The 50,542-nt window shown below is 40.1% G+C and overlaps 7 protein-coding genes across 7 annotated transcripts; 3 read left to right on the top strand and 4 right to left on the bottom strand.

The window, feature by feature from the left end:
• The first annotated feature begins 9,291 nt into the window (after positions 1 to 9,291).
• On the top strand, positions 9,292 to 11,853 carry LOC140374423 (potassium channel subfamily K member 5-like). The gene is made up of 4 exons (XM_072461313.1): positions 9,292 to 9,517; positions 10,075 to 10,186; positions 10,558 to 10,724; positions 10,985 to 11,853. The coding sequence occupies exons 1-4, from the start codon at positions 9,332 to 9,334 to the stop codon at positions 11,777 to 11,779; spliced, it is 1,260 nt and encodes a 419-aa protein (XP_072317414.1). The 5' UTR covers positions 9,292 to 9,331; the 3' UTR covers positions 11,780 to 11,853.
• A 496-nt stretch (positions 11,854 to 12,349) lies between these two features.
• LOC140374301 (serum paraoxonase/arylesterase 2-like) lies at positions 12,350 to 19,523 on the bottom strand. The gene is made up of 9 exons (XM_072461154.1): positions 19,432 to 19,523; positions 19,290 to 19,360; positions 15,581 to 15,636; positions 14,346 to 14,511; positions 14,132 to 14,258; positions 13,675 to 13,878; positions 13,521 to 13,602; positions 12,767 to 12,895; positions 12,350 to 12,706 (listed from the first exon to the last, which is right to left on the bottom strand). The coding sequence occupies exons 1-9, from the start codon at positions 19,506 to 19,508 to the stop codon at positions 12,545 to 12,547; spliced, it is 1,074 nt and encodes a 357-aa protein (XP_072317255.1). The 5' UTR covers positions 19,509 to 19,523; the 3' UTR covers positions 12,350 to 12,544.
• An 857-nt stretch (positions 19,524 to 20,380) lies between these two features.
• LOC140373483 (casein kinase II subunit alpha) lies at positions 20,381 to 24,956 on the bottom strand. The gene is made up of 15 exons (XM_072460002.1): positions 24,824 to 24,956; positions 24,028 to 24,118; positions 23,732 to 23,809; positions 23,525 to 23,653; positions 23,334 to 23,445; positions 23,159 to 23,260; positions 23,030 to 23,080; positions 22,894 to 22,953; positions 22,724 to 22,807; positions 22,337 to 22,447; positions 21,846 to 21,947; positions 21,681 to 21,781; positions 21,451 to 21,599; positions 21,285 to 21,374; positions 20,381 to 21,209 (listed from the first exon to the last, which is right to left on the bottom strand). The coding sequence occupies exons 4-15, from the start codon at positions 23,623 to 23,625 to the stop codon at positions 21,094 to 21,096; spliced, it is 1,179 nt and encodes a 392-aa protein (XP_072316103.1). The 5' UTR covers positions 23,626 to 23,653; positions 23,732 to 23,809; positions 24,028 to 24,118; positions 24,824 to 24,956; the 3' UTR covers positions 20,381 to 21,093.
• Positions 24,957 to 25,799: 843 nt separating this feature from the next.
• Positions 25,800 to 27,990, top strand: LOC140373482 (uncharacterized). Its single transcript, XM_072460001.1, has 5 exons — positions 25,800 to 26,114; positions 26,492 to 26,559; positions 26,702 to 27,679; positions 27,747 to 27,785; positions 27,862 to 27,990. Exons 1-5 carry the CDS (start codon positions 26,062 to 26,064, stop codon positions 27,930 to 27,932), a joined length of 1,209 nt encoding a protein of 402 aa, XP_072316102.1. The 5' UTR covers positions 25,800 to 26,061; the 3' UTR covers positions 27,933 to 27,990.
• Positions 27,991 to 29,585: 1,595 nt separating this feature from the next.
• tyrobp (transmembrane immune signaling adaptor TYROBP) lies at positions 29,586 to 30,700 on the bottom strand. The gene is made up of 5 exons (XM_072461041.1): positions 30,602 to 30,700; positions 30,500 to 30,520; positions 30,273 to 30,410; positions 30,109 to 30,173; positions 29,586 to 30,024 (listed from the first exon to the last, which is right to left on the bottom strand). The coding sequence occupies exons 1-5, from the start codon at positions 30,636 to 30,638 to the stop codon at positions 29,968 to 29,970; spliced, it is 318 nt and encodes a 105-aa protein (XP_072317142.1). The 5' UTR covers positions 30,639 to 30,700; the 3' UTR covers positions 29,586 to 29,967.
• Positions 30,701 to 31,783: 1,083 nt separating this feature from the next.
• On the bottom strand, positions 31,784 to 32,490 carry hcst (hematopoietic cell signal transducer). Its single transcript, XM_072461204.1, has 4 exons — positions 32,425 to 32,490; positions 32,282 to 32,302; positions 32,075 to 32,209; positions 31,784 to 31,997 (listed from the first exon to the last, which is right to left on the bottom strand). The coding sequence occupies exons 1-4, from the start codon at positions 32,468 to 32,470 to the stop codon at positions 31,954 to 31,956; spliced, it is 246 nt and encodes an 81-aa protein (XP_072317305.1). The 5' UTR covers positions 32,471 to 32,490; the 3' UTR covers positions 31,784 to 31,953.
• A 7,665-nt stretch (positions 32,491 to 40,155) lies between these two features.
• On the top strand, positions 40,156 to 46,848 carry nfkbid (nuclear factor of kappa light polypeptide gene enhancer in B-cells inhibitor, delta). The gene is made up of 12 exons (XM_072461485.1): positions 40,156 to 40,199; positions 43,641 to 43,765; positions 43,837 to 43,867; positions 44,770 to 44,960; positions 45,039 to 45,217; positions 45,327 to 45,432; positions 45,507 to 45,653; positions 45,724 to 45,769; positions 45,849 to 46,003; positions 46,188 to 46,304; positions 46,389 to 46,553; positions 46,625 to 46,848. The coding sequence occupies exons 1-12, from the start codon at positions 40,184 to 40,186 to the stop codon at positions 46,694 to 46,696; spliced, it is 1,350 nt and encodes a 449-aa protein (XP_072317586.1). The 5' UTR covers positions 40,156 to 40,183; the 3' UTR covers positions 46,697 to 46,848.
• Positions 46,849 to 50,542: the final 3,694 nt, after the last annotated feature.

Below are 50,542 nucleotides of genomic sequence, written 5' to 3'. Positions count from 1 at the left end.
CTGCTATGACAGAAATAGTCAACAATTAGTGAATGGGCGTAGCCCATTCACTAATTGTTGACAACAGCAGCGCGAAGCGCTGCATTCCTCCAAAAACCCTCCTGGCATCGTCCCGTACGCGAGAATCCATGCCGCAGGCATGGGCCATGCTTGTATCTGCTCAAATCAATGGAAGTCTATGGGGAGTGGGCGGGGCATCCCGACGGAATAGGGAGTGACGAGCGCGTAAGCGCTCGTAATGATGATTCCACCCCATGGCGGCATCGGGAAGGCTTAGAGCTTTCAAACGATGTATAATTTGTTGTTATAGTGGAAACGGCTATATTGTTTTTGCTAAAAATATTATTATTTTTATTTTTATTATTTTTCTTGTTCTTCTGCTTTTTGAGCTCTAATTTGACCCCCTGAACATGCTCAAAAACTCACCAAACTTTGCCCAAAATTCAGAATCGGCGAAAAATTAGATTTTTTCAGGGCCATTTTTTTTTTCGTCAAAAAATGGCGCGACAGCGCCACCGACAAAAGTCAAAATACATTGCGCCTATGGGAGACGCCCCGAGGTCAACTTTGTCGTAAAGCTACGAAATTCGGGACACGCATTCCTCTCGTGAGGACAAAAAAAATAGCGATAGCGCCCCCTACAGAGTTGCCTTTGAGTGAACATTGATGGACAAAAACTGGTTTTACACAAATGTTCTAAACTTTGCCCAAAATTCTATTTTGGGGTCCCGAGCAAAAGGCCAATCAAACTTATGCCTTAATTTTTACGGCGTAGCCGTAGCCATGACGGAAACCTCCCATGTTATCCCTATGGGAAAATTGCTAAATCTCTCGAATATCCACATTTTTCTGTTTCACACTTTAACGAACTCCTCCTAGTGCGTTTTGCCCACCGACCTCAAAATCGGTGTACGTCCCCTAGACAAGTGGGGCATCTAAAGTTATCCAAATTTTAAGGATAACTTTTACGGTCTCTGTGCGACGGAGCCGCAAACTTTTCCCTGAATTCTGACTATTTGGCCTTCAGAGTGGCCTATAAACAATAGAGTTTTTCCAAATGACATTATATTTTGCACAAAATTCTAATTTGCCATCCTGATCATAAAAGTATGAGAGCCAAAGTCATATTTTGTACGGCGTAACCGTAACGATGACAGAAACATCCCATGATATCCTTATGGGAAAATCGCGAAATTGCTCAAATCACCACATTTTTACGCTTCACACTTTAACGAACTCCTCCTAGGGTGATTGTCTGATCAAACTCATATTTGGGGGAAATCATCTACACAAACGGGGCATAAAAAATTAGTCATATTTTGATATTAAGTGGTACGGTCTCTGTGCCGTGGAGCTGCAAATATACTGTCACAAATGGGAAAACGCCAAATCTTTGAAATGTTCACATTTACGCTTCACACTTTAACAAACTCCTCCATGGGCAATAGCTCGATCAAGCTTTACTTTGGGAAATATCATCTACACAAGCGGAGCATCAAAAGTTATCCATATTTATATTCCAAGTGCTACGGTCTCTGTGCGGCGGCGCAGCACATTTGACTGACACTTGTGTTGATTTGCACTGGATTGGCCATGTCCAATGTGTCGCCGCCTGTCAAGTTCTTTTTTTATTCAACACACAATAAGGGCGCCATCTTTATCAAGTCGAAAGCGCAGAGTCGGAAGGCCGGCGGCCCGCGAGGGCCGTTGGATGCCGCTTGCGGCTTTAATTAGGCCCGAGCGCCACAAGCTGGCGAGAGGCCTATTAATCTCGTAAGGCCGTGCGAAGCACGGCTGCGAAAGTGCGCACGTAGTTCGCACGAAATCGAGCGCGAAGCGCTCGCCCACTTCCAAACACTCACTAACGCACTCCTTCACTCATGCACGCCCCGTGCATACTAATTAGTAGTAGGAAAATGGAACATTACCGTTGTAAACGGGCGAAGCCCGTGCAAAAGTGCGCACTAAACGAGCACTTTACATCCCCATATAAAGCACTCATTTGCGCTAAGTACCTCACGAATACGTTCCCCATCTCTTGCATGTTCCGTGCATATAAGCATGTAATGCAAAAAATGAACATTATTACTGTATAGAGGGCCAAAAACACAAAGTGGGCGGAGCCCACTCAAAATTAACGAAAGTACCCGTCAGTGACCAGGGACCCACACCATGAGGTAGGAAAGCGCGAGCGCTTTCCGAAAATGTATAGTTTATGATATTTGAAAAATGGGAAACATTGTTTTCGCATCGGAATATTATTAGGCCCGAGCGCCACAAGCTGGCGAGAGGCCTATTAATCTCGTAAGGCCGTGCGAAGCACGGCTGCGAAAGTGCGCACGTAGTGCGCACGAAATCGAGCGCGAAGCGCTCGCCCACTTCCAAACACTCACTAACGCACTCCTCCACTCATGCACGCCCCGTGCATACTAATTAGTTGTAGGAAAATGGAACATTACCGTTGTAAACGGGCGAAGCCCGTGCAAAAGTGCGCACTAAACGAGCACTTTAAATTCGCGGTCGTCATCCCCATATAAAGCACTCATTTGCGCTAAGTAGCTCACGAATACGTTCCCCATCTCTTGCATGTTCCGTGCATATAAGCATGTAATGCAAAAATTGAACATTATTACTGTATAGAGGGCCAAAAACACAAAGTGGGCGGAGCCCACTCAAAATTATCGAAAGTACCCGTCAGTGACCAGGGACCCACACCATGAGGTAGGAAAGCGCATCGGAATATTATTCTTTCTTTCTTTCTTTCTTTCTTTCTTCTTCTCGGGACCAACCCCCCTATTTTTCACCCAGTGAACATTGACGAAAAGTCACAAAAATTTGCACACCTCTAAAAATCGTGCCTCTCTACATTCTGGCTATTTCCCTTTTCTAAAATAAAAAAAAATGGCGCGTCAGCGCCACCAAATGTACCAAAAATGCATTGAGAGATGGGAAATGACCCAAAAAAGATCTGATCGTAGAATCATGAAATTTGGCGCAGAGGTAGATGGTGACAAGAGAAGTAAAAAATATTATTACGGCAACGCCGTCCCCCGAACCAAATGTCGGCCATATTGCTTCAAAAATGGCTAAACATGACTTCGGAGTTTTTCCAAACGTCGTACTTTTACGAACTCCTCCAAGGGCTTTGGCCCTAAAAAGCTGAAATTTGGTGAAAATGCTACTGAGGAGTGGGACATGAAAAGTTATCCAAATTACATTGATACCTCTCACGGTCTCGGTGCGGCGAAGCCGCAAACTGTAGCTAGAATTTCAGAAATCTCCCATATTTAAAATTTCTGCCGTTTGCGCAGATAAAGTCCGAATTGCGTCAAATTAGAATCAGTTGTTAAACTCTTTGCCCTAAACCTACTTGAAGTGAAATAAATTCATTTGGCGCCACAGCGCCCCCTACAGATTTTATATGGAGGTTAAATGTTTAGTTATGTTTAGCGTAATAAAAGGACAATTGGGGCGCGTTAGCGCCCCCTCCTCTTGCGGCGTGGCGGCGGTGTGGCGGCGGCGTGGCGAGGGCCGATCATTGCCGCTTGCGGCTATATTTATTATTATTTTTCTTGTTCTTCTGCTTTTTGATCTCTAATTTGACCCCCTGAACATGCTCAAATCTCACCAAACTTTGCCCAAAATTCAGAATCGGCGAAAAATTTAGTTTTTTCTGTGCCATTTTTTTTTTCGTTAAAAAATGGCGCGACAGCGCCACCGACAAAAGTCAAAATACATTGCGCCTATGGGAGACACCCCGAGGTCAACTTTGTCGTAAAGCTACGAAATTCGGGACACGCATTCCTCTCGTGAGGACAAAAAAAAAAAAATCATTGTGGCCACGCCCCCAGACTTACCCTATGGCCGCCATCTTCCTTTGAAAATGAAAACACGCTGTGTTAGCCATTTTGTTCACGTCAAACTTTGACGAACTCCTCCTAGGGCGTTTTGCCCACCGACTTCAAAATTGGCGTACGTCCTCCGGACAAGTGGGGCATCTAAAGTTATCCAATTTTTTGAGATACCTTTTACGGTCTGTGTGCGGCGCAGCCGCAAAGTTGGACAATTTATTTTGGAATATTGCAGATCTAAAAATTGCTCCCATTTGATCAAAACCAGTCCGATTAGGACCAAATTTGAATCAGTTGTTAAACTTTCTAGTTTGGACCAGTTTATGATGACAAAATTGAAATGGGCGCGATAGCGCCCCCTACAGAGTGACCTTTAAATTAACATTGAAGGTCAAAAATTAGTTTTACCAAAATGTTCTAAACTTTACCCAAAATTCTATTTTGCCGTCCCGATCACAAAAGCCAATCAGACAAATGCCTTATTTTTTACGGCGTAGTCGTAGCGATGACAGAAACCTCCCATGTTATCCCTATGGGAAAACCGCAAAATCTCTCAAATATCCACATTTTTATGTTTCACACTTTTAACGAACTCCTCCTAGTGCGTTTTGCCCACGAACCTCAAAATCGGTGTACATCCTCTAGACAAGTGGGGCATCTAAAGTTATCCAAATTTTAAGGATAACTTTTACGGTCTCTGTGCGACGGAGCCGCAAACGTTTCCCAGAATTCTGACTATTTGGCCTTCAGAGTGGCCTATAAACAATAGAGTTTTTCCAAATGACATGACATTTTGAACAAAATTCTAATTTGCCATCCTGATCATAAAAGTATGAGAGCCAAAGTCATATTTTGTACGGCGTAACCGTAGCGATGACAGAAACATCCCATGTTTCCTTATGGGAAAATCGCAGAATCGCTCAAATCACCACATTTTTTATGCTTCACACTTTAACAAACTCCTCCTAGGGCGATTGTCCGATCAAGTTCATATTTGGAGAATATCATCTACACAAGCGGGGCATCAAAACGTATCCATATTTTGATTCTAAGTGCTACGGTCTTTGTGTGGCGGACCCGCAAATATATGTCAGAAATGGGAAAACAGCGAAATCTCTGAAATGTTCACATTTACGCTTCACACTTTAACAAACTCCTCTGTGGGCAATAGCTCGATCAAGCTCATATTTGAGGAAATATCATCTACACAAGCGGCATCAAAACTTATCCATATTTATATTCTAAGTGCTACGGTCTCTGTGCGGCGGAGCAGCAAATTTGACTGACACTTGTGTTGATTTGCACTGGATTGGCCATGTCCAATGTGTCGCCGTCTGTCAAGTTCTTTTTTAATTCAACACACAATAAGGGCGCCATCTTTATCAAGTCGAAAGCGCAGAGTCGGAAGGCCGGCGGCCCGCGAGGGCCGTTGGATGCCGCTTGCGGCTTTAATTAACTATTAGCCCTTCTTTTTAATTGGATAAAATAAGGGCCTTGAATTCCCACAAGGCTCCTTGTGTCAGCTGAGTGCCATCTGTGAGACACAAACTGCCCCATAGGTCCTCCAAACGTAACAGCCCCGTCATTTATATGAATATTAAAGAGTTTTCACAGGACACAGCCACATGACACAGGGCCCTGGGGGAGCCTCTTTGTCTTTATCGGGACGTGAGCCGGGGAAACACCCTTCTGAGTGATTAGTCAGCAACTTCTGGTGTCTCCGCTCGTAGATAAGGCCAACGGTCAGCGACACGAGCACATGCGTCACAGCCTGGCGTAAACACAGCCCCACAGGCAAGAGCGAGGAGCATATGGCTATTTTTTATTTTATTTTAAGGAACATTTTGTGTCAAGCCTTTTAAGCTATGACCAAAAAAAAAGTACAAAAAGTTTTCTTAGCTCATATGCTCCTCTGCCTATAAAACCCTTCAAGTGTGCAGAATATTGCAGAAACGCCCATTTGTATTAAAGCAAGGTCCATTATTAGGCCCGAGCGCCACAAGCTGGCGGGAGGCCTATTAATCTCGTAAGGCTGTGCGAAGCACGGCTGAGAAAGTGCGCACTTAGTGCCCACTTCCAAACACTCACTAACGCACTCCTTCACTCACGCCCCGTGCATACTAATTAGTAGTAGGAAAATGGAACATTACCGTTGTAAACGGGCGAAGCCCGTGCAAAAGTGCGCACTAAACGAGCACTTTAAATTCGCGGTCGTCATCCCCATATAAAGCACTCATTTGCGCTAAGTAGCTCACGAATACGTTCCCCATCTCTTGCATGTTCCGTGCATATAAGCATGTAATGGAAAAATTGAACATTATTACTGTATAGAGGGCCAAAAACACAAAGTGGGCGGAGCCCACTCAAAATTATCAAAAGTACCCGTCAGTGACCAGGGACCCACACCATGAGGTAGGAAAGCGCGAGCGCTTTCCGAAAATGTATAGTTTATGATATTTGAAAAATGGGAAACATTGTTTCTTCTTCTTCTTCTTCTTCTTCTTCTTCTTCTTCTTCTTCTTCTTCTTCTTCTTCTTCTTCTTCTTCTTCTTCTTCTTCTTCTTCTTCTTCTTCTTCTTCTTCTTCTTCTTCTTCTTCTTCTTCTTCTTCTTCTTCTTCTTCTTCTTCTTCTTCTTCTTCTTCTTCTTCTTCTTCTTCTTCTTCTTCTTCTTCTTCTTCTTCTTCTTCTTCTTCTTCTTCTTCTTCTTCTTCTTCTTCTTCTTCTTCTTCTTCTTCTTCTTCTTCTTCTTCTTCTTCTTCTTCTTCTTCTTCTTCTTCTTCTTCTTCTTCTTCTTCTTCTTCTTCTTCTTCTTCTTCTTCTTCTTCTTCTTCTTCTTCTTCTTCTCGGGACCAACCCCCCTATTCTTCACCCAGTGAACATTGACGAAAAGTCACAAAAATTAGCACACCTCTAAAAATCGTGCCTCTCTACATTCTGGCTATTTCCTTTTTCTAAAATTAAAAAAATTGGCGCGTCAGCGCCCCCAAATGTACCAAAAATGCATTGAGAGATGGGAAATGACCCAAAAAAAATCTGATCGTAGAATCATGAAATTTGGCGCCGAGGTAGATGGTGACAAGAGAAGTAAAAAATATTATTACGGCAACGCCGTCCGCCCAACCAAATGTCGGCCATATTGCTTCAAAAATGGCTAAACATGACTTCGGAGTTTTTCCAAACGTCGTACTTTTACGAACTCCTCCCAGGGCGTTGGCCCTAAAAAGCTGAAATTGGGTGAAAATGCTACTGAGGAGTGGGACATCAAAAGTTATCCAAATTACATTGATACCTGTCACGGTCTCTGTGCGGCGAAGCCGCAAACTGTAGCAAGAATTTCAGAAATCTCCCAAATTTAACATTTCTGCCGTTTGCGCAGATAAAATCCGAATTGCGTCAAATTAGAATCAGTTGTTAAACTCTTTGCCCTAAACCTACTTGAAGTGAAATAAATTGATTTGGAGCCACAGCGCCCCCTACAGATTTTATATGGAGGTTAAATGTTTAGTTTTGCGAAATTATATGAAATTTGACACACAACTCAATTTTATAATCCCCATCAAAAAAGTCAATGAGACCCATGTCATAATTGTTATGGCTTTGCCGTAACGATGACCAAAACCTCCCATGTTATTCCAATGGGGAAATCGCCAGAACATGTTTACACTTTAGACTTTCACAAACTCCTCCCAGGGCGTCAGCCCTATTAACCTGAAATTTGGTGAGACTCATCTTCAGGGGTGGACCATCAAAAGTTATCCACATTTTCATTCAAAGAGTCACGGTGTCTGTGCGGCAAAGCCGCACATTTTGCCAAGAATTCAAAATAAAATAGCTTTTTGATGGTAAAACAAAGGGGAGAAGATGTGACAGCGTCACAGATTCAGCAGTAGGCGTAATAAAAGGACAATTGGGGCGCGTTAGCGCCCCCTCCTCTTGCGGCGTGGCGAGGGCCGATCATTGCCGCTTGCGGCTATATTATTATTAGGCCCGAGCGCCACAAGCTGGCGAGAGGCCTATTAATCTCGTAAGGCCGTGCGAAGCACGGCTGCGAAAGTGCGCACGTAGTGCGCACGAAATCGAGCGCGAAGCGCTCGCCCACTTCCAAACACTCACTAACGCACTCCTTCACTCATGCACGCCCCGTGCATACTAATTAGTAGTAGGAAAATGGAACATTACCGTTGTAAACGGGCGAAGCCCGTGCAAAAGTGCGCACTAAACGAGCACTTTACATTGAGATGACGACCGCGAAGCGGTCGTCATCCCCATATAAAGCACTCATTTGCGCTAAGTAGCTCACGAATACGTTCCCCATCTCTTGCATGTTCCGTGCATATAAGCATGTAATGCAAAAATTGAACATTATTACTGTATAGAGGGCCAAAAACACAAAGTGGGCGGAGCCCACTCAAAATTATCAAAAGTACCCGTCAGTGACCAGGGACCCACACCATGAGGTAGGAAAGCGCGAGCGCTTTCCGAAAATGTATAGTTTATGATATTTGAAAAATGGGAAACATTGTTTTTTCTTCTTCTTCTTCTTCTTCTTCTTCTTCTTCTTCTTCTTCTTCTTCTTCTTCTTCTTCTTCTTCTTCTTCTTCTTCTTCTTCTTCTTCTTCTTCTTCTTCTTCTTCTTCTTCTTCTTCTGAAATAAATTCATTTGGCGCCACAGCGCCCCCTACAGATTTTATATGGAGGTTAAATGTTTAGTTTTGCGAAATTATATGAAATTTGACACACAACTCAATTTTAGCATCCCCATCAAAAAAGTCAATGAGACCCATGTCATAATTGTTATGGCGTTGCCCAACGATGACCGAAACCTTTCATGTTATTCCAATGGGGAAATCGCCAGAACATGTTTACACTTTAGACTTTCACAAACTCCTCCCAGGGCGTCAGCCCTATTAACCTGAAATTTGGTGGGACTCATCTTCAGGGGTGGACCATCAAAAGTTATCCACATTTTCATTCAAAGAGTCACGGTGTCTGTGCGGCAAAGCCGCACATTTTGCCAAGAATTCAAAATAAAATAGCTTTTTGATGGTAAAACAAAGGGGAGAAGATGTGACAGCGTCACAGATTTAGCAGTAGGCGTAATAAAAGGACAATTGGGGCGCGTTAGCGCCCCCTCCTCTTGCGGCGTGGCGGCGGTGTGGCGGCGGCGTGGCGAGGGCCGATCATTGCCGCTTGCGGCTATATTTATTATTATTATTATTATTATTATTATTATTATTATTATTACTACCATTATTACTATTACTACTATTATTATTATTACTATTATTATCATCTGTTCCTAAAACACTCAGCAGTTGTTCAGTGAAGTTAGCAGTAGAAACACGGATACTTCAGCGCGTCCAAACCTCCCATTTTACAGGAAGAAGCCGCGTCGCGTCTGACGCAGCCACAGCAGGAATGAGCTCCTCCAAACACACGTTACGACTGAAACACTCGTTATGACTGAAGGACTGAGACTATGGCCGATAAAGGTCCATTTTTGACCGCTTGTATCATTTTTTATCTCTCCATTGGTGCTGCAATTTTTCAGATTCTCGAAGAGCCAAACTGGATTTCAGCCAAAGACAAGTATCTGCTTGACAAGACACATATCCTGAGAAAGTACGATTGTTTGACCAAAGAAGCTCTTGATGACATTTTGGAGGTAGGTGTAAATCACACTTTTAAGAAAATCACAATTGGATTCATGGGAGTTTGCCATCTCGCATCAGAAACGTCAAACTTTGGGGTTTACATTACAAAAAGTCACACTGGTGTAATCCCAGGACATTGAATAACACCAAACACACATCCACACTATGTTTTAGCTGTATGAAGTTCTTTAAACTGTTCAGAACATTTCTTTCTAGCCTTCTGAAAACAGCAAAACCAGTTTTCCTGGTACAGAGGTGAAAACAAAGAGCCAGGTCCTCGTGCCACAGCGGATACACGTGTAATTACTGTGACGTTACATGTTTAATACAAGTGTGTGCAGAGGTGTGCGCATGCCCAGACACCACCTCAGCCCCCGGACACCACCTCAGCCCCCGGACACCACCTCAGCCCCCGGACACCACCTCAGCCCCCGGACACCACCTCAGCCCCCGGACACCACCTCAGCCCCCGGACACCACCTCAGCCCCCGGACACCACCTCAGCCCCCGGACACCACCTCAGTCTGAATGAGGTGTGTTTTCAGGACACTTTTCTTTTCTTGCACAGATAGTTGCAGAGGCTGCCGGGCAAGGTGTGGCCATCACCGGGGACAAGCACCGGAACACATGGGACTGGGGAAACTCGGTCATATTTGCTGCTACTATTGTCACCACTATAGGTAAACATGATATAGAACAACTCAATCTTAAGAGCACAAGTGTTTAAATGTAAAGCCTATTGTAATTGTCTTCTTACGCTGACCGCACTGTCTCCTCCCACTTTAAAAAAATAAATAAAATTAGTTTACTTTATTACTATTATTTTATTTTAATTTTTTTAAACTTTATCTTTTTATTTTATTCTATTTATTGTTTTCCTCCATTCCCTATTAAGATATGAGAGGAGTTTTGTTTATAAGAGTTCTTCTATCAAGGGTGTTTTTTTGAAACTTCCTATAAGTTATCTGTCCTTTCCCTCTGTATCTACTGTGTTGTAACACCAAAATTTCACCATGTGTGGACAATAAAGGATTACCTTCTCTTGATGCAGGTTATGGAAATGTTGCCCCCAAAACTGATCATGGCCGTGTGTTCTGCATATTGTACGGTTTGTGTGGAATCCCTCTGTGCCTGGTCTGGATCAGTCAGCTGGGCTCCTTCTTTGGGGACCGGGCCAGACGTCTGTCCCAAGTCCTCATCCGCAAAGGTGTTTCATTGGTAAGTCTCTTCTGTTATATTATCATTACAACAATCCTTATATTATTATGTATTAGTGTAATTAAACCACTGTTACAGCAAAAGATTGATATGAAACGCCCATTTACTGTTGATATTTTTTGTGTGTTTGAGAAAAAGTGATACTAGGTAATAGTTTTAAATGGTAAATGATGAATTAATTGTAATGAAATAATAATTGCCATCCTATGCATTCTTGAAGTGCACATTGTCTCAGCATTTATGGTATGACTCTGTTGCAGAAAAGGGTTCAGTTGACCTGTACCGTGTGCTTTCTGCTCTGGGGCCTTATTGTGCATCTGGTGATCCCTCCGTTTGTGTTCATGTCAATGGAAGGATGGACTTATCTGGAGGGCCTGTACTTCTCGTTCATCACCCTCACCACAGTGGGCTTTGGAGACTACGTTGCGGGTGTCAATCCTAACATCGAGTACCCCCGGCTGTACCGAGTGTTGGCTGAGGTGTGGATCTACATGGGGCTGGCCTGGCTCTCCCTCTTCTTCAGCTGGAACGTGCACATGGTCGTAAAGGCCCACAAAGAGTTTAGGAAGCGCAGACATCGACACCGCCTCGAATATGAAGAGGAAAATCTGCACGAGAAGAAAGTCCCAGAAACAAGGCCGGCCGTCATAGATATCTTCAACTTTCTGTCTGAAACCGATGAGGATGACTATAACACTGTCATGGGGCAGATTGCGATTGAAGCAAAGAAACCCAAACCTCCAGAGAACATAAACCGTTCCAAAAGTTGCAGTGACATTTTGGACATTCAGCCTCTCGAGGAGTCTCCACGACATAAACGCAGGAAAAGCATTAGTGAGCTGCTCCTTAAAGTGCCACAGTCTGCGAGAGGTAAAAAAGAGGGCTACAAGGAGCTCGACGGAGATGGTGAAAATAAAGATATGGAAAGAGAGGGAATATTTTTTACAGTGCCCCCACAGACACCGAGTAAACCATCTCCCAGTGACAAGGAGTCAAGGTTTACAATCAGTACAGTGGCTGAGACGGAGATGTCACCTAATAAAGAGAAAGGGTGACACGATAGTACAAGGCAGGTGAACATGGCAGTGATTTGATTGATAAACCAAAGCAGTGTAATATGTTTTGGTACCACTACATTATTTTCAACTGGCATTTCAAATATTTTGTTGTATTGTTACTGTTTGACAATGCTGCTTGCATGTTACTGAAGAGAAGTACACTTGTTGTGTTAAAAAATATTTTCAAAAGTGCCTTAACATACTCTGAAGAAATAAAGCTGCCTTTTTATGTCTTACTATACAGTAATTGTTCCTGACAGTAGGTTGCAGGAGTTTTACACTCTAAAATGCAGTCAATCTCACCTTTAGCATTTCAATTCTGTGCTATGAAGTTACTCATATGGTCATTAGTAAATAATGGAAACTATTATAAATTTAATATTCATTTTATTTCCTCCAGAAAACACGCACCATTTCTTCATATTTATAAGAATGAGAAGATAAAATATGTAAAGTACAAAAACACAAATTTCAAACAATCTCCAAGAAGTGGACAACCACACAAGTTTTGTAGAAGTAAACAGTCACAGTAGAATATTATGTGCAATAATATATAATAGAGCATCCAACAAAACCCAAACCCCCAAGAAACAAGATTGTCCAAACCTATAGTTTTTCATCATTCTGAGAAGCACACTCATGCAACCTTTCTTACAAACCTACATCTGTTGGCTGTTCATTTTATGCAGTGGTTGAACTTTGAGAGATGTTTATCTTTTACCTGAGTAAGCTTGATTTAGCGTTTGATAACTGTATTTTGCACTACATCAGATCACAGATCAATGCTTTGTGAAACACTGTGCCGATGAGCAGCTTGTTTCCATAAGGAGCTGCGACAGACGAGCCCTGGAGGACTTTCCCATCATCAGCGTACACCTGTGTCACCACTGGCTCATCTGAGTGAATATTTTGGATTTGGATAACCTAAAATGCAAATAAGAAATTCAGTGGTCCTTCAGGGGCAGAGGAGAAAAAAAAACTCACCTCTGAACCCGGTGGGCTATTGGTGTCATAAAGAAAGAGCTTCCATGCGTTGGGGTGACATCCTGACCACACGTCTCCTGTTTTGGGGTCCACCTCAAGGTTGTCGCAAAGAGATCCCACAGGCACCCTCTGAAGTTACATTACATTAACAAGAAGTTGTGCATATTATCAATAGCTCATGTTAAAACAAAGCCACGGCAACTGTATGTTCACATGCACACCACATTTACATGATTATGTGATTTCTGGGCCTTTGAAATGATTCAATGACATTCAAACAACAAAATCTGATGTGAGTTATCAGAGCGACCATGATCAGAAATAAATCAGATGATTTTTCTCTTATAATAAGCAGATTTGGAGAGTTTAAGAATAATTAAATATAAAGGAAATCATGCCAACTCTGCAAATCTGGGGTGGTAATATTACTGCAAAGTAAACCTTTATTTATTCTTGTAGCAACTATGTTATGCACGACTATACGGCCAGGAGTCCAAGGTTATAATGCCAGTATTATTGGACTCAGTTATGAGGGTTTCAGGAGCACATGACATAGTCCAAACCTTAACCCCATCGAGACTCAATACAAGATCTTTAGCTGGACACTATATTCAGGCAGTCAGCTGGGCCCTCAACACGGCTGGTTCGTGCCATAATTATCCAGCTGGAGACTGCTTCACATTAATTTGTTTATCCAGGCGGAGCATTTTGGACCACAGAGTGTATAGACTACCGGTATACTTATGGTACTTACTTTTACAAACACCAAGCCATTATCTTCCTTCCTCTTCAAAACATGCACGTTGTGATCAAATATATCAGCTACATATACATGTCTGTAATGAGTCAAACATATTTGCGTTTAGTTACTTTGTGTTTGCCATTCACTACAAATCTTCAGTAATTACTTTTGGTCTGGTGAAACATTGATGCCATTTGCAAAGTAGTATCCGTCCGAGACCACTTTGACTTCTTTGGGACTGTAGTATACAACATTGGTCCAGGGCTGAGTCAGAAGAGGCTCCACAGTGCTCTTCAGAAACTCATTCACAAAATAGTGGTCATTGGTGGCGTAGAAGCTTTCAACTCCAACAGCGACGATATCATTTACACTAGAAAGACAGAAATCATATTTACATCAGATTTATTACAAATATTCCTGACCAAAACACTTAATACACCACTATTACTCTAGTATGTTATTTTAGTTGACATTTTTGGCGCATAGATTTAATTTCTTAAGGTAAAAGTTGAAATTAAAATGACTCAAATTAGCTTAATTGTATTTTACTACGACCAGATTAATTACGGCCATCAAATAAACTAATCTTGTCGTCCAACTGCAGTTGTGGTGTTGTCAGTTACCTGTACAGAAGTTCATGTTTGATCGTTTTCAAGTGTACAAGAGAGTAGTCCTCCTCCTCAAATTTAAACAACTCTATTTGGGTTTTGTGCTCTGGGTGACTGACCACATATAGATACACTGTGCCATCTGCAAAGACACAAAGTTCACAGCAATCAAGCAAATGAGACAAACCGAAAGTGTATATTTTTCTGGATGCACGACACAGTAATTTACCATTTGGATCAGTGTATACACTTATGCCGTGAGGGTTGAATGACTCCAAATCAAAGTTCCTTGGCATGCGCAACTCTACTGGTTTAATTCTCGGTTCATTAAGGTCCAAGATGTACATTTTTCCCACCACGGTTTGTGCGGCTGGCATGCTGGGGTACTTCAGACCCTGGGAAATACAAATTGTACAAGAATAGAATTTTATGGATGATACAGAAAAAAAAACGGGTCTGCTGCCGCTGCTCCGTACGTCCTGCATTCTGTTTCCTGAATCCCAAATAAAAGTATTATGCCTGCTCAGCCTCTGTACCACGGTTAGGAGTCTACTGGGCAGGGGAAGAGAGTAACACAAGGCTTGTGCGCATGCTCCACGACCCATGCTGACGTATGACCCTGGAACAAAACCATACAAGGAAGCCGGTCGCTTACAAGGAAGAACACAGCCGCATTCACTCGCTGCACTTTATCTGCACTTTATCTGCACAATAACTAACACGGACATTACATATCAGATGAAAAAAACTGTACGACTGCTGTTGTTCGAAAATGCGCATGATATTTGTTTATATGCGCATGTTTCCTGACGATTGGTGCATCCAATTGCACTGTAAGATTTACCCATCTTGGGTCCAGGATGAGTCCAATATCAGCCGAAATCTGCGATTTTTCTGGCGTGTTGCCGTGCATGCTCGTCTTTCTTGGCGTCCACAACAGTGGAGCCACGTGACGGCGTGATGTCACTGCCTTTCCTCTATACTTGAACAAGGACAGAGCTTGTCCAAGATGTCAAAACCAAATTTTATAAAAACTATTTTGGCAGTGTCTACCAAAGTAAGTTGCGACATCATCTCGGAGCAGTTTTCAGACACCATACTTTTATTCCTACGCAATATATTTAGCAGTGTAACAGTTATCTTGAGTTGCTTTTCCCACAATGAGAAACGTGACAAAGCTTTGTAGGAGCCATTTTTATAGATTTATAAATTTGCCTCTATGTGGCACTGTGACTTTTGGTTTTGCCCACTTGTGTGGCTAAAGGGGGACGATTCTTTTTGACTAACGTGTGATTATGTGAATGAATTGTTCACATATGTATCCATGTTCTGCAGATGCATAGAATAACCTGATCCATGGTTCCCAGATACACGGCCGCAGTGCCCGGTTGTCAGTGTAACAGGGCGAATAGGTGGTTGGTTGATTAATTGGCTTCTGCCGTAGCTGTGAAACTCTGAACATACCGCGCTAATAAAGGCCAGGCCATTCTCCAGTATCGTGATGTCCTCGGAGCCTTGATCTGAAAGAGTTGAAGTTACACTTTTAGAAGTCACTTTTTAATGAGCGAAGACAATCTGTGTATGATCCATTATTTTGTTTGTTTAGAACCAAAAAATAAATAAAAATATCATATATTAAAAGTTTCAGACATTATCGGTCAGATCCACACATGTTCCGCAGTTACCAGCACAGCACGACCCGCTAAACTCCTTTGTCTTTCAGCTCCTTTGAACACAATATGTAGAAACTTTGCTCGGTTTTGGGGTGAACATTTCAGGAATTGTCACTGCGGTAAAGACACATTGGAATTCCTTTGCAGCAGCGCCGAGATTCAAAAGCTGACAATGGTTATCACTCTTTTGGCCACTGTGTTGCCACCTCGAGGGGACACCGAAGTGGCCAAAACAGTGGCCAAAATAGGAAAAAACAGCCAACGACTTTGGCCACCGTTTATAAAGGACACAATTACAGACACATGATTCATAGAACTCTAGATCAGGGCTATTCAACATGAGGCCCAGGGGCCAAATCAGTCCCTCCAAGCGATTTAAGCAGCCCATGGCCCATCGTCCAGGTTTTAAAAATAATAATAAAATAAAATGTACTAGTTTAATTGTGGGTTTGTACTAGTTTGGACCTGGTTTGGTCTTGGTTTAGCCCTTTAATTCTGCTTTGGACCTGTTTTGATTCAAGATTATTCCTGGCTATTATAAGTTATTGATACTGTGTTGTGGATATTTTGTGCGACCCAAAATGTTGTTACAGTAGTGACGTGTTGTACAACTCCGGCCCAGAGGCCTTTGCCCTCTAGATGAATGAAATAAGTAAAAATCCTGATATTGTAGTTATATTATTGTGTGGTTTATTGGCATTGCAGATTGCTCCATTCATCCTCTGTAATGAAACATAAGTCAGGTGTTTGGGGCTGATAATTAGCTCAGAGTGATTGATGTCTATCACTGGTACATAGAGGCCGTTGTTCAGCACCTGTTGTGTGTGATTGCGATCTTCGAATGCAAAAATAAATGCAAATATAATCAAATGAGCCTTTGGTTATTGCTCATGTTTAGAATGCTGACATTTTCTAGCTTTTGTATGGACTTAAAATAAAACTTGTTACACTGCTCATCTGGCATGGTGCTGAACATGAGAACCAGTGATTATGTGTTTGAGCCTTACTTAAGGCCTACTCACATCAGAACGTTAAAACACAGTGGCCCTCAAAAGGACAACTTTTAGCTGTCTGTATGATTTATTAACCTTTTGTGTCCAAAATCATGTTTTGCCACCTTCTAGACTGGTCAGAAGTGGTCGGCCACTTGGTTAGCCATTTGGATGCTTTAAAGTGGCCCAAATAATAATGTTCCACCTTCTAGAGGTGGTTTTCCATTTTCCAAAGTTGCCAATCAGTGGCCGACAGGTCTACAATATGACTTAACACAATGAAAAGTGCATCATCACAATTCTAGCCAATTTGTAAAGTTCATTCAGTACTGCCAATTTAGCTCACTAAATAAAGCACAATACTGCTGTGTGGGGAACTGGGGATCGTGACCAGATACTTTTCAGATATTTACATTAAAGATCAGTGTTATTTTAAAGGCAAATGTTATCAACTAAATATTGATGACCATTCCCACAGTCACCGCATGCTAAAAAATATCTTTAGTTTGGATACTTAACATTCATTAGTGTGTAGTCAACTGAGCTGAAACTAGCAAGATAACATTAATTGTACAGACCGCTAAAAATTGCTTATTTGAGGACCAATGCATTTTTTGTGTTAAAATACGTTTTGTCCTTATATGAGGTTTGATCACACAACCTCTGATTGAAGACCAGCACGATACCAGGGGAACTACTGCTGCAATGCAGGGCTCAGATTAAGGATTTTCACTTGTATAGCGGTGCTGCTAAACAATTTGTTATTTTTTTTCAAATTTGTATAGCAATTTGATAATTAAGTAGCAAAACACGAAAGTGACTAACAATCAATATTTTCCATTGATGTAACAAGATTATTTATTTCAAATGTATTTGTAAACATTCTGTTAAAAAAAAATCCTAACAAATCCTAAACACTTTTAAAACCATTTTTTCAAAATAATACTGAAAACTTGCAAATAAAATTAGTTGTTGAACATATTAAAGGCGGTATGGACGATTTTTCGGCGATTTGAGAATGCAGGCGGAAGTGCGCATGTGCACTCCCCCGTGTGGACCGATACAACACACACGTGCGTTTGTTTATTAGCGCAACGGAGCGCATCTCTCGTCTCCCGTAGATTTCTGTGGTGGTGGTGGTGGTACGGTTGGCATCCAATTGTTGCATTACCGCCAGACTTTATTCCTCAGACTTTTCGTAGTCCTCAGACTCAACAGGAGGTTCCGCCTGTATTAATTGAACAGAGCGCATCCCTACGCCGAACAATATAGTGCTTACATGTAGTGGAACACATCGCTCTCTAACACTGTTCACTTCACCTACACGCGCTCTGATTGGTCTAGACGGTCACGAGCTGGGCTAGAGCCGCGCGCTAGAGCGTAGCCGCAGCTAACAGCTTAAATGCGTTTTAAAGACAACTGAACAATCTTAAAATTAAAAAAGTCAATGACCCAAAAATAGCTAAGAATTGCCGCTATATCCGACATTTTTGAAAGCTCTAGGTGCTCTTTCAGCCGAACACAAGCAGTTTTTCTTTACATTGCGCTCTAGGGATGTTGTATCTTGGCCGAAATAAAGTAGAACAACATCTCAATTTCCGTCGTGTGTTTTAATCTCAACTTTAACACAGGTACATGCGGAGCATCACTTGCTCTCGAACTGGTAACAACATGCATACTGCAGGCAAGTGCGCCCTCTATTGGGGAGCACTAATAATGACACTCTATTGCACACAATAACACATTCACATTAAGAGGAGCAGAATATAGCATATGCAATTTTCTAGTGCAATATACCACAAGGGAAAAAAGCTTTCTGGGCCGCGGGATTTCTTCGGCTGCAGTACCAATAAGATAAGATAATCCTTTAATATCCACACAAGGGGAGATTTTGTTGTTACAACGCAGTAGAACAGGAGGAAATGACAGATTATAGGAAGTTTCAAAACACACTCTTAATAGAACTCTTATGAACAAAACAAAAACTCTTATTAACAAAACTCCTCTCCTATCTTAATAGGGAATGGAGGGGGGGGAAATAAAATAAAATAGATAATAAAAATACAAAATAAAGATAAAAAAATGATAATAATAAAATAATGATAATAGAAAAAAATAAAATAAAGTAAAAATAGCTAGCACAAGACTAGGTAATACTATTAGCAGGTAAGTAAACCGTATAATTTTTTTTTTTTTAAATAGAACACAATGGAGTGGCCACTGGGCGTGGTGGCGACATGCTGCAGCTAGCCATACCTATCCAGATATTATAATAGATCCATGATAATGCCTTTAATAAACAGTGGCAGTCAGTTAGCCAGTTTTTCCAGTTTTGGCCCTTTGGTGCCCTCTGGATTGCATCTCGCTTTACGCACTCAAATGAACAACTTTTGATTTTAGTTTTAGTGTAATGTTGGAAAGCTTTTTCAGGAAATACGTTGAAATCTGAAAAGAAGGACGAACCATACACTGACCACGGAGGTCCAAGTTGCATTGCAGCTTACTTACTCAGATTTGGAAGCAAAACACAGTTGGGAAGATGGTTCTGCTCAAGTTCCCGAGTGGCTAGCGTCCTTTTCCTGCAGTAATAGATGTGAAAATGTGACTCAAGCAAATTTTAAATACTAAAATACTAGTCTTTTTGCATTACCTCAGATTTACAATTCGTTCTCCGAGAAACACCGCTGTGACTGCAATAAAAAGCGAGATAAAGGCAAGTTTTCCCATTTTTGAAACTACCAACTTGTAAGTTCTGTTCTCAGTTTAATTCTACATAAACTGTGTTGCTGGAACTGGACATGGATGTATTGGAACTGGAGCATGAACTCTGGACCATAATATAATACATCCACGATCCATGCTCTGGACTCACCCTGGAACGCAAACAACTCTGTGCTGCCTTCACAACTGCCGGACTAAAAACACTGACCTTTGTACCTTTAAGTTTAAGGAAAACAAAGTCCAGGAAATGATTATGATTACCCATAATGATTACAAATGATCAAATACAAAAACATTTAGTTAACAGAAATATGTTCAAGGGACAGCGGTTCTCGCGTGGACCCTTATCGGCCTGAAAGTATTTCAAGGACCCCTTATCACAACATTAAAACTACGTATACAACCAAATTTAAGTGAACTCATTTTTTAGTCTTTTTGTTCGTGTGGTACGGAATACCATGAGATTCCGTAGTGTGGTTGTTCCCATACAACTATTTAGAATTGCATAACGTATCATATATGTATGTAGTATTTAAGTGACCCCTCAGCAGATAAGCTCTAGATTTGAATCAGGGCTGTTGCTTCCACATATTGGACTTTATTGTATTCACTCTGCACGCAACTTTTATGCACCAACTGTGTAAAAAAAGTATTGTGCATATGCAAGTTCCTCTGGCCATTACATCTGTAAAACCACAATACTGTCAGAAATGTACATTCATTTACACAGGCTGGTTAAAATCTTTTGAGTGCCCCAAAACACAACTCAGATCTTCCACAAACACCAAGAGTTTGTCTTATAAACAGTCAAATGTTGCTTTTAACTTATTTGGGATGCGCAAACAGAGGGTACGTAATAACATGTCCTTCCTGCAAAACCCTGTTTAAATTGTTTATTTTTGAAGTTGCTTTTGAAGTTGATGAGTCTTTCCAACATAAAACAAAAGTTACAAAATTGTCTATGTAATCAAAATCATGTGTAAGAGACTTCATAAAAAACAAACATGAACACATACATACACATACAGAAGTGAAAGAAACCTAAAATTGGCAAACTATTGACCCTGTGATACTCAGCATTGGGTGCATGCAACCTGACAGTAACTGTAGAATATCTACAAAGTCCAATCAATGAATGACAGCATCGAACAACTTCAAAACACCAACATCTGCTGCATTGTCACATCGTGTGCAACCATTGAACACTGGCAAGGGCACAACACACTCCGGACTCAGTTTGTGAAGTTGTGTTTAGGTTCACAGTGTAATTACAGCAGGATCCCCATCAAACAGTTTCAAGCAAGACTGTATATTTGGAACATACAAAATAAATTTTATTATCCATTCTCTTCATGTCTACATCTTATTAGAATTTCTCGACAATAGCATTGTCAAATACACACCCAAATTAATTCTAAGAATCCTGACAGGCGCAACAATACATTTCTGTCAAGTCCAGGTGTCAAAATAACTGAATGCAAAAAGCAATTTAAATCTTTGTTATTTTCAACATAAAAAGGGGAGCCATGGCCCTAGACCACAGTGGGTCTAGGCAGGCATGGCCATGAGCACACAGACACAGGAAGAGGCTTCAGGGCTGAGCTCCAGTGGCTGCAGGGACCTGTGTGGCCAGAGTGTTGGGGGAAGAGATGACCGGGGATCCAGCAATGTTAGCCATTGGCTGTGCAGAGGACATCGAGGTGATGCCTGCATGAGACAAAGCCGCAGTGCACATTAGGAAGTTTAAGGCTACTACAGATTTAGTTTGTTTTCAGAACTCACCAGCCATCATACTTGAGGAGCTGACTGGTGTGGAACTGGCAGCCATGCCTCCAGGAGTGGCCCCTCTCCCTTGATCTTTGACAATTGGATCTGCAAACCAGAACAGGACTATATGACTTTACCAAATTATTGCAGGTAACCTGTAAAGAATATTGTGTGTACTGACAAAAGTAAGGATGATCCATGGCTTCTCTGGCTGTGAGGCGGGCTTGATGGTCGTAGCGCAGCAGTTTGTCCAGGAAGTCTAGAGCTTCTGTGCTAACCAGATGTTGATTTTCACTGTGCACAAACCTCTCCCACCTTTTACGTGAATGTCTGGGGAAAAAAATATCAAAAATGTTATTCCATGCAGGATTTATATTTTGGCTACATTTAGAGGTTGCATATTATTATTACCTGCCCAAGATGTCATTGAACCGTGGATCCAATTCAATGTTGTACTTGTCAATATAGTCGTACAGATCCTCGGTGCCAAGTACTTTTGCAATTCGCACAAGCTAAATGAAAAATGCCTTATTAGACAAACAAAGTCTTAACATTAAGTAGGCGTTGATTCTGCACCTGATCATAGTTGTCATGGCCATGAAAGAATGGCTCCTTTCTGAAGATCATGCTGGCCAACATGCATCCCAAACTCCACATGTCCAGGCTGTAATCGTACATCTGCAAAACAATATTGGGGAATATGAAATCTGATATTTCATTAGTGCAATCATGATACTAAAATGTCTACCTCAATTCGATACTAAGAAATCTACTCTATTCTCAACACCAGTTTCAATTCCACAATGAATATCTAAAGTTTTAGACATTTTCAACAACTAAATCATTTTACTTGCTTTATTAAACATTGTGGTCTTATACTAGTTCTGATAAAGCTCAAGATCGCTCTGTTCTAAAACTGATAAAGATTACATTTTGTCAATTTTTTTTGTGTCAATACTTAATAACATAATTTCATACTAGTTTTAATATCAATGAAACAATCTGAATTTCTATACTGTTGAAAACCCTACGTTTCAAACAGTAAGATGAACAAGAACAACGCTTACCTGGTAGTCTACCAACAGCTCAGGTCCTTTGAAGTACCTGGACGCCACTCTCACGTTGTATTCTTGGTTTGGATGGTAGAATTCTGCCAATCCCCAGTCAATTAGACGGAGCTGGAAGCAATAAAATATTTTTCTTTGAGAAATCACATTTTCAGATGACGTTCCATTCTATAGACAGGTTGTTTTTAAATGGGATGCATGACAGTTACCATCAATATTGTTCAAATGAGCAATGTTTGAGCAGTTGAAAGCATTACTTCAACAGAATAAATAACTAAAATGAGCATCAATCAGTGCCGAAAACAGCGTCCTGCCCTAAACTGAGAGCATGACATCACCACAGTCTAGAACCTGACAACAAACTACTTGTTTTGTTAAAGACAGTACCTTTCTGTGTTCGTGATCAATCATTACATTGTGTGGCTTAACATCTCTGTGCATAATTCCCATACTGTGGCAGTAATCCAAGGCCTTTACCAAGAAAGAACAAAGAGGATAAATGATTTAGCTCCATCTAAATGGATACAAACGACAAATTTAGAGCACTCATTTCCTACCTTAAGTATTTCATACATGTAGAACCGTATATCGAAGTCAGAAAGGGTTTGATACAATTGCTGCAAGAGATACCGATGAAATTAGTAACAGTAAATTAAATTTAAAAATGTCTAGTCTATAAGGAAATATACTTACCTTAAAGTCTGTGTTGTTCACATGTTCAAAGACAAGGGCAGGGGTTCGGGACTAAAATAGAAAACAAGTTTACTACAACATTTTTAAAGAGTAGAGCTTAGAAATTGTCTTTTAAAAAAGGTAACCTACCACAGGATCCTTGACTATATCTAACAGTGAGATGATATTTGGCCCACCCCTTAGATTTTCAAGGATTTTTATTTCTCTCTTGATTTTCTTTTTCTTGACGGGCTACAATATAAAATAGAATACTAAGTTGGTGAGACATTGGTACAAGCAAACCTCGATCTTTTAAATCACTTACCTTTAGTATTTTAACAACCACTTTTTCATTGTTTGTGATATTTATGGCTTCAAACACTTCACTATATTTGCCTCTACCCAGTTTTCTGACAAGCTGATAGTCATCTTGGTTTCTGCAAAGTTATAGGACAAATGAGTTTGTTTCTCTGCTGACAAAGAAACAAATAAAAACAAAAAAACATTTTTTCTTACCCCCATTCAACGACATGGGACTCATAGTCCCAGTATTCCCGAGGTCTCTGTGTGTTTACATCAGGGTAAACTCGAGAGCGGCTTGGAACAGGTCCAGACATATTCTACGCACAAAGGTCTCTAATTCTCCTAAAATAAAATTGTTGCCATCATTCACAAAATTATGTATACAAATAAAGATATTTGAGATAGTACAATTTAAATCACCTGGAAATTGGCCTCCAGGGTGATGAGATCTGCTGATGCTTTTGTAAAAGTTGTAGGGATGCCTTTGTTGTCAGGAAGCTAAACAGGCAAACATATTCAAATTATACACCAAACATATTCCAGTGGCCCTATTGTATGTTCATATGTAGGTAATTACAATTGAATAATTGAATTTAATAATACAGTATGATGCTAAACAATGTAAATGTGTCTCTTTGTATACTAGAATACACTTTTGAAAACAAGTCTCTGTGATGTAGTTGTGTCTAAATATGGTGGTGTGAAATAAGAGAAACCTGAATAATAGTGGGGGCATCCAACCAGTCTAATCAGGAGGTACAGGGCTCAATGCAGTCATTACTGGGAGCTACACAACAGCAGTGTTTCCTGTTGAATCAAAAGAACAGAATGTAGGTTGATTAAAATCAATGCAGCAACGTGCTAGCCTAACTATCCCAGACACTCTGCCAGCGAATGTAATTACAAAATACGGTTCGATAATTGTAGTTTAGTGAACCAACCAAGTGAAATTTACAACATTCATTACAACAAACCAACATAAAATATTAGCAACTCGGGTTACACGAGTCGGAAGCTAATAATTGCCCCCAGGTAGTTCAACCAATCACTGGTTAGACTGCTATCTAGTTAGCATTAGCCTTTCGTTAGCGCTTTCAGTAGAATATGGGCTGTACAAACTAGCATTAGCATCGGCTAGCAGAGAAAAAAGCCGGGTGGAAAGTCAGGTAGTTGAGGGGTACAATGTAGTACTTTAATAGTAGATAAAACACCCATGACTTGCATAACAAATAGTTAATGCATTTTATATCGACAGTTGTATTCATCAGCCTTTAGTTAGAGAAATTGGTTTGAAATAATTATCTGAAATGTGTGCTAAGCTAGTAGCTACGAGTGTGAATAGCCTGCTACTGGCAAGGCTGACAACGCCTTGAAAAAACATCAAACAACCACTCTGAGCTGGCTGCGAAATGCCAATGCAGCTGGGTAACGCGTCCCTTATTTCCCTACACACATATAAACCAAACAATAGCTCAAGAAAGGCGTCGATTTGAGATTAAATAACACGATTACCTCTCGGCGTTGTTAGGACGTCAAATATGGCGAAGCTTGAGATCAAGAGCTTAGTGCGAAGAGCCTCACCAACAGAGGGCGCTGTGCTTTTCCTCTTCATGGAGCGACTCAAACCTTCTGCAGCCAACAGGTCGAGTGGAAAAGTTCAAAATGGATGTTCAAAGTGCACATAATTTTAGAGCATCCTTAAAGGGGAAATAGGGTCTCACACTAGAAAACAATTTATTTATGCCTTTAGCCCACTCAGGCAAGTGAAAACGACTAAAAAAAGCTTAATTCTATTGTATAATTTATTTACAACTTGCCATAACCATGCCCTTGTGTTACTCTTTAACAGTGGTGTAAATAGTAGTCTTCTGAAAATGTGTAATCAAGTACAGTTACATGGTTAAAGAAGGCTACTGCATGTATAGGACACAAAAAGCAGGCTAAGCAATAAAAACAGGCTCTAATAGCCTCCACAAAGTAGTTGGCTACTTTGCCTATTACTACTTTTTAATGCAATTTCAATAATATTTTAGATCAGTCTATTAGGCCTATATAAAGTGGATTCCTTAAAGTGACACAATAAAATAATTTGTTTTAAACCATGCTTATTTTTCTGAGTTCTCAGAATTCAGAGCTAGGGATGCAGCGCTATTATAAGTGTGTCAGAAGGCTATAGAAAGGAGCAACTATAGAGGTAAGACAACCGACAGTGGATAGGGACAATTGGGACTTGTGCTGTACTCACTAATTTCAATGATTTTATAAATAAAATAGGGCTTATTAGGCATACATGACTAGGCCTAGAATTAGTATCTATACTCAATTACGAGTAGCCTACAGGTTTAAAAATCTAGACTAGTTTGACCTACAATTAGGCTACCTAAAACTCTAGGCCTACTCAATTACAGAGCTGTAAGTATTTGCAGTTAGTTATTTTCTACTCATGCCTTTGACCTACTGAGGAGCAGTGTCCAGGTTTAGGAAGGCTACTGTTTCTTGAAAACCATAGACACCTGTAATTACCAAACAAAGAGACAAAAGTCTATTCAATCTTGTCCAGGTGAGTGTTTCAAAAGTGAACAGAAATAGAGAATAGACCTGTGACTGTAAACCGAGCAGCAGCTGAAGTCAACCTGTCTCAAACACACAACTGTCTTTGACCACAACCAAATCTGATCCATCTTCACAAACTATAATTAACTCTGGCAAGACCTAGTAGAGGTACAAAAGCGTGCTGCAGGAGTAGTTGCATGAAATCACTGCTTTGCTGTCGGACCAAGAGGCCACCTCCAACAATGACTATGTAAGTAATTATATTTTAATTAATAATAGTTTATGCATTATTTTACATAACAGTGCCTTAGGAATGTGATAAAATGTGCAGGTAAAAATCTTGGTTAAGTTTCAAGTCTAGCACAAAAAGTCAGTGAACCTTGAATTAACCTCAAAAGCTCAGAAATACTTCATGCCCCTGTCTGAAAGATTACACCAGATATTTCTGTACATTTTATTTTAATCTACTCTTTTTAGTGTAATTTTGAATAGTTTTAGTTGTAGACAATATACTCAAAATGTTGCATAACTAAAGAACATTAAATGCAGTATTATCAATATTTTTGATATATCACCTAACCTTTATAATATTTTTGGCCAACGTATAGTTGTATTTGTCAATTTCAGCTTGATCTGTTGTCTGTTGTTTGTGGCATTGGCGTGGCACAGTTTGGTTGGAACAGTTCCAGTGAAAGGTAACATGCCTATTTTTGTAATATGTAAGCTGTTCAACTAAACCTAGACCAACATTATTTTATTAGGTTTAATCAGACTTCATGTCCAGAGCATAAATCAACATGCTGTATGCAAATTACTTTTTAAAATATATTTTTCTAGATCCTTCAAGCCATGAGATCACAGTTTTTCAAGCTGGTTTGTTTAATCAAGCAATAGTCAGCACTACCAACACAACTCCAGACACTGGCTCATCCACAGAAGTCCAGGTTTACAGTGCAGAGCAAAGTGTGCATGGGATTCCACAAGATCATACACATGAAAGCCAGGAATTAGCAGTACGCAGGACAGTGTGGAATACTCAAGGAGTCAGTGAGGAGCAAGTTGGAAGCAAGACCTTCCTGGATGCAAAACAAACTAGTGAAGAACAAACAAAAGACAGGGTTCCTCCAAAGATTCAGGCTGAAAGTTTTGAGCAAGCAGACATTGTAGACACCAACAAACAGGGAAGTGAAGAACAAAGACCACAGAAAGTCTCACCAAATACTCAACAGGAAAGTGAGGAGGAGACGGAAGATGACATCGCACCAAATATACAACCGTCAAGCATTGAACACGCAGATCCTGGGCTTGACCAAGCGACAAGTGGAGAGCAAAAGGACGTTTTGTCAAAAATCCCACAGGCGAGTGAGGAGACAACAGCCGACAAAATCTCACCAAATTCCCAAAAAACAAGCACTGAACAAGTAGACACAGCAATTAACCAGGCAGTCAGTGGAGAGCAGAGGGAGACTGGGGTTTCACAAATTGTGAGTGAAGAACTGCAAAACGACAAAACTAGACTGGACGCTCAACAGGCAAGTGAGGAGCAGACACCAAGCAAAACCTCACCAAATACTGAACAAGTCAGCACGGAGCAAGCAGAAACACAGAATAAACAAGAAAACAATCTTAATAGTGAAGAAGAAATTGGTACCAGGAAACAGAAAATGGCTATTGCAAGTAGTGTAGAGTTGGATACAGAAGAGCCCAGCCAAAGCATGTCTGTGGAGGACGACAGTGCAGAGGAAACCAGCCCAGAAGCAGACCAAACCAGCTCAGAGACAAGCAATGATACAGATGATGACCTAGAGGATGATGGTGAAGGCAAAAACAAAATAATGTCATCATTTTGCGACACCATTTTAACAGGTTCTTTTTTTGTCAGATACATCAGAAGCTATTAGTTCAGAAACAAATCAAGAGGGTAAGACTGGTGTTCAAGATTGTGTTAACGTAATTTTAATTCCCATATAATCTATTTTCAATGTTATTTTTTGCAGAAAACCTACTATCTGTGTCAGTGACCACTAAGCCAGTATCCACTAATACACATGTGTCTATAACACCATAAAATACAGTAGCCTGCATTGTAAGTATTAATCATTTTAATAAGACTATAGTTTACTCAGCAGGGGCTTCTTATTTTTTTGAATGAGCCCAAAGAAGAACCTCAGGGCGTCATGTTAGGCCCAATTGTTGATCTGTCGAATGACAAGCACCATTATTATGCAGATGATACGGTACTTCACTGTTGCTCAACGGGCCATTGAGACTTTACAGCCTTTTAAAGATAATCTTCAGGCTTGGGTTCTTGTATCATAATAAAGCCCGTTTAACCCTTGAAGCTTGTAAATGTCAGGTATCGGCCACTTTTATGCCACTATTAGTTTATAGCAATGCTCTCTGTTTAAATGCAACTGCAAAATGTCCCACTCACCACTGTGAACTCTGTGCTAACACTGGGTGGCCTTTTTGGGGTGCACGAGGGTCACACATTGGATGTTTTTAGTGTATAAACGATATGTCGGTGTTGATTTTCATTCGAAAGTTATTCTCAATCTACAGTTGAGAGGGATCTCAACTGTAGATTGAGAATAACTTTCGAATGAAAATAATCTCAACTGTAGATTGAGAATAACTTTCGAATGAAAATCAAAACATCTTGAGTTCTAAAACATTGTCCAGATGACTACACTTGAATCCTGTCTAACAATACAAAGTAATATGTAAATGTGCACCTTCCTACGTGTGTGGTCTCACGCAGAGGCCGGAGGGTCATTATGCACTCATGTGATATGTAACACCTCATGTTAGGACTGACTGGAGAAAAAGAGTGTTTTCCTGCTCATGCAGCATGGAACTCCCTTCAAGTGGACTTCAGCCTGGGAGAGCTGGTCTTGCTTTGGGGTTTTTAGAGAAACAAAGAAAGAGAATCCTATGAAATGTGTCTGGTTTTAAATTTAAACTCTGTTTTTATTTTGTTCTTATTGTTCTTAGATGTCACCCTTGAAAAAGAGGTCTCGATCTCAATGAGTTCTTACCTGGTTAAAAAATAAAGGTAAAATAAAAATAAAAGCAGTTTTCTGACAATATACTTTTACTTGAGAAATATTTTTGAAGTGACCATATTCTTACTTGAATAATTATTTTTGGTTACTCTTTCTACTACAATTCTAAAGTGACAAAATGTTGACAATATTAAATGATTTGAATATTTGTACTGCCAACACCTTATCCAATGTCTGATGCTTGTTTTACATAAACTCAGAAATCATATAATTTAGAACATATTTTACGTCCATCTGTATTCAAATATTAGTTTCACCGAATACCTTTTACATTTTTTTCTGTTAACTTTTTAGTAAATATTTGGGTTGCTACTTTATGCTTCTACTTGAGAAATATTATTTTAAAGTAGCATTACTCTTACTATGGTAATTTTTTTAGCTATTCTATCCACCTCAAAGTTTACTAAGATTTAATTTATAAATGATAATAACACTGTTTCTCTTTTTCATAAGATCGTTCTATCATGAAACATCCGTTGACTCATCGGAAGCTGAATCCACATCCTCGCGCTTGGGACTTTTTCATCCTTTTTAGACTTAACCGTTCCTTTGTGGCTTTTTTTAAACACCATGTATTGTAATTTACATACAGAGAAATTGCATTAAAACAATCCAAACTAACCTCTAAAAACGTCAGGATACTTTAAATGTGCTATTACAATATTTAATAACATCTGCTGAATATGTGATTTACATAGATATTGAAAGCGTCTGTAATCTAATGTTTACCATAGTGTAAATTCATAATAAATAAGCAAAAAAACATGACCATAATGTATTTCTAGCATAGCTTATTCACCACACACCTTGAGCATGTTGCGATTAAATATAAACTGATCCAACATTATGACAAATACCTGTAAAGTACACAGCTTGGAACACAGAAAGAAGGTACGTACTGCTTATGACCACTCTCGATTGACACTGAGGCCCACCCAATTGTCAAGACACAATAATCTCCAAAAAAGATTCCTTATCTCTTCCACATAATGCTATACCTGTTCTTTTGTGCAATATATAGTGTTTGTCTCCACAGTTCTACTTCCTAAAGTGGTCAAGCTCGCTGTACACATCCGACTGGGCTCCTTGTAACTCCTGTAAAATAAAGGCAAGAATGTATGAATCTGTCATGTTCATAGTCCAAGTGATGTAGACATGTTTTGTTTTTTGTTTTTTTACCTGATAAGGCGATTCAGTGACTTCTGCGGACATTTCTTTTGACTCAGAAGATGTTACCATTCTTGCTGTGGATTTTAAAGCGATACTACACAATAAAACTCATTTCCATCCAACAATTTTCACTAGTGGCACCACTAACTGACAAAGAAACACAGCATACGTACCATCATGAAACTCCCGTTGTCTGTTGTGTGATCTCACCAAAACAATGACCGACACAGTTATGAGGATGGTGAGCAAAATATCACACAGGACAATGCCTATGACCACAGCCATATTGATGTGGTAACAGGCGGCACATTCTGCAACACACATTATGCATGCACCTTAGAGAATATGCTGGAAAATATTGACATTATTATGAAAAGTTTGTGAAAAGAAGAATGTCTACCTTGTTGTTCGTCTGTGCTCCCTGTATGGACAAAAATGAGGCTGACTTTTACAAACCAGCTTGTTAAAATATGACTTTAATACGAGTAAATACACGACTTACCGAATATGGAGCCAATGCACAGGGTGTCAGGCAACATCCTAGTGCAGCGTATGCAGTAGGAGAAGAGTATTTCCAAATGTTCTTCTTGTCTCTTGGTCTTGATGGCAGACAAGCCGAAACTGGCGAGCTGTCCACCAGCAGCAAAGGCGTGAAATCATGTGATCATTTTAGCAGAAAGGGGAGTTCGGTAAAAAGGAAGTGTTCTTTTTTATGTGTCATATTCATGTGAGAGGTCCTAGTTCCTCACATCGCTCACGAGCCTTTAAATGGGAAAACTGAGAACTGTTTTGACATGTTTTTCAGAATAAAACATTTTGTCTGTTCTTAAAACCTGCACTTTGAATCGCAGCTATGGCCCGTGTCTCAGAATAGAGCATTTCCTTGGGCCCTGTGGTTTACTGCTGACAAATGACCCCAAGCCCCCCTTTAATCAGTGAAATGAAAGTGAAGTGGTAAAAGAGGTTGTGATCACCAGAAAGTACACAGAACTATAGCACACACTTAACTCCACTGGTTGTCCCATTAAATAAAAGATAAAAGTGACCTCTGCACACAGATGCATCCTATATTATTTAAAAAAAAATGTCCTGCCTCTGGATAAGTTATCCAAAATATTATTTAGTAGCCTATTTTGTCTTAAAAACTGAAAAGAAGCTAGCATGTGGTGTTTTGTTATGAATAGTTGTGAGTCAGGGTTGTTAATTCTAAATCATTTCTTCTTCCATCCCCTTTGCACAGGCGTTTGTCTGTTTTTGGTGCAAACATTCAAAGCAATAGCAGTAACATAAAGCATTTTATAACATCAAATCAAACCGTCTTTGAAAGGTGGTTATAGTTAGAGAAACTTGAGTACTGAGTAAAAGATAATATAAAAAATATTGAAATCTGATTTATGATTTTCAAGTGAATGTAATTTGACAGAGAAAACTGTTCTGCTCCTCAAGGAATAGACACAATTCAACAAACTACGAAACAAAATAATAGCTGAAGCTAAAATGTAAGAAGCACAACTGTTCTAACCGATTCATGTTGTTCACATGACGCTTTTTCTCTCAGTGGAAAGAGTAACCAAAACCTTTTTGGGGTCAGAAAAGAACTCTACTATTTCTCTAACAAAGTTACTGGAGTAAATGTAAGTACGTTTGTTGACGTTTGAAGCACAACTTAAGATTTGTGAAAACATTTTATTATAAGTTTTTCATCACACATGAAGCAGAATATTTTGTCATTAAGCGATACAATCCATAATATAACCTCACAAAAATACATTTAAAAGTATGAGGAGAATATTATAACAGCAAGTGCAATTACAGAGTGAACTATTTTTTATTTTCACAGCATTTGTGGTGACTTTAGGTCTTGCATTTTGCCCGGACATTCATGTACACTTTCTCAGCTATGGAAAAAAATTGAAAGAAAGATTACTTAACATATATACATTTGCACTCATTTTAGACAACTAAAAGGCTTTACCCTTCCCAGTCCTTTGCTGCTTATTTCGGGCACAACGGTAAGTCACAGTGACAAGTAAAAGAGTCAGTATAATGTCCGCACAGATGACGCCAGCAACTGTTCCAGGCTCAATCCTATAACACGACACAGGGCTCTCTGCCACACACAAACACTGAGAGAGGGGAGAGGCACTATGGTTTAGACAATATTCACTTCTTACACACATACCTGAGAGGGCCACAGCCACGTCTGCAAGAAAAGAAACAGAACATATCAGTTTATGCAGCGACACATTAGTTAGTTTCCATCCTGTTGACATTTAGTGTGGTTTCGTTTCCTGTGCACGACCACCTTAAAAGATGAAGACTTACTGCAAATTGAAAACAGAAGAATGTAGAAATGGTTGGTAGCCATCATAAAAAAAAAACAATCCAATGAATTACCTAAAAGACAGATCAAATTATTACAACGTGTGTCTGTAATAACAAACATTATTAAATATATCTATATTTTTAAAGAGAAGGGAGGACATAGAGTAAATTGACAGAGAGATGACCTCACAACACTGCGGCCAGCTGTACATGGAGCCTGGCATGTGTGCTGCCGCCTTAACCACTCCACCACCGGGCAGAATCATTCTTACGTCACAAGTAAATTCTCAAGGTTTATTGTAAAAACTATTGTTGCCCGAAATAATTAGTAATGAAACGTGAAAGTGAAAAATGAATTTGATTAATATAATGTGTTTTGCTAAAAATATATTACAATGAAAGTGAGTATTTCACAAATAAGTCATTGGTCTACAACTGAATATGGAATAGAAATAAATTGTTCATACCGCTTTGAGTCCTTCTGATCTTTTGAAACAATGAGACAGTTTCAGAAAAGCTTTCGCTTTTGAATAAAAGCTGATGCACCGCCTACTGCTTAAGGTGGTGCTATTGGAAACCACCTAAGTCGGTGTGTAAGTGCAGAGAGACTACTTTGCTCTATTCTTTTCTGTTGATGCAGAGCCACTTGTATCATCAAAAGTCTTTGCTTTTGCAGAAGTACCAGCAGAGGGAGCTGATGTCATTCCGTGGCTGAATGACAGAAATGTTGGGGCCAAAGCTCCGCCAAGTTTCTGCTCCAGTCATCACCAATCACACATCAGGCTTACTCTGGAGTGGAATTCAAACATTCATTTATAAGACTTCACACTGCACCTGACACACTTTTGCTCACATAATATATTAGTTTTCATTCTGAAGTGTCTTTGTTACCGCACAGGTAAAATAAGTTCATCGTATGGTTTTCACACTGCGTTATGACGTACACTGTGGTGGAACACAGGGCATGTTCTCACAATTGTGCTGTTTAATGGAAAGCACCAATGAAAAGTAATAATACAAAAATAATGACATAATAAAAAAAATGAAACATGTAAATGTAAATAATTCTAAATACAGGACATTAAGTCTTGTTTCAGTTTGGTGCAGCAGGTTCTGAATGGATCCACCCAAAATGACTTGAGTGTCCATGAAATGCAGCACCAACAGAAGCATGTATTTGTGAGAGGAACACAGGACAGCCGTATGTTCATTAAGGTCCTATGGCACAAAATAGGACCCAATGGATTCCAGTTATGATAACATTCTACTCTAATATTAAATATACAATGAAAGAAAATAGAGATATGACATAGGCCTATAGACCTCAATGTTGGGGGGTGATTCTAATACTAAAAGCCTATGCAAATGTATGGGGGCTAATGTATGGGGGCTAATGTATGGGGGCTAATGTATAATGTATGGGGGCTAATGTATGGGGGCTGCCAATTTACACTGTATTGACTCTTTGGTTCAGAAAAGTGGCATACATCCTTTTTTGTCTATGACATTTTACTCTGGGACAGACATAGACATATTTTATTTATGCCTCTTTTTACTAAGGCCTATAAAACCCACAGAGACACTTTGTGCAAAGACTTTAATATACATACAAGTCTTTAGTGTTTTTCGATGATGCTAAAGAAGAAAGAGACGAAAGAAGGAAAGCCAAGCCATTCCGGCCTGAAAAAGTAAAAAAAATATACAGTGCAGACCAAAAGTTGGGACACACACCGCAGAGTGAAGGCAAAAGGGCCAACAAGTAATAAGCATCTCTGGGACCTCCTTCAAGACTGATGGAAGACCTCCTTCAAGACTGTTGGAGGACCTCCTTCAAGACGGATGGAGGACCTCCTTCAAGACGGATGGAAGACCTCCTTCAAGACTGTTGGAGGACCTCCTTCAAGACGGATGGAGGACCTCCTTCAAGACGGATGGAAGACCTCTTTCAAGACTGTTGGAGGACCTCCTTCAAGACGGATGGAGGACCTCCTTCAAGACGGATGGAAGACCTCCTTCAAGACTGATGGAGGACCTCCTTCAAGACGGGTGGAAGACCTCCTTCAAGACAGATGGAAGACCTCCTTCAAGACTGATGGAGGACCTCCTTCAAGACTGATGGAGGACCTCCTTCAAGACTGATAGAGGACCTCCGTCAAGACAGATGGAGGACCTCCTTCAAGACAGATGGAAGACCTCCTTCAAGACTGATGGAGGACCTCCTTCAAGACAGATGGAAGACCTCCTTCAAGACTGATGGAGGACCTCCTTCAAGACGGATGGAAGACCTCCTTCAAGACAGATGGAGGACTTCCTTCAAGACGGATGGAAGACTTCCTTCAAGACGGATGGAGGACCTCCTTCAAGACGGATGGAAGACCTCCTTCAAGACGGATGGAAGACCTCCTTCAAGACGGATGGAGGACCTCCTTCAAGACGGATGGAAGACCTCCTTCAAGACAGATGGAAGACCTCCTTCAAGACAGATGGAAGACCTCCTTCAAGACAGATGAAAGACCTCCTTCAAGACAGATGGAGGACCTCCTTCAAGACTGATGGAGGACCTCCTTCAAGACTGATGGAGGACCTCCTTCAAGACGGATGGAGGACCTCCTTCAAGACTGTTGGAAGACCATTTCAGGTGACTACCTCTTTCGCTCATTAAGAGAATGCCAAGAGTGTGCGAAGCAGTAATCAAAGCTAAAGGTGACTACTTTGAAGAACCTAGAATATAAGACGTTTTTTCAGTTGTTTCACACTTTTTTTTAAAGTATCTAAATCCACATGTGTTAATTCATAGTTTTGATGCCTTCAGTGTGAATCTACAATTGTCATAGTCATGAAAATAAAGAAAACTCTTTGAATGAGAAGGTGTGTCCAAACTTTTGGTCTGTACTGTATATTGCCATAAATATAAGACATTTGGTAATCTCAGGATGACAATAGTCTATTTATTAGGCTACCTCTGCTTCCGAAGAGTGCACAAGCTTTTTTGCTCGCTCCGCTTGCTATCGCTGTTTTCCTTATTTATTTTGCTTTTTAATCAGTTTTTGTCTTCCAAACATTTTTGCTTTAGACTTTTTCAAGTAAACCAAGGATTTTAAGAACATTTTTCCAGTTTTAACGACATATCTGACGCCAGCGACATGTCCGGGAGAAGAAGGGAGAAAGACTGTGAACGCTGTCGGAAATATCAACAAGAAATTAATGAGCTGAAAACACGGATATTTGTTTTGGAATCTGAAAAAGTTCTTCACGATACCATTCCTGTGTCAACCGACGGTAAGAAGAGCACACTTTTTACAAGAAAAACTGCTACTTTCAACCTAAACCGCAGTGACTCTGTGTCGTTTCCAAAACTGTCTAAAACCAGAAAGACCAGGCTGTTTCTTGGAACAAACTTGGAGCAAAGCCTAAACGATACAAAGATACCGTGAAGTCGCCTAAAATACAGCTCACCAACAGATTTTTACCACTTTCAGAGATGGAATTAAATGAAAAAAGGAAAGATGACGTGGCCAAAATACAGCGAGGAGGATCTGTGCCAGGAGCCAAGGTCACGAAGGTTGTTTTAGTTGGGGACGGCGCGATAAGTCACGTGACGCATGAAAAGATAAACACACATTCTTTTCCAAGCGCCACTGTTTCTGAGATAACGTCACTCCTTCCAAATATTATGGCTAAGCATGGAGGAGCTAAACAGCTGATTGTGCACGTGGGTGCAGTGGACATGCGACGGGAACAGACTGAAGTTTTGAAAAAAGACTTCTTGAAGTTATTCGACGTGCTTGATAAAATGGAAATCAAAACATTCATAAGTGGACCTCTTCCAAACATCGACAGGAGGATAAACAAGTTTAGCCGGCTTCTTCAGCTGAACACATGGCTGTCCAAAGAGTGTTCCCCGAGAGGACTACACTACATTGAGAACTTCTATCTATTCTGGAAACGAGAGGACCTGTTTAAGAGAAATGGCCCCCACCTATGCAGAGGTGGAGTGAGGGTGCTGACAGAGAACCATCTCCACGCTCTGAGGCATTGGACTGGGCCTGGACAGGGTCCTGAGCAGATAGTTAGAGAAGAGAGGAATGAGAGAAGAATTCCTGCTCCATCAGCCAGAGACCGAGCCAATGTTTCAACATCAAAAGCACCACAACCTCAGCCTCCACCAAAGGATTCATCAGCAGCTGCTCCACCACCACCAGCAAAGGATTCAGCTCCAGCTGCTCCGCATTCACCTCCACCGCCTCCAGCAAAGGAACAATCTTCAAAGGCCTTGGACCCATCTGTGACAAGCCCAACAACATCCCTGTCATCGCCCCTGCCTTCACACCAGCCCTGGGTTCCCCCTGCAACATCTACTCCCACTAAAGATTCATCATTCTCCTTCTCATCTCCACTCTCACCCATGGGCCTTCCCAGCCATTTTGAAAGTCTGATCAAATCAGGCATTAAGATGGCTCCACTCACGCCCAATATAGCAAGGGCTATGTCTTCCCTGCACAAGCCGACTACACCAACAAAAGCCCCACCACCCATCCCCCCTCGCCTCTCACCTGGTCCCAAACTCTCCTTGGCTACAAAAGCCCCACCACCCATCCAACCTCGCCTTTCACCTGGTATCTCCCATAGCTAGGGTGCCCTGGGTCTCAGCGTTGCCGGGACTTATTGTCACATTAAAAATCAAACCAACCCGGGGCCCTATGTAAAAAGAGCCCCCCCTAGTGCTATTTCTGTAGTCACATCATCACAGAGATGGAAAAACAAAATGCGAGTCAGGCCCAATCTGAGAAATGTGATTCATATTCCCTGTGAAAAGATAAAGCCCAGTCTCACTGAAACTAGTCTGAAACTTGCTGTGCTAAATGTCAGATCCTTATGTAACAAATCTCTCTTAATTAATAATTTTATTTCTTCTTATAATCTTGATTTTATGTTTTTAACTGAAACATGGCTTGACAAAAACACAGGAAATGTAGTTCTGATAGAATCTGCTCCACCCAACTTTAAGTTTGAATCTGAAACACGAGAAAACAAAAAAGGGGGTGGAGTCTGTGCTGTCTTTAGAGATGAAATAATTACCCGCAGGTTGTCTTTTGGGGTGTTTTCATCATTTGAGTATGTATCCTTTAAAATGGAGCTAAAACGGTCTCCATCCATTCTCTTTATTGTTTTATACAAGCCTCCCCAGCACTGCCAAAGTTTTATTGATGATTTTACTGAGATGCTTTCAGTCATATGCACAGACTTTGATGGTTTGGTCATTACAGGTGATTTCAATGTGCATGTTGATAATATTTGTGACAGAAACGCTAAAGAGCTTGATGCTGTCCTTGAAACCTTCAGTCTTACTCAGCATGTGAGAGGCCCCACCCACAGCAAAGGACACACTCTAGATCTCATAATTACAAAGGGGGTAAATATTTCAAATGTTAATGTGATCGATATTGCTCTGTCTGATCATTTCTGTGTCTTCTTTGACCTGTCTGTTTCTCCCCAACCTCCGGTTGGTCCTGCAGTTGTTCAGAGGAGACACATAAGTGATGGCACAGGTGCACTGTTTATGGAAATGATAAACTTTGAAAATGTCTCATGTTCTAATGTAAATGAAGAGCTAACTCACTTTGCACCAGTAACTGACAAAACTGTCCATGAGATCATCACCAGTCTGAGTTCATCTACATGCTGCCTTGATGTGTTACCCACCAAATTTCTAAAGTCTGTGCTGAACAGTTTGTTAGCACCATTCACTCACATAGTTAACATGTCGCTTCAATCTGGAACATTTCCAATGTCTTTGAAAACTGCGGTCATAAAGCCTCTCCTAAAGAAGAGCAGTCTTGATGCCGCAGTACTGAGTCATTACCGGCCCATCTCTAATCTACCATTTTGGGGCAAAGTCCTTGAAAAGGTTGTTTACCAACAGCTCACAGATTTCCTCTTAATAAACAACTCATTTGATGTTTTTCAGTCAGGTTTTAGACCTCATCACAGCACTGAGACTGCTCTTGTCAAGGTGACAAATGACATCCGCCTGAACACTGACACGGGCAAAGCCTCAGTCTTAATTCTGTTAGATCTGAGTGCTGCTTTTGACACTGTCGATCATGGGATCCTCTTACAGAGACTAGAGGACTGGGTGGGCATCACTGGCACTGCCCTAAACTGGTTAAGGTCCTATCTGGAAGACAGGAAGTACTTTGTTGAAATTGGTAGCTGTGTCTCAGACCACATGACCCTGACCTGTGGAGTGCCCCAAGGGTCAGTCCTGGGTCCCCTTCTGTTCAACCTCTACATGCTGCCGTTGGGTCAGTTGATACGCAGTGAAAATGTGTCCTATCACAATTATGCAGACGACACTCAGATCTATGTTTCACTATCGGCAGGTGACTATGGACCAGTAGATTCACTCTGTCACTGCATCCAACAGATCAGTGTGTGGATGCAAAACAACTTTCTCCACCTGAACTCAGACAAGACTGAAATAATCGTTTTTGGCCCACAGAAACAAAGAGAAAGTGTTAGCGGTCACCTCCAGAGTCTCGCTCTAAAACCTACAAACCAAATTAGAAATCTGGGGGTAATAATGGACTCAGACTTGAACTTTAATAGCTACGTCAATTCAATAACATCAGCAGCTTTTTACCATCTAAAAAACATTGCCAAAATCAAAAATATACTGTCAAAACCAGATTTAGAGAGACTTATCCACGCGTTTGTCTCCAGTAGATTAGACTACTGTAACGGCCTGCTCACTGGTCTCTCCAAACGAGCTGTAAAACAGCTGCAGTACATCCAGAACGCTGCTGCTCGGGTCCTGACCAGAACCAGGAAGTATGAGCACATTAGTCCTGTTCTCAGGTCTCTGCACTGGCTCCCTGTGGCTCAGAGAATAGACTTTAAAGCAGCTCTGCTTGTGTACAAGTCTCTCCATGGCCTAGCACCAAAGTACATCTTGGACATGTTAGTGCCATATGAACCATCTCGGACTCTGAGGACCTCAGGGACCGGCCTCCTGCTGGTGCCCAGAGTCAGGACAAAACATGGGGAATCTGCGTTTCAGTTTTATGCAGCTAAAATCTGGAACATTCTTCCTGAAGATGTGAGACAGGCTTCTACTCTGACAATGTTCAAATCGAAGCTAAAAACAGTTTTGTTTAGCTGCACACATGACTGAAAGGATTTTTTCTTTGCACTCTTCTCTTTTGTTTGTGATTTTATTAGTTTAGAAAATCAGTTGGATTGATATTTTTTTATTTAGTTAATTTTATTGTATTTCTGTAATTTCTTTGTGATTTGAATGCATTTTTCCTGCTGTGTGAAGCACTTTGAATTGCCTTGTGTATGAAATGTGCTCTACAAATAAACTTGCCTTGCCTTATTATGTAGCCTCAGTTAGTTCCTCAGTTTTGGTTGTGACAGAGAGGCTTTCCCTCTGAGGGGCGGGGCGCAGGGCAGCGGGGGGCGGGGCGCAGGGCAGCGGGGGGCGGGGCGCAGGGCAGCGGGGGGCGGGACGACAACAACGTGCTCTGTGTGTACAACCGGCAGTCGTGATTCAAGCTCATTCACGTAAAAGCGGCACGAAGACCTCAGCCCTCTGACAGCGACACTCACGGTCCGCAGCAGGAGCAGCAGGAGCAGCAGGAGCAGCAGGAGCAGCAGGAGCAGCAGGAGCAGCAGGACTCAGGGAAAGTCCGGAGGCGAACAGCGATTCATAAAAGCCGACGAAACTATAGAGCCCGACGGAGAAACTGCTTCTGACATGCACTTTGAGAAACGTGAGTATCCCACCTGCAAGTTTAATTAACTCATTTGTGATCCTGCTATTTATGCTTTAAAAAAAACATTTAACTTCGCAACATTGACGTGGATTATTATTCTAATGTATTTCAATTACAGGTTCATGTTAGCAACTTAACATGAATGTATCTTCAGTTGATTTAGCCCATTCATGAACTCATTTATTTTACTACAGGACCTAGGTTTGTTTTTTCTGCTTTTTTATAGTTGTGTACTGTTGAAATGGTACGTTGTGAAATAGGCTAAGATGAGGTCATTACTAGACTATATGGAATAAGAGTAATCAGTATAATGTCTTGATGTATTAAACATGATAAGCCATAGTTATACATTCTTTGTACACACTATTACACACTGTGGGTCTAATTTGCATAGACTTGCTTTATGGGTGAATCCAGGAGGTTATCACTTGGGGAAACCCTCTTTTGCCCCCGCCCATCTTCTCTTGTTTTCACTTCCCCTTTGCTTAATGCTTAAACATGGTGTATTTTGACATCATTATACACTTTACTGATCACACATTGCTTACTTTGCTGTCTCTGTTGAACACCAAAAGAGGAAGCTAGTGGCACACTAGTTTCTCTCAGGAGAGAGCAAAAAGAGAAAGGTCGTCGGAATCCCCAGCCTCCCACGCACATGAGTCAAATCCAGGGCTTTCCACAGGTCAATTTGAATGTAGCACAGCAGTGACCCAGCTCACAGTGGAGGAAGACCCAGTATATTTAGGTAGAAAAAAATGACTCAACTTAAATGATTAAACTACTCACTAGAATTGAATATTCTTGGCCGGATAGCCTATATTTCCCCTGGCAATTGCCAATATTTACAATCGATATTTCCCTAGGTCAATATTCGATGGCAAGGAATAGAAATTGAAATAAAGTTGTTCAATTTTCCAAATTAACATTTCTTTTGTAAAAAAAAAGAAAAGAAAAACCAGCTGACTACAGCCAACTTTAGCTTTAATAGTTCTATTTTCTATTAGAAATGGGGAAAAAATATGTCCTTGCTGGTGGTGTAGTGGTTAAAGGTGTTGCACATGTGGTTGTTACAATCTCTGCATCGTAGATTTGCTTCTCAGCCTCCACAGTTTGCTGAATGTCTCTAACCTCTCTCTCCTTTATGCTACATCTGTCCTTTCAAATAAAGCCTTCAAGCCAGAAAAGCAAAAAAGAAGAAAAAAGTAGACTAAAAATCTTTAGTTCAAATATATTAAACTCGTCACCAATAGCATAACGATATTGGCGTTGCTATATCACCCATCCCTGGAACCCTTTGTTACATGTGTGACATAACCAGAATGACATAATCTCTAAAGAAATAAAACTGACTCAAATTTGTGCTGAGAGAAAATATTTAAGATAAGATAAGATAAGAATCACACCAAATGAGAGCTTTGTTTTTAATGAGAAACAAATATACAAACAAAAGTTCTTGGTGACACATGTAACATAGCTTATAACAAAATGTAACATTAGAGAAGACTGATATTTTAATTAAATGTCATAAAGTGTCATAAAAGTGTGTTTCATGAGCCCAACAAAGCACCAACTCAGACACAGATATTTCCTCACTTCCACCTCATTCAGCTGATGCAGAAAAGTGACATCATCTGAGTCAAAGTGACATTTGCTTTCAAAGATAAAACTGGGTAACCTTTTGTGGCTCCTCTTTCACTAAAGTCATTTTGATTGTGACCTTTTCTCATTGAGGTTATTGCTTGGGGGTTTTGACTTAAGACTTTCATGTGAAAAGTACAAATTCATTCTAAATCTAATACTGAATCTTAAACTAAAACTCATTTGAGCAGATGTCAATACTGATTCAAAACAAAAGTGATACAGGAGAAATTTCTGTCTGGAATCTAAACATTAACTGGCCTCATTTGTTTTATTTGCATATGTTTTTGAAAAGTGCATCTGAACTGCCCGTCACTGTGGGCGTGTTTGCCAGGCGACAATAGAGAAAACAGAAATCGTTCTTCTCGTGTCCCCTTCGGCCGAGCCTCTGACAGTGAGAGAACGTAAAAGACAGTGTCACGTGTCAAGAGTGACGAGTCTGTTTCAAAAGACAGGAAGATGTGGTTTGGGGTTGAGTGTGAGCGTAACGGAGAGCGGCAGGAAGGTGTCACAGAAAATGAGCGATGGTAATCCCATGGCACAAGGTTTTTCTAATGTATTTGTAGATTGTGCAGCCACACACTCTGTCTTCCTAATGGAGGGACAGCTTTGGTGCTGATTCCATTCTCTCAGTGGAAATAAACCTTATCTTTGACTTTGACTATCTGTGGTCATATCTCATCAGGTGGAAATACTAGAATTCTGTTATGTAAGATTATTCATTTCCTTTACCTGCTACCTGGAAATGTTATTTTTATCTTCAGGATAATTTTGTATCTGCTTTATTAAACTTTAACTCTTGCCATGCTGGGGCAGGTTTTAAAAATGTTTCTAAAGTTAAACCTTTAAAGATGCAGTATTTGATCCCTCTAGAGGAGCGATCTACTTGTCTCCATGGAGATGTCAGGACATTAAATATGATATATGATATTTATCACCTATTCCTAACCATAGTGCTGTGACCCAAAGTAGGGCTGCGAGCATCTCCTTGAGGGCCACAAAATCATTAAAATAAAATACATTTAATATGAATACGGCCCCCAGGTTATAGCGCACACAAAATTATGGCCTCAAGATAATAAAGGTTAAGATCCCCTGATATATGTGACATTAAACGTATCTATATGTTCTTCAAGGTTTTGAAAAAGAAAAACATCCATAAATATTCCAGACAAAGAAATAACATCTCCATGAAGACAAACTTCTCCACCAGAAAAGTTACATATTGTACCTTTAAATCAGACATGCATCTGACCAGCCAAAGAGATAAAATTGTCCAAAAATAAAAGCTAAGTAATCTCATCATCAACCCTAATTGCAGGTGTGCAAGATCTCATTCATTCATTATCAAGTAATAAGATCTGAATTAGAATTTGAAGGACAAAATGTGCACATTATCGAATATTAAACCAACGGTCATATCACAAAATATACATAGAAAAAAACAACAACAACAAAGTCTTAACTGCAGGAGCTGTAAAAGAAGCACAAATGTTCAAATCAATATGCAGCTTTTGTCACTTGTAAACGCACTAACAGTGGGAATCGTACTATTACTGAATTAGGAGAAGTACAAATTTATGAAAAGTTGCTCAAGAAAACGTACAGTAACCTCTGGAACTAAAGACTATAAACCTTTCTATTGTCCATCTTAAAAATGTGAATTATGATTACATTTTGTGAAAGGAAATTATCACCACTTTTACTGTCTAAATATATAATGCAAGGCAGCATTTAAAATCTATGTCATTGCTGTATTCAATTCCAAAAAATGTTAATTGGAATGGTCTTTTTCATCAGCGTCAAAGGAGAAGCCGTGCACTCAGCTCACTGTGAAGAAACTCCTGGAGCAGAAGAGAAAGAGGGAAACCTCGTCTGTGCCGCCTTCTTGCTCCCACCCCGGTCTTGTCCCTTCAGCCTTTACAGTGAGACACCAAGCAAACAACTGAGCTTTAACAGTGGTAACACTTGATGACTTTGATGTTTGTGTTTTTAGCTTTCTGCCGGTGAACCTTCAAATTGTCCAGGTAAATACTTGATCCTTCAACAGTTATTAGGAGGAGAGATGAAAAACTGATAATGGTGTATTTGGATATATTACATTTACTGGCCATTCATGTTTTGTGCAATACCTAAACTTGTCTACATTTAGAGGCTTGTTTTAGCCTAAAATGTGTCATGGCGGTAACCCAAAAAGATAAAAATACATTTATTTTTCTCAATACCACCCATCCTTGCGGCAATTTAACTCCAAATCTTCTGCATTGGTGGCAGAGCTACTGCTGTAGTACTCAATTACATTTACTCTATTACATTTACTTGAGTTACATTTTGAAGAAATTGTACTTTCTAGATTTTTGACTTTACACTTTACATCCACTTGAAAAATGTTTTTGCTTGAAGTAACAATGTATCGTTTACTTAAGTAAATCTTTTTCCACTGTGAGTAAATCTAGACTGAGGTTTTATGTTTTATATTTTGTGTTTCTTAAACCTTACACTCAGATATTTCAGTCCATTCCTTTGAATGACCAGAATGTATGCTTCATTTAATTACATTAACTCATAAATCATATTTTACCTCCAAATTGTTACTCAGCCTTTTTACTCTTACTTGAGTAATTATTTATGTCACTACTTTTTTACCTCCACTCTTACTTGAGTGCCGTACATATTTTGTTTACTCTTTCTACCCCTCTCTGATTGGTGGTTTCGTTCCTGTCTGGAGATGATGTAAAGATTAACAACCTGTTATGGGGTTTGACGTATTTTAGCCCTAAGTATTTAAGTTAATAGTTAATATCAAAGAAGGATGTCTGAAATTCCCCAATAAATCACATGTTTAGGGTGATAATGGTTGTTAATGTCTTGCACAATATTACATAATTGTTTGTGTGCAGTTATACTAACTCTCTTGGCTTTGTTCTAGGTGGCTCAAACGTAGATTCAAACATGGCAGTGAGTTCTCAGATGTGGCCCCCAGCAGAAGAGTTACTGTTCACTTACCCTTCGCCACAACCGGGACCAAGCTACTCCACCTCCTACAACATGCCAGTCACCACAGAATATGGCACGCCGTCCCATTTCCAAACCCTTGGCATCGCACAGCCTCAACAATATGTACAATTATATACATTATTACTAACATATTACTATATATATGGCTGCCCTTTATTGATAATGTCATATATTTAGCAGGAATCCTTGGGGACGGATCCCGGCTCGTCATGGTCTGTCCTTGTGGAGATGGATTCCAGCCAGAATTCAGTACTGAGTTTTAACACTCCAATGGATTTAAACAAACTGCAGGAAGCCAGGATGTTCATCAATGGGATGAACGATAGCAGGACCACTGAGCAGGACGACGATGGGGACACGTAAGTGGACTGACATAAAGCTTTTCTCAGACAATAGAATAAACTTGAACTGAAAATGTGTAATAAAAACAGACTCACAGTTCACAATTGTGTGTTGTTTTTCTTTTAGCATCCTGCACATCTACACTGCCAAAGGCCTTCGGGAATGTGCCTATGCTGCTGCAGAGAAACTAAGCTTGCTGGGAAAGCTGGATGCAAAAGAACATAAGGGCAAGGTCAGTGTCCAAATAATATTTTACATCCAAACAATTGTGAATAACTGTTTAATTTAATTTGCATGTATTTGTAGACAGCTTTACTGGTTGCAGTGGCAGCCAATAATCCAGAGATTGTACATGATCTTCTGTTACTGGGGGCAGATATTAATGCATGCGATGTAAATGGACAGACAGCTCTCCATCTGGCGGCCCACTATGGATACAACGTGGTGCTGCAGGTAAGATAACATACAATTTGGGAGTAACTCTCGTAAATGAAATGTTACAGATGTTTTTTGTCCCTGTCAGGCACTACTGTTAAGTCCTGCTAACCTAGAGGCGCGCAACTTTGAGGGTAAATTTAGCTTCACGCGGCAACTGTATGGAAAGATTGGTCAGATTTGAATAATTATACATAATTCTGTTTGCTTCAGGTATGACACCCTTGCACTGTGCAGCACTGTCTCACTGTGTGACGATGAAAGCCATATATGCGGGCGGGCTGTCAGATGCAAGGCTTCAAACTGCTACAGAGAAACTGGCTTGTGTTAACATGCTACTCGATGCTGGGGCGTCTCTGCTCAGCCAGGTACAGTCTTTCTTCATTTATAGGGGAAATTACTTCATTACTACACAATGGCAACCTCCAACAATACAATAGCAACCTTGTCTGGGGTTTTACAGCATAATCTACAGTAAAGATCAAAAATCTCCACACCCACTTGAAACTGAATGTCTGTCTGTATACATTTGTTTGTGTTTTCTCTTTTCAGGAAATTAAGAGTAATAAGACAGTGTTGCACTTAGCTGTGAAGGAGGGGAACATTGATCTGGTTCGTTTTCTGCTCAGGAATCCACTGACCAATATGAAAGCGTTTGTCAATATGAAAGTAAGTCCCACGTGAGTCATAGTAAAGCATGTAATGTTCACACTTTCATCAGCCCATGTAAACTTCTGCTCTTCTGTGCCGTAGGCTCACGGACACACAGTGTTACACATGGCGGCTGGTCTTCACGCTAACCCTCATCAGAAGGAGATCATGCAGCTGCTGCTGAGCCAAGGAGCTGACCCCAGCATCCGTAACCTAGAGAACGACCAGGCGGCGCACCTTCTGCAGAGCGGACCTGTGGGAGAGCAGGTGAACTGAGCTACATTTGTGAGATTCATCTGTAGAGTCCTGTTCATTCAATCACTCCTGTTCTTTCACAGCTCAAAGTCTTGTTGAAGAGACGTAACACTTCTTCTCGGCGCCGTGTATTGTCCTTACAGGACCCGGAATGAGCTTCTCATTTTAATCTAACACACACTTTCTATGTTGGGAAGAGAGGGTTTATGGGGTCCTTGGTCTTTTTTTGCAAAAAGCACAGACTTTAATTCACATTGGATTAAACAAGTAGTGCTTTATCACACATTACTAATAGCAATATTTACATATTTATGGATTGTATTGTATTTAGACATTATGACTATAATTGTTGCTGATATTGAACCAATTAACTGTTTATTTTCTTTTTTTCTTGTATGAAGTTTGTAAGCATTGTGCTGCTTTTTGCTGAAAGACCAGACTCCCATTTATTGATTTCTGTGAAATCGTTCATTCTGGGACTATGTTCCTCAAACTCATTTGTTTATGTCAAAATTCCATCTTCAGTCATAGTTTTGACTTGAGTTCAGATGGGTGTGACTTATAGGTCACATTCAGAAGTTTCTGTATGTATCATACTTATATGTATCAGGTATTTTCAGTTCTTCCACTGAAAAATATAATTTACTGTGTAAAATAAGAATTTGGAGTGAGTAAGTCTTGTGACACTTTGTTTGAACTGTACTTTTTTTGAAAGATTTTGTTGCCACTAGGCTTTATTAGACAGGAGAGGACAGGGTGAAATGGGGAATGAGAGAGAAGGGAAAGACATGCAGTAAATCGTCGGAGTTGTGATTCGAAGACACTGCGTCCGGTCGCACTTGGAGCATGGCATATGTGTGCTGTGACTTAACCACTCTACCACCAGGCAGTGGGATAAATAAATTGTTATAAATCAGCTATATAAAAACACCTTGAGTTCCATAATGCTTTGATGTGTGGATTATTCTTTCAGATTTTAACATGATGTTAAACACTGGTTTGGCCATTTAGAATAATAATTTATTTTTCAAACACATTTTCCCCACCTACACAGTCACAGAGTGAGCTAAGATATTTTCATACGTATGTGTCACCCTCTGAAATTCTGTGTTTGATAAACAATATTTATTTCCACCACAGCACAATCTACTAAATATCTGTAATATTATTGTCATAGCTCAAAATAGTAATCAAAATTAAAAGAGTGCTTTATTCTACTGTAAACCATATATAGCATTGTTGGAATAATCATTTGAATTAGAATTTCAATGTAATAAATGATCAACACAACAACAGACAAACAGCTACACCTAATATGAGATACTACATGCTTTTATCCTATACAGTTCCTTGTGAAAATCTCAAAATAAAACTCATACGCTTACACATCCATGACCTTAACATTTCATTCAGCAGCACACTAGTCCCTGATACAGAAGTGACTGAGCGAGAGCTGGCGTGGAAAAGCCACAGACAATGTGCGTATTCTCCAGCGCTGACCCTGTGGAGACACGTTTGCAACTTTTCCACTTCATACAGTCTGAGGCGGAACTGCAAAGAAAAACAACCGTAAAATCTGTTAGTTTTAGTCCCATTTGCCAATACGCATATACCCACCTTCTGTCTTTGCACTTGGGATGCCAGATGAGCTGAAATGATAAAACAAAGAAGCGTTATTAAAAGAACAATAAGATGTTTTCTGCATTCTGGGGGACCATGATGCACTTTTGTGTCTTCAAACAGCAGGTGGTGTTTTGCCAGACAAGCGGCATGCAGTCAGCTCACAGGGTACACTTACTACCAACACAAAAAGAACAGATTCATTGATCACTAAGAAGACCTTTATGTGTTGGAAGTGGATTTTCGGAGGATTGTTTTAGTACATTATAATTTGGAAATTTGTAAAGATTAAGGAGAAGATTAAATGCATTTCCCAAACTCAAAATTCTGCATGCAGCCAGTTTATCCACTTTGCCTTGCACATGTCTTACTTGGAGGAGGGCTTTACACATTTTGTGATTTTTTTACCTGTTTGGAGAACAATGTAATATATTAACTCTTCCAACATTTGCATACTTGTTAAAGAGTGAACGTTTGACTTACTTAGAGCTATTAAAATGCCACTAACAAACATCACTATGGCAAGGACGAGTCCTGTGGTTCGTAATGTATCATAATCTGCAATAGAAAGAACAAAAATATCTATGAGAATAAACTATTCAGGAACATCCATATAACTTGGAATAGAACAAAGCAAATCGCATTATAGACACTTTCAAAACAATGGGTGGAATGATTATTTACTGTTCTCTGGATAAATAATAACATGTCATGTATTGAGATATAATTGTTGGGATATAAATATGTGCATCAATCAATTTAAAGGTGCACTCTGTAACATATCTGATGGTGGAGACTCCTACCATCATGGAAATGCTATTCATCTATAAATTAATTTTCAATCTAAGGAGCTGGTCTAAGAAAATCGATCAAGCTCCTGCGAAACTCGACAGAGCTCCTGAGATTGAAAATGACTTCTGGATTGAAGTCGAAATAACTTGATTTGTAACATATTGTTTTGACAAGTACCTTTGAAACTTTTCTACGATGGATCACTCCTGGACAAATGGTTGATTGATCATCAGAATGTTTACAGGATCGCACTAAACCTCTATCTATTCTTCCAACTTGAGTTCATTCAATTATTGGTGTTTTTCTTGCTAAAATTTCCATGTGAAACATGCATTCTTACCGTGGGCGAGATCGCTACTCTACAGATCTGACATGTAAGCGTCACTTGCTTGTCTCCATGGAGATAATGCCATAGTGTGGGACGTTGCAGGAACATCTCCATGAAGACAAGCAGGTGGTGTTCAAATGTCACATAGTGCGCCTTCAAATATATATATTTTTCAAAAGTGTTTTATCAAAATTATATTTCTTGTTGAATTCCCTCAACTAAATTATAATGTCGCTCAACAAAACAAATACTTTCAAACGAGCTTACCATAATCAAAGTCGCTGCGGTTTGTAAACATAGATTCTGCAAAGATGAGGAGAGTATTAGACAATACTCAGTATTAGACAGTATTGTCAATATTAGACAATAGACAGCAGACTGCAGAAAAGCTTTCAATAAGCTGTGTGGGGAATATAGGCGTTGCAGCCCCTGTGCTCTGCAGCCTTGGCTCATAACTCTGCTCAGTCTTTTCCCCAGTGAGCAACTCAATGCAGCATCTTGGCTCAGCAGAAAAAGATGCACTGAGGTGAAGTGGGTTGGAGCCAGAATCAGCAAGACTAGTATCAGAACAACATAAACGAATATAAAAATGCTATACAAAGGGCTAGGACCCTTTGTGTTTTCAACACAAATTATTTTAGTTGTAGCTTGGTGAAGAACCTACACACAGTAAAGTCTCAATACTGCAGTTTACATGTTGCTAACTATATGCTTGTCTGAGGAAGAAATCTAAAGATCTGTCTCTAGATTTGGCATATAACAACGATAAAAAAGGCTTATTTCTCTATATTTCACCATGCAACACATGTTTGCAGCAAACGCTGATGCTCCAACACTACTCTATCTCCAATTGCCATTAACAATACATTTTTGCTTATATTAAACATTTACTATAGCAGTAAGTGAGACAAACCTGTAGTGGTCATAGCTGCACAGTAGAGATGATCTCAGGATCCTCGTCTTGCACTTGACTTACTTGACTCACTGCAGTAAGAATGGAGAAGGAATAGAGCGCTGCACTAAGACCCTCTATGAACACGGAAGGCTCTCTCTGCTGGCTGCTTTATGATATTACAACTGTAATTTACACTTTAAAGATAAGATAAAATAAGATAAGATAAGCCTTTATTTGTCCCACAATGGGGAAATTCGAAATTTTGAGATGGATGTAAAGATATTAGACTGATCCAATATAAATGTAATAAATTAAGCTGTTTAAATATAATCTACATGGCAAAATGTGTAGGCTACATACAAATAT

The sequence above is a fragment of the Eucyclogobius newberryi genome, unplaced genomic scaffold (assembly GCF_026437365.1).
Source record: "Eucyclogobius newberryi isolate DKJ021-1_F unplaced genomic scaffold, fEucNew1.0.hap1 SCAF_3, whole genome shotgun sequence".
Lineage (NCBI taxonomy): Eukaryota > Metazoa > Chordata > Actinopteri > Gobiiformes > Gobiidae > Eucyclogobius > Eucyclogobius newberryi.
The sequence above is the reverse complement of the archived record's forward strand: the minus strand, read 5'-3'. Positions and strand labels throughout refer to the sequence as shown.

Bases quoted from the DNA above. Each gene is read 5' to 3' on its own strand.
- LOC140374423 (XM_072461313.1), top strand. From the start codon at position 9,332: ATGGCCGATAAAGGTCCATTTTTGACCGCTTGTATCATTTTTTATCTC. The intron at 9,518-10,074 runs GTAGGTGTAAAT...TTTCTTGCACAG, and splicing joins CTCTTGATGACATTTTGGAG to ATAGTTGCAGAGGCTGCCGG. The intron at 10,725-10,984 runs GTAAGTCTCTTC...ACTCTGTTGCAG, and splicing joins TCCGCAAAGGTGTTTCATTG to AAAAGGGTTCAGTTGACCTG.
- LOC140374301 (XM_072461154.1), bottom strand. From the start codon at position 19,508: ATGGGAAAACTTGCCTTTATCTCGCTTTTTATTGCAGTCACAGCGGTG. The intron at 14,259-14,345 runs GTAAATTACTGT...GTGTCTTTGCAG, and splicing joins TGTATACACTGATCCAAATG to ATGGCACAGTGTATCTATAT. The intron at 13,603-13,674 runs GTAATTACTGAA...GACTCATTACAG, and splicing joins AATGTTTCACCAGACCAAAA to ACATGTATATGTAGCTGATA.
- LOC140373483 (XM_072460002.1), bottom strand. From the start codon at position 23,625: ATGTCTGGACCTGTTCCAAGCCGCTCTCGAGTTTACCCTGATGTAAAC. The intron at 23,446-23,524 runs GTAAGAAAAAAT...ATAACTTTGCAG, and splicing joins TCCCATGTCGTTGAATGGGG to AAACCAAGATGACTATCAGC. The intron at 23,081-23,158 runs GTAGGTTACCTT...TTTCTATTTTAG, and splicing joins ATATAGTCAAGGATCCTGTG to TCCCGAACCCCTGCCCTTGT.
- LOC140373482 (XM_072460001.1), top strand. From the start codon at position 26,062: ATGAAATCACTGCTTTGCTGTCGGACCAAGAGGCCACCTCCAACAATG. The intron at 26,115-26,491 runs GTAAGTAATTAT...TGTCAATTTCAG, and splicing joins CCACCTCCAACAATGACTAT to CTTGATCTGTTGTCTGTTGT. The intron at 27,680-27,746 runs GTGAAGGCAAAA...TTTTTTTGTCAG, and splicing joins TGATGACCTAGAGGATGATG to ATACATCAGAAGCTATTAGT.
- tyrobp (XM_072461041.1), bottom strand. From the start codon at position 30,638: ATGTTGCCTGACACCCTGTGCATTGGCTCCATATTCG. The intron at 30,411-30,499 runs GTAGACATTCTT...TGTGTGTTGCAG, and splicing joins GAGCACAGACGAACAACAAG to AATGTGCCGCCTGTTACCAC. The intron at 30,174-30,272 runs GTACGTATGCTG...TAAAATCCACAG, and splicing joins ACAACGGGAGTTTCATGATG to CAAGAATGGTAACATCTTCT.
- hcst (XM_072461204.1), bottom strand. From the start codon at position 32,470: ATGATGGCTACCAACCATTTCTACATTCTTCTGTTTTCAATTTGCA. The intron at 32,303-32,424 runs GTAAGTCTTCAT...CTTTTCTTGCAG, and splicing joins TCTTCTGTTTTCAATTTGCA to ACGTGGCTGTGGCCCTCTCA. The intron at 32,210-32,281 runs GTATGTGTGTAA...TGTGTGTGGCAG, and splicing joins CGTGGCTGTGGCCCTCTCAG to AGAGCCCTGTGTCGTGTTAT.
- nfkbid (XM_072461485.1), top strand. The intron at 43,868-44,769 runs GTAAATACTTGA...GCTTTGTTCTAG, and splicing joins TGAACCTTCAAATTGTCCAG to GTGGCTCAAACGTAGATTCA. The intron at 46,554-46,624 runs GTGAACTGAGCT...GTTCTTTCACAG, and splicing joins GCGGACCTGTGGGAGAGCAG to CTCAAAGTCTTGTTGAAGAG.